At 44.4% G+C, this 72,089-nt stretch overlaps 2 protein-coding genes across 5 annotated transcripts; one reads left to right on the top strand and one right to left on the bottom strand.

Moving 5' to 3' along the window:
• Positions 1–22,116: 22,116 nt before the first annotated feature.
• Positions 22,117–23,387, top strand: LOC121575859 (DNA-binding protein inhibitor ID-1-like). Its single transcript, XM_041889151.2, has 2 exons — positions 22,117–22,642; positions 22,846–23,387. Exons 1-2 carry the CDS (start codon positions 22,286–22,288, stop codon positions 22,879–22,881), a joined length of 393 nt encoding a protein of 130 aa, XP_041745085.1. The 5' UTR covers positions 22,117–22,285; the 3' UTR covers positions 22,882–23,387.
• Positions 23,388–31,395: 8,008 nt separating this feature from the next.
• On the bottom strand, positions 31,396–70,628 carry LOC121574992 (nuclear receptor coactivator 3-like). 4 transcript variants are annotated; one of them, XM_045222953.1, is made up of 22 exons: positions 70,556–70,628; positions 66,664–66,737; positions 47,043–47,147; positions 46,629–46,789; positions 45,285–45,385; positions 44,912–45,086; positions 44,620–44,808; positions 42,779–42,865; positions 40,738–40,881; positions 40,374–40,521; positions 38,539–40,189; positions 38,309–38,435; positions 37,913–38,146; positions 37,487–37,720; positions 37,236–37,353; positions 36,862–37,033; positions 36,388–36,738; positions 36,137–36,238; positions 34,280–34,508; positions 33,835–34,024; positions 33,544–33,733; positions 31,396–33,378 (listed from the first exon to the last, which is right to left on the bottom strand). In XM_045222953.1, the coding sequence occupies exons 3-22, from the start codon at positions 47,126–47,128 to the stop codon at positions 33,217–33,219; spliced, it is 4,851 nt and encodes a 1,616-aa protein (XP_045078888.1). In that variant the 5' UTR covers positions 47,129–47,147; positions 66,664–66,737; positions 70,556–70,628; the 3' UTR covers positions 31,396–33,216. The 4 variants fall into 4 exon arrangements, with proteins under 4 accessions (XP_045078888.1, XP_045078887.1, XP_045078886.1 ...); XM_045222952.1 differs by lacking the exon at positions 66,664–66,737 and adding an exon at positions 50,714–50,768; XM_045222951.1 differs by lacking the exon at positions 66,664–66,737.
• Positions 70,629–72,089: the final 1,461 nt, after the last annotated feature.

Below are 72,089 nucleotides of genomic sequence, written 5' to 3'. Positions count from 1 at the left end.
AGTCTAGAATACCTGTGTTGCTGCTGCCCTGACACACTTGTGCAACTCCTGACTGAAGAAGGGATGGAGTTGGGTCGGAGGGTCGTAGATGCACGAGTTACCACCGGCTAAATCTATGACGTTAAAATGCCTATTTACTATGTTCCATCTGACTGCGCAATCCACTGTCTCATCAGCCCAGCCAGGCAATTTATAAACTTGATCTCCACTATAAAAAGCATCTAGACATTATCTCACATTTATTTTAGACTAACATTTCGTTTTCAACAGCGGAGATTTGTATAAACCTTGCTGTCTGTCTCTCCAACATTTGCAACATTGTTTCAATATTCAAATTCGATCTCCAGCTGTCCCATAGTAATGAATGTATCGGGAGTCGGGACGAGACGGACAGACAGGCAGCATTTCTCAGCCAGTCGAAATCATGAATCAGCTGGCATCATTTTTATGGATATATACAGTGCCCTCCACTAATATTGGCACCGTCACAAAAATCGAACATTTAATTGAAGTAAAATGATTGAAAAAAATACATGTGAAATAAATTAAATACATGTTTTTTTCCGAAACATGTGTGCCACAATTATTGGCAGCCCTAGAAATTCTAATGAGTAAAATCTAACTGAAGTATATTCCCATTCATATTTTACATTTTTAAGTTCACCTAAGTGATTAGGAACACTTAAGTGGTAAGCCATGACTTCCTGTTTCACTGGGGTATAAATATGAGGTGACACACAGGCCAAGTTCCCATAGTCATCCATCACCATGGGAAAGACCCGAGAATACAGTAATGATGTGCGACAAAAGGTTGTTGAGCTGCACAAATCAGGAAATGGCTATAAGAAAATAGCTCAACGGTTGAAAATGCCCATTTCCACTATCAGGGCAATAATTAAGAAGTTTAAAGCAACTGGAGATGTTAACAATTGGCCTGGAAGAGGACGTGTGTCTACATTGACCCCACGCACAGTGAGGAGGATGGTTCGAGTGGCCAATGATCAGAGCTGGAGAATTGCAGACGATAGTTGGGTCTTGGGTCAGAAAGTCTCCAAAACTACGATCAGACGCCACCTACATAACCACAAGTTGTTTGGGAGGGTTGCCATAAAAAAGCCTTTGCTGTCATCAAACAACAAACTCAAGTGCCTACAGTTTGCCAAACATTACTGGAGCTTTCAATGGGACCGGGTTCTATGGTCAGATGAGACCAAAATATAGCTTTTTGGAAACAATCACCAGAGGTGGGTTTGGCGTAGACAGAAAGATAGCCATGCAGAAAAGTACCTCATCCCCACTGTGAAGTATGGTGGTGGATCTTTGATGTTGACCACAGAATCCAGGTTTTGCCATGGCCATCCCAGTCCCCTAACATAAACCCCATAGAAAACCTGTGGGATGAGCTGAAGAGGAGAGTCCACAAGCGTGGACCTCAGAATCTGAAGGATCTGGAGAGATTCTGTATGGAGGAATGGTCTCAGATCCCTTGCCATGTGTTCTCCAACCTCATTACGCATTATAGGAGAAGACTCAGAGCTGTTATCTTGGCAAAGGGAAATAAATGTATTTCCTGAAGACTCAGAGCTGTTATCTTGGCAAAGGGAAATAAATGTATTTCCTGTTACCAAGTAATTTACGGTTTCTATGCCTTTATTTTTCTATGTGGACCAATTTATCGGTGAATTCTGAAAATCTATCCCAGGATTGTTCCATAGGGTTGTGTTTTTAGGGAGTGATATTGGTCCTTGTAGAATATGTTTCATTTTCTCCATATTTTTATAGCGCTCTTAACTATGAAGTTGTTCATGTTCTTAGCTTTATCGTTTGAAAATAGACACGTAAAAAGATTCTGGGGATAATGCATGCACATCTTCAATATGTACCCTTTGTTCCTCTTTAGTGCAATTAACTATCTGAAGCAAGCAGGCAGCAGGTAGCCTAGTGGTTAAGAGTGTTGGGCCAGTAACCGGAAGGTTGCTGGTTCAAATCCCTGAGCTGCCTAGTTGAAAATCTGTGATTATGCCCTTAAGCAAGGCACTTAACCCTAATTGCTCTGAATAAGAGTGTTCACTAAATGACTCAAATGTAAGCAAGTAGAATCCTTGGGTAGCAAGTTGATACTATTCCAGGTATGGAAGGTTAAAACCAGATTTACGAAAATGTAAAACTTTCCTTCTTATTCTATGAATTTTATTTGTCCATGACCGAGTATAATTTTTTAAAGAATGTCTTCGGTGGGGTAATTGGTATTACCGAAAATAAATACAAAAACTTTGGGAGCCATTCTGAAGAGGTTTATTCTACCTGTAAAATATATGGGAATATTGTTCCATTTAATTAGATCTGCTTTCATATTGTTAAGTAATGGAATAAAGTTATCTTTATAAAGTGCATTCGGAAAGTATTCAGACCCCTTGACTCTTCCCACATTTTGTTATGTTACAGCCTTATTCTAAAATTGATTAAATCGTTTTTTTCCCCCTCATCAATCTACACACAATACCCAATAATGACAAAGCAAAAGCAGTTTTTTTTTTTTGAAATGTTTTGAAATGTATTAAAAATAAAAACGGAAATGTACATAAGTATTCAGACCCTTTACTCAGTACTTTGTTGAAGCACCTTTGGCAGCGATTACAGCCTTGAGTCTTCTTGGGTATGACGCTACAAGCTTGGCACACCTGTATTTGTGGAGATTTTCCCATTCTTCTCTGCAGATCCTCTCAAGCTCTGTCAGGTTGGATGGGGAGCATCGCTGCACAGCTATTTTCAGGACTCTCCAGAGATGTTCGATCTGGTTAAAAAATGGCAAATTTGGACTCATCAGACCAAAGGACAGATTTACACCGGTCTAATGTCCATTGCTCATGTTCTGAGGCTGGTAACTCTAATGAACTTATCCTCTGCAAAAATGGCAAATTTGGACTCATCAGACCAAAGGACATATTTACACCGATCTAATGTCCATTGCTCATGTTCTGAGGCTGGTAACTCTAATGAACTTATCCTCTGCAGCAGAGGTAACTCTGGGTCTTCCTTTGCTGTGGCGGTCCTCACAAGAGCCAGTTTCATCATTGCGCTTGATGTTTTTTGCGACTGCACTTGAAGAAACTTTCAGTTCTTGACATTTTCCGGATTGACTGACCTTTATGTCTTAAAGTATTGTTGGACTGTCATTTCTCTTTGCTTATTTGAGCTGTTCTTGCCATAATATGGACTTGGTCTTTTACCAAATAGGGCTATCTTCTGTATACCCCCCTACCTTGTCACAACACAACTGATTGGCTCAAACACATTAAGAAGGAAAGAAATTCCACAAATTAACTTTTAAGAAGGCACACCTGTTAATTGAAATGCAAGAGTGTGCAAAGCTGTCATCAAGGCAAAGGATGGCTACTTTGAAGAATCTCAAATATAAAATAGATTTTGATTTGTTTAACACTTTTTTGGTTACTACATGATTTCATATGTGTTATTTCATAGTTTTGATGTCTTCACTATTATTCTACTTTGTAGAAAATAGTAAAAATAAAGAAAAACCCTTGAATGAGTAGGTGTGTCCAAACTTTTGACTGGTACTGTATGTAAATCCACAAGTTGTTATTGGTCTATTAACTTATACCACCTGATGATGTCGCCAGGCAGGCCACAACTCCATCCCACCAAAACAGGCAGATATTTCAGGCGGTCTTTTCAAACAGCTCTTACACTAAAAGGTCATTATCATTATGTTCACAATTTCACAGCATTATTCCAACCTCATAGTGTGGAAATATATTTTAAAAAGCACAGATAAATAACGTTTTTGACTGCACAAGGCCTTTAAGGATGTCACAAGCTGAGTGTTTACACACAGGGCGGGGCGGGGCTGGGCAGGGTGATTACAACACATACCTGTGGCTGTCAGATTTTTGTGGTCTAGAGAAGTTTATTAGCTGACTAAAGCCTCACACAGCACGGGCACATTCAGGGAAGAGGGCATGAGTAACGCCTGCACCTGCTCCTAGGATGGTGAGAGGGTGGAAGGGGAGAGGGGGAGGAATTTCCAAGGACAGGTAAGATGTTGTGAAATGATATTGTGCAAGTGGCTGCACTGCTGCAGAGGGAGTGAATCGCTCCATGTGCAAGAACATGAGTCATCAGGAGAGTTCCTCTGAACTAGGATCAGACTCAAATCTTTCCCCTCCTCCCCTCCTCCCCCCTCTCCCAAACCCCATCCATGCATTTTCAATGCCTCTCCCCCTTTATCACAGGTGCAAGCAGGGAAGAAATCCAAGAGATTACACACACATGTGCGCCATGCATACACACACACAAACAAGGTTCACCATATAAAAAATTATACATTCTCTGCATCATTATGAGATCATGTGGTACATGTGACATACTGTTCAAAGACTTCCTTCCTGCCCTTCAACCACAGGTGGCTCTAGAGCAGAACATTCCCCTGGTATGTTGTTACTGATGACTGATGTCTCCTCTACAATAGATAATGGAAGTGGCCGTATGGTATAGCAAAATTACATTCATCACAATGTTAGATTAGTCGCGAGTAAGTATAGCCCTCATCATGTTGTTTCAAGCTCATTTGGAGCACTTTGTGATTGTGTTTTGCCTGGCTACCCAACCACATTGCTCTGGCCAAACGCCCAGCCACGCCTACGAGCATTCCCACTGTGTACACACTGGTTGAATCAACATTGTTTCCATGTCATTTCAGTGAAATTACGTTGAACCAACGTGGAATAGACGTTGAATTGACGTCTGTGCCCAGTGGATTTCTTCTCCGATCATAGAGCAGCAGAATAATTAAGTTTGAGTCATCAGGCAAATTGTGTTAATGTTCGATACACAATGTTTTATAAATGTGTCACACACAAACAATGAAGGCTGGCTGAAGCAGGTCAAAGTATGTGGTTTGGGTTGGCACACTCCACTGACCCTGTTGTGTTACAAACTACACTCTTATTCTCGCAGAGTAGGATATTGGAAATGCTAAATAGATTCCCACTGATTAGGGACACCCTGTCACACTGAGAGGAGGCTCACATTGTCTCTCTCAATCATAACTACAACTAGAATACCTCAGGATGCTAAATCCACCCAGAGGTTTACTACCCTAAAGTTCCCTCTAGGGCAGCAGGCAGCATCAAACGACCATGATGAGGCCTGTCCAATATTAGTCTGTGTGGTCCAGCCCACCAGGGGGGTACAGGGGGAGCTGCTGTGCCCCTCAGTGTCCCTCTCCTTGTTGTCCTCCTTTGATATCAGGAGTGGTGGAATAGAAGGGTAGCGCAGGGAGGGGTGCAGAGTGAGGGGTGAGGGGACAAGGGGCTCCCTAGTTGCCAAGCGAACTCCATATGGGCAGCTCACTGGTGTTACTGGGGGCCCAAGGCAGTTCCCAGAATTCACATGATAATGAAGCGGAGGGCCATTCAGAGCGCCAGCCTAAAGCTGGGCCTAAGAGCTTTTGATAGCCCCAGCAGCCTGTAGCCTGCCTATCCCGGGCCCAGCCAGCTTTCCTGCCAGAGCCAAACCACCTGTTTGATTTTCCCAGGGCCTGCGAGCGACAGAGGAGTGGAGAGGAGGGAGGAGGAGGGGGAGCAGGAGAAGGGCCTGCGAAGGAATGTCTCCCTCCCATTCTGTCACTGAGTGTGTACTTCCCATTCACTTCCTCTTTATAATCCTACACAACTCCCCTCACGTGCACACATACGGACACACACACACACACACTAGCGTGTACAACCCAGACACACACACACTCTATCCCCCTTTGTTAACTCCCTGAAAAAATCCCAGGGAAGGAACTTCAAAACTAGGGCACCTTCTGCTGCCTTTAAGTTTCACACAAGCAGATTCCTGGAAGTGGGCCCTGGCTGGGTGAGGAGCAGGGTGATGTCCTAGCTGAGCATGCCTCAGACAACGTGGGAAACAAGAGAATCTAGCATCTAGCTATAGCTAGAAGAGGGGGAGAGGGAGGAGACAGGGAAGAGTAGGGAAGACCAGGGAGTCAAAGGAGAGGGAGAGGGGGAGACAGGGAAACAGACTTGTTGGCGCCCCCCCCCTTGGTTTGTGCTGTGGTGGAGACCTCTGTGGGCTATACTCGGCCTTGTCTCAGGATTGTAAATTGGTGGTTGGGGATATCCCTCTAGTGGTGCGGGGGCTGTGCTTTGGCGGAGTGGGTGGGGTTATATCCTTCCTGTTTGGCCCTGTCCGGGGGTTTCTTCGGATGGGGCCACAGTGTCTCCGGACCGCTCCTGTCTCAGCCTCCAGTATTTATGCTGCAGTAGTTTATGTGTCGGGGGGCTGGGGTTAGTTGGTTATACCTGGAGTACTTCTCCTGTCTTATCCAGTGTCCTGTGTGAATTTAAGTATGCTCTCTCTAATTCTCTCGTTCTCTCTTTCTCTCTGAGAACCTGAGCCCTAGGACCATACGTCAGGACTACCGGGCATGATGACACCTTGCTGTCCCCAGTCCGCCTGGCCTTGCTGCTATTCCAGTTTCAACTGTTCTGCCTGCGTGTTACGGATACAGGTATCCTGTGTTTTTGTGTGTTTCTCTCCTTCTGCCCTAATCACAGGTGTCCTGTATGTTCCTGATTGGTGGTCGTTGAGGTGTCTGCTGATTGGACCAATCAGTGAACATTCCTGTTAATTGCACCACCTGTTATTCGTTTGTTCAATCACACATCCCATTTTATAAAAACCAGACTTGTGTTTGTTGCAGGAGAGAGAGACTTTTTGCCATATGTGAGTATGGACACGGTGGTGTCCTGTGTGTTGTGTACGCACTAAGTTGTTGGTTACCCTATTGGTAACATTATTAGAATATATTTCTTTACCTGAGAGTGGATACTGTTGTATCCTGTGTACTTATTTAATTGCTGATTACCCTGTTTAGTAGCTTTGTGTGTTTTTTGGGAAAAGGGGGGTTTAAGCTAGTTGCCCTTGGGCGTACATTACCCGTAGGAAGAAATCTGTCTATAAACACCAGTTAGACCTGAGCGGACCACCCACTGTATTTTTGTATGGTAGCAGTAGCCTAGCGGTTCTTTAGGCAGGCTAGATCAGTTTAGGGGGTTTTACACTATTGTTTCATTTCTTGGGTCCTGCTCAGCCCTTTTTCCCAAACCTTTACCGTGTGTTTAGCAATAAACCATTTAAGTTTGACGGTAGCTCATGGTTGTTGTGTCATTTTTGGTTCTCGCTGTTCCAGGTCACACTTATAATTTGCATAATTTATGTTACGGGTCTCATGTCCATCCACCCTAGACGTTTAAAAGCCACGGGGTTCGTAACATGAAGTGGGGGTTCGTCCGGGATCCTATCTATCCCATGCTACTCATGTAAATTAGTCAGTGTCTGGTTCAGTGTTGAGCTTGGCAGCTGTAACTACCTGTTTTTTTTGTGTGTTCAGTAGTCGACGGCTCGTGTTGCTAGTAGGATGGCTACTTTTGAGTTGGAGGCATTTTTGGAAAACCCTACGTGGGAGGTTTTTGATAATTGCCGTAGAGTGGATCTACAGGCTTTGGCTGACCACTTTTCTGTACCCATACCGAGGGGTTTAGTGAAAGCAGAAGTTAGGGAAGGAGTGTTAGCGATATTGTTAAACGAGCGAGTGCTTGAGTTACCGCCGCCTGAGTCTGCTGCTCCTGTAGGGGATGTGGTTGCTGTTCCTGTAAGCCCATCAGTGTCTGAGGACGAGGCTAAGGCTCCAGCCACATTGCCCCGTTATGACCCACTCTCCCCACTGACTGACAGTGATGCCAGGATGGATGTCCGCTCGACACGGCTCCAAATAGAGGCGGAAGAGCGGGCACAAATCAGGCAAGACAAGCTGGAGATGCGTAAAATGGAGCTAGAGGCAGAACAGGAGACGCGTAAGATAGAACAGGAGACGCGTAAGATGGAACTGGAGACGCGTAGGCTTGATCAAGAACTGGAGACGCGTAGGCTTGATCAAGAACTGGCGATGCGTAAAATGGAACTAGAGGCAGAAACAGCGAGGTTAGTCTCTGCTAATACTATGCCTGCTAGTGAGCCATCCTCACCAGCTGTGTCATCTGCTACGTTTGATATTAGTAGGCAGATCACCTTGGTACCTGTGTTCAGGGAGTCAGAGGTTGATTCCTATTTCAGTGTTTTTGAACGTATAGCGGTAGCATTGAAATGGCCCGACGAGGTATGGTGCCTATTACTTCAGTGTAAGCTAACAGGTAAAGCCCAAGAGGTTCTGGCAGCGCTACCTCTTGAAGACAGTTTGAATTATGAGATGGTCAAAGCTACTGTTCTTCGTGCCTATGAGCTTGTTCCTGAGGCATATCGACAGAGATTTAGGTCTCATAAAAAGTCTCCTACTCAGACTTATGTGGAGTTTGCTAGAGACAAAGGAAATCTGTTTGACAAATGGCACAGTGCTAGTAAGGTAACTGATTTTAACTCTCTACGGGAGTTAATCTTGTTAGAAGAGTTTAAAAATTGTTTACCGGAACGCATTGTAGTTTATCTGAATGAACAGAAAGTATCCTCACTGTCGGAAGCGTCTGTATTGGCAGACGAGTTTGTGTTGACGCATAAGAGTGTGTTTTCGGCTCGTACGGAGAGCCGGGCTGCGGAGTTGCTAACTTTTAATCCTAGTCGACCAGCAGTACATCCAGCACGCCCAAAAGATGTGCGTCACTGTTTCTATTGTCATAAGGTGGGACATATAGTTAATGATTGCTTTCTGCTAAAACGCAAACCGGGGATGCCTCAGCACGCCAGGCCGCCAACGGGTGTTGGGCTGATTCGTACGGTTGTAAGGCCGGAATCAAGACAGAAGCCTCATAGTGAATGTGGTTTGAAAGTCCCTGTCCCAGATCACAGTTATGAACCGTTCATTTTTGAGGGGTTTGTTTCTATATCGGATGACGAAGCGTCTCAGCGTCCAGTTAGAATCCTCAGAGATACTGGTGCGGCGCAGTCGTTCATACTAGCTGATGTGTTGCCCTTGTCTAATAATACATATTGTGGTTCCAGTGTGTTAGTACAAGGAATTGAAATGGGTTTCGTCCCAGTGCCATTGCACTTTGTGAACGTACACTCTGAGTTAGTCAGTGGATTGTTCAGAGTTGGCGTACGTCCGATGTTGCCAGTAAAAGGGGTGACCTTTATAATGGGCAACGATATTGCCGGAGGAAAGGTAATACCCATATTGGAGGTATTGGATAAAAGTGACCAGTCTCTCTCCGAGGAGCTGGCACAGGGTTATCCAGATGTGTTCCCGCTTGTGCTGTCACACGTGCTCAAGCACGACAAGTGGGTGAAGTGGTAGATTTGTCAGACACGATTCTATTCAGAGAGTGTGACCCAGAGGATAGTTCGGGTGCTACCTCTGGTAAGCTGGTGCAGTCTGACCAACAGCCCAGAGAAAGGAAGAAGGATGTGGAACTTGTTGCTGAAGCAATACAGTTACCAGTTACTCGTGAGCAGCTGATCGCTAACCAACAGGTTGACATTAGCCTGGCTAAATGTTTTTCTAGTGTTGTCTCAGAGGACGAGCTAAAGAAGAAAAACATGGCATACTTCATTGATGGTAATCTCCTCATGCGTAAATGGACATCCCATGTTGACGCTGGCGGAGATTGGAATGCTGTTTACCAAATAGTGATTCCTACAGCCTTTCGACAAAATGTTTTATCCCTCGCTCATGATCACCAGTGGTCCGGACATCTGGGAGTCACCAAGACTTATGATCGTGTTTTGCGACATTTCTTTTGGCCTGGCTTAAAACAAGATATGGCTCAGTTCTGTCGGACTTGCCACACCTGTCAAGTAGTTGGGAAACCGAACCAGGTTATTTCCCCGCGCCTCTTTGTCCCATACCGGCCATAGGTGAACCATTCGAACATGTGATGGTTGATTGTGTTGGACCATTACCAAAAACAAAATCTGGTAACCAGTTTATGTTGACAATTATGTGTGTGGCCACCAGGTACCCAGAGGCCATTCCTCTGCGAAGGATTACTGCTCCAGTGGTGAGTAAAGCGTTGATCAAATTCTTCTCAACTTTTGGATTACCTAGGGTGATACAAACTGATCAGGGTACGAATTTCCTTTCTAAACTTTTCAAACAAGTGTTAAAATCCTTGTCAGTTACACACCGTGTGTCAAGCGCATATCACCCAGAGTCTCAGGGTGCGCTTGAAGCGTTGGCATCAGACCCTGAAGTCTATGCTCCGTAAATATTGCTTGGAATCTGAGAAAGATTGGGATGAGGGAGTTCCTCTAGTGTTGTTTGCTGTCCGTGAGACAGTACAGGAATCCCCTAGGGTTCAGCCCAGCTGAACTGGTGTTTGGACACACCATGAGAGGACCTATGAAAGTCCTTAAGGATCAGTTTTTGTCACAAGAGTTGTGTGTGAAAGAAAATGTGTTGGACTACGTTAGTCGCTTCGTGAGCGCCTACATGCTGCCTGTGCTCTAGCAAAGGAAGCGCTGTCTTCCTCACAGAAACGGATGAAACGACACTATGACACACAGGCTGTTTCTCGTTCACTGCAGCCAGGTGACCGAGTTCTTGTGTTGTTGCCTGTGCCAGGAGCGTCATTGTCAGCACGTTTCTCTGGTCCTTATGTCATTGAAAAGAAACTAACTGAAACTGACTATGTGATACAGACTCCTGATAGAAAACGCCAATCTCGTGTGTGCCACGTTAACATGTTGAAGACATACCACAACAGACCCGTCACTCAGGTAGACAGTCCAGAGAAACTGGCCGAGTCGGCTGTCTCTGTTGCTGCTACGGCTGTAGTGGGAGGTAATGTTAATGATGTGGACGGAGATGGTTTGGAGTTGCGCAATACTCAGCAGCAGTGTGCTAGATTGCCCAATTCAGAGATGCTGTTGTCTCTCCCGGCAAGCCTGATTCATTTAACGGACAGACAGTCAGATGATATTGTGAGACTGTTACACAGCTTTCCATGTCTTTTTAATGATGTTCCTACATGTACAAATGTGTTAGAACATGACATTAATGTTGGAAACGCTGCACCTATCAAGCAACATCCTTATCGTGTCAACGTCGCTAAGAGAAAGATAATGAGGGGTGAGGTCGGTTATTTGCTGGAGAATAACCTGGCTATGCCAAGTTCAAGTCCTTGGAGTTCTCCGTGCATTCTGGTTCCTAAACCTGATGGGACATCCAGATTATGTACGGACTATCGGAAAGTCAATGCTGTCACAGTGCCCGACTCGTTCCCGTTACCCAGACTGGATGACTGTATTGATACTGTTGGTGCTGCTACTTATGTAACCAAATTAGATCTTCTAAAGGTTACTGGCAGGTGCCGTTAACCCCACGTGCCTCCGACATCTCTGCCTTTGTGACCCCAGATCACTTCCTACAATATGCTGTCATGGCATTTGGGATGCGGAACGCACCAGCCACTTTCCAACGCCTGGGTAACACAGTATTGGCTGGAGTTCCTAATTGTAGTGCTTACCTTGATGATCTGGTAATTTATTCAACTGAGTGGTCTGATCATGTTAACACTCTAAGGGTAGTGTGTGAACGTCTAGCAACCGCTTCTCTAACCCTGAACTTAGCAAAGTGCGAGTTTGGGAAGGCCACTGTTACTTATCTTGGTAAACAGGTCGGCCATGGTCAGGTGCGCCCTGTAGATGCCAAGGTCTCAGCTATAAACGCATTTCCCGCACCTACCACCAGAAGAGAGCTACGCCGTTTTTTAGGGATGGTTGGCTACTACCGTAGTTTCTGTAAAAATTTCTCTGCGGTAGTTGCTCCATTAACGGATTTGCTCAGTCCGGCGAGAAAATTTGTATGGTCTGAAGATTGTTGTACTGCTTTCAACACTGCTAAAGCACTCTTGTGTAGTACTCCTGTTCTTGCTGCGCCAGATTTTGAGCGGCCGTTTAAACTGGAGGTAGATGCAAGTGCCAGAGGTGCTGGTGCTGTTCTACTGCAGCAAGACCAGAGTGGAGTGGACCATCCTGTCTGTTATTTTTCACGGAAATTTAACAAATGTCAGACAAACTATTCCACCATTGAACAAGAAGCTCTAGCTTTGTTGTTAGCTCTGCAGTACTTTGAAGTTTATGTTGGTTCCAGTGCATTACCAGTGGTAGTGTATACTGACCATAATCCCTTAGTTTTTCTCCACCGGATGTACAACCAGAACCAACGCCTTATGCGTTGGGCACTTGTCGTGCAAAATTATAATTTGGAGATCCGCCACAAAAAGGGGTTAGATAATGTGTTGGCAGATGCTTTGTCTCGTGTGTAATGATCTAGGTTTTTTTTGTTATCCTGGCAGGATGATTATTGAATTTTGGGTGTTGTGATAGTACGTGTGTCGCAAACCATTTTGGTTTGCTCTTTTAAGGGTGGGAGTGTTACGGATACAGGTATCCTGTGTTTTTGTGTGTTTCTCTCCTTCTGCCCTAATCACAGGTGTCCTGTATGTTCCTGATTGGTGGTCGTTGAGGTGTCTGCTGATTGGACCAATCAGTGAACATTCCTGTTAATTGCACCACCTGTTATTCGTTTGTTCAATCACACATCCCATTTTATAAAAACCAGACTTGTGTTTGTTGCAGGAGAGAGAGACTTTTTGCCATATGTGAGTATGGACACGGTGGTGTCCTGTGTGTTGTGTACGCACTAAGTTGTTGGTTACCCTATTGGTAACATTATTAGAATATATTTCTTTACCTGAGAGTGGATACTGTTGTATCCTGTGTACTTATTTAATTGCTGATTACCCTGTTTAGTAGCTTTGTGTGTTTTTTGGGAAAAGGGGGGTTTAAGCTAGTTGCCCTTGGGCGTACATTACCCGTAGGAAGAAATCTGTCTATAAACACCAGTTAGACCTGAGCGGACCACCCACTGTATTTTTGTATGGTAGCAGTAGCCTAGCGGTTCTTTAGGCAGGCTAGATCAGTTTAGGGGTTTTACACTATTGTTTCATTTCTTGGGTCCTGCTCAGCCCTTTTTCCCAAACCTTTACCGTGTGTTTAGCAATAAACCATTTAAGTTTGACGGTAGCTCATGGTTGTTGTGTCATTTTTGGTTCTCGCTGTTCCAGGTCACACTTATAATTTGCATAATTTATGTTACGGGTCTCATGTCCATCCACCCTAGACGTTTAAAAGCCACGGGGTTCGTAACACTGCGGCTACGAAACCCCTACCTGTCCCAGACCTGCTGTTTTCAACTCTTTAATGATCGGCTATGAAAAGCCAACTGAGAGACCTGAGCCCTAGGACCATACGTCGGGACTACCGGCCGTGGTGACTCCTTGCTGTCCCCAGTCCGCCTGGCCTTGCTGCTATTCCAGTTTCAACTGTTCTGCCTGCGGTTATGGAACCCCTACCTGTCCCAGACCTGCTGTTTTCAACTCTTAATGATCGGCTATGAAAAGCCAACTGAGATTTATTCCTGATTATTATTTGACCATGCTTGTCACTTATGAACATTTTTGAACATCTTGGCATGGTTCTGTTATAATCTCCACCCGGCACAGCCAGAAGAGGACTGGCCACCCCTCATAGCCTGGTTCCTCTCTAGGTTTCTTCCTAGGCTTTCGCCTTTCTAGGGAGTTTTTCCTAGCCACCGTGCTTCTACACCTGCATTACTAGCTGTTTGGGGTTTTAGGCTGGGTTTCTGTACAGCACTTCGAGATATTAGCTGATGTAAGAAGGGCTATATAAAATAAAATTGATTGATTGATTGACTAGTGTCTTAAGTTTAGACGTTGAGGGAATGAGGCTGTAGGGAGGGGGTTAGGGGGCTTGTAGGGGGGTCTGTGTTTATGTGGCGGGCACATTCCTTTATCATGAGAATACAGCCAACACACATGGACAGACAGTACAGATGGACAGACGAGTCATCCTTTACTGTAATCAATAGAGGACCAAAGTTGTTCACAAACTGTATCAATATTTAAAAAATCATACAAACTTAAATAATTCTAGAGTCATATGTTGAACTGTTATAACATTGGTTTTTATTGTTGTAAATAATTTTGAAAGATCTTAAGAGATGCCACTAGAAGCATGGTTTAGATGTTGAACTCTAAAGGACAAATCTCATAGCTTTGATAGTTAACCATGACAACATTTCTTTGCCTCAAGTTCTCCTGATGAAATATTTTGTATGTGTAATGAACTGTTCTGATCTAAACAGATTAGCTAACTTCCTGTGAGCACAGGTGTGCGACTGACTGTGCGTGTTGTTTAGTGGATACCTACGGTTTCCTACATGGAGGAAGGTTGGGGGGATTATTTTAGTCTAACCTGAAATGGTGCCTTGCTGGGGGCTAAACACCTGCACTCCACTCCCAGGCTGAGGGCGGAGCCTCCCATAGGGCACGGTGCCCTGGTATCCCACATCACACCACTTCACCTAACACTGTATTATGTTACTGTGCTTCCCGCACTGAGGGTGTTCTTTCTAACGCTTTGTTGAGGTCAGGTAGAAGGGGAAGCCTGTATAGAATACAAAGCAATAACAATATAAGTCTGTTGACTGAGACTCACGCTCACACCTGTTGCTCCTGTACCGCATCTTCAGAAAAAGATGGAGGATGAATGGAATGGATGTATGAATTCCAACATCCAATACCATCATGACTGTGATGTTCATTCAACATAGCTTTGATAAACAAAACAATAAACAACAGAGGAAGCCTAGGTTCATCATTGCCCTTTCAGAAGTGCAGAAGTGTCAAGGGCCTAAAGGGAGAGAAACAAAAAACCAACACCCAAATAACCTGATTATATACATGCCACAATCAAAACAAAAGTGGTGGGACAATCTGTTCACTGTCAATGGCAGAGCTCATGTGTCAAGCCCATCCAAGAGGTTGGTTCTCAGGCGACTTGCACAATGCCCACTGACAAACAGGAGGGCTCTCCTTTTAGCTGAGCCTGCCACCGGGAAGCCGATCTGAAGTATTAATCTTTGGGTGGAACAGCGGAGGAGAGGGCTCAGCCTGGCCCAGCCATTGTCCCCAGGCCTGGGCCCTCTGAATGGGGCTTTGTGAGCTCCCCAGCTGCCACTGTCCAGGCTCCATCTTTAGGGTTTGGCTCCCATGTCCCCTGGCTGTGCTGACTGGACGCCTCTGTGCAGCTGTGGGGATGTGTGTGTGATAGGGAGAGAGGTCAGGTGACTGACCATTCGTCACACACACAAATGAGTACACACACAACCTACACACAGGCACTCACGCATCATCTGAAAGAAAGGCTCTCTATGTTAAAAGTGAAATATTCTCAATTATGAGTACATGCCTGTACTCCACCACAAAACATTCCATCTCATTATTAATTCAACATCTTGATGCTCCTGAACAACACTGCACACTAGTGAACAGTGTATATCTCTGCCATATAATGTAAAACAGATATGATGTGGTCCCAGTGTGTATGAACGTAAGCTAGATGACTAGGATCCCTCCATGTCCAGTTCAATGCGCTATGCAGTCTGAGGTGAGGATGGGCTCTGCCCTAGGGATGCAGAGGAGGCTGGCTGGTTTAGTTGATGATTTTCAGTAGCAGCACTTAGTTTGCCCTCTATCATCCTCCCTGCTGGTGGTGACAGCTGCCCAGCAGCAGTGGTCCCTGGTCCCCATAGTCCTCCATAGTCCTCCCCCCGCTGTGAACAGCTGGTCCCCCCTAATGGATCTACTGGACCTGGGCTGGGCCCCACTGTCTGTATGTGTGAGGACCATGTAGGCCAAACACAGGCCCTATTCACAGATAGCATAGCAGGCCACTAGAGGAGCTGCTAATGACTAGGCCTCATTAGAAGACATCACAGTTTCTAAAGAGGTAGAGCCATTGTTCCCCCTGTGGAGAGGTAGAGCTGGAGGGTCGCATGCAGCATAACGGATCGGAACACCTTATCAGTTTTATTACCTATACTCAAAACAGAACCTTCTCCATATAGAACACTGCTGTGTACCAGATTCACTTTAGAGAGGCCAAACTGTTGCAGTTGAGCGAGAAGAGAGGTGTGTGTGTGTGTGGGGGGGGGGGTAGTGTAGAGGATGTCCAGGGACGGAAGGGACTCTGGAATTATTAGATTTGCAACAAGCCGTAACACCGTAACACTGTCTCCCATTGTCTGTCCCTCCTCCCCTCCCCTGCCCTCCCCCAACCCCCTGACCGTAGAACACTCCCCCCTGGCTAAAACTCTCTCCAGGCAATTGCCACTGGAGTGGAAAGTATTCCAGAGCACAATGCCGATGCTCTCAATGGGTGCTTTTGCATGCCACCAGTGCGCCGTCACCAGCAGATGGGGAGCTAATTAGAAGCCCCTAAAGGGATTTGATAGTGTGTGTGGGAACCAGGCGGAGGCAGCGGGGTTAGGCTGGGGTTCGCTGGTCCCACTGTGAATGCGCAGGCACACAACCTGCTGCTGGCTGCAGAGTGCCCAAGATGTGCCTGTCCCTGAGCGTGAGGGAGAAGGCAGCCATCTCCAGGCCAGGGCCAATGACATAGTCCTAGACAATTGTGGGACTGGATGGATCTCTACACCTACTGCCGCAGCACTTACTATCAGTGAACACAACACGTTACATTTATAATCCAGAGATCTAACAATATTGATGTCAATTAGTAGACTGTTTGGATGAACAGCAACATATAGCCATATAGTTCATCCTCTCAGGGGTCAGCAACACCACCTCCCCCTGCATCATGCCCCTGTTTCTCAGAGTATTTCAGTTCAGAGCAGGACAAGCCTGTGGAGCTCAGGAAAATAAATAGTCTTACACACAGTAACTGTTCAGATGCCTCCAGACCTTACAGCAGCAAGCCTGTTCTGCTGATGACACATCTGTGAACAGGAGCTGCCCTGTCATCGGACAGAATGTGACTGACTCCCCATGGCCAGGCGCTCATTAGAGGCCAGTCTCCCCAGGGGGACGCCATGGCTGACCAGGCCAGAGCAGGGCAGGGCATAGCAGGCCATGGCAGGGCAGTCACCACAGGGAACAGGAGGGAACCAATCATAACAAACCCATTGAGTAAGCAGAAATGACACACACAGCGCCCCCGTCCCGTCCCGTCCCGTCCCGTCTCACAGACACTCCATGTTATCATCATTATTGTCCCTACTCCTATGGTGTCTCAATCACTATCAACATTATATATTTGACATTGAGGCTGCTATGAGAAAACCATGACAGCGTTCTACTATCACAAACTCTGTATACCTGACACCGCACCACTCCCATATGAGTGGCGACCCTCCTCTCCACACACCTGCACAGGTGTGATCATTATCAACCAAACAGGAAGAGCCAGACTGGAAACTGGAAACTATCTCACAGCTGTAGGGAGAGGGTGTGTGTGTGTGTGTGTGTGTGTGTGTGTGTGTGTGCTGGTGCATGGGTGCTTGTGCTCAAGTTAAATTACATTATAAAATAAATTATACTATATGATGTCATGTTATATGATTGAATGATTATCGCTAAGTGTGAAGTCCACAATCAACAATGATATCCATAATTATTGTTGACTCATAGTTTTAGAACGTGTGTCAAACTCATTCCATGGAGGGCTGAGTGTCTGCGGGTTTTCGATCCTCCCTTGTATTTGATTGATGAATTAAGGTCACTAATGAGTAAGGAACTCCCTTCACCTGGTTGTCTAGGTCTTAATTGAAAGGAAAAACCAAAAACCAGCAGACACTAGGCACCTCCATGGAATGAGTTTGACACCCCTGTTTTAGAATGTCCATGTTTCAGGAAGCTCTTTGAGCAGTAGCTATTGTTCCATGGTAATAATAACAGCAGCAACAGGGTTAAAACATTACTGGAATGTCCTTTTCCCTCTGAACACCAACTTCTCCCCTCACTACTTCCTGTACTCTGCTTTCGTGGAAATACTTTCTGTAGCGATAAAGAGGGCGTATTAGCCAATACACTTCCCCTCTTCAAATGGGACAATTTACAGTACAGTGACAAAGCTGTGGGGGGCAGGTTTCTGTACTGGCACAAACTGTTGAAAACACTGCTGTGCTGTACACAGTGTTCCTGCTGAGTGACAGACTGAAACTGTTGCATGCCAGCCTTTTTGATAATAATAATCTATTTGTAAAACGCATTTCCCATGCTCAATGCGCATAAGGTAAAAAACAAAACAAACAAAATTCAGCAACAATACATCAAAAAGTAGAAAGAAGTATCACAATACCTCAAACCATTACCTACTAATACAAAATATAGACGTTAAGCAGATTAAGTGATCAAACATTAAAAGCTAGTTGTGTTTTAAACAAGGAAATTGAGTTGCCTCCTTGACATGTGTAGGTAGAGCATTCCAGAGCTGAGGGGCGACATGTGAGAAGGCCCTGTCAGCCATGCTGCAAAGGTTTGTGGCTGGGGTGACCAGGCTGTTTGAGTCTGATGATCGTAGTGTGCGTGCTGGGGAATAGTCCTCTAGAAGTTGGCATATGTATATAGGTGCATCACCCTTGAGGGCCTTAAAGGTGAGCAGCAGAATTTTTTATTTGATCATGTATTGAACAGGAAGCCAATGGAGGTTGAATAAAACAGGGGTGATGTGGGTTTTTTGTATAGTTTGTGAGAGCATCCTGGCAGCTTCGTTCTGGATCATCTGGAGTTGAGACAGAAGCCTTACTGCGATTCCTGTCAGCAGTGCATTACAGTAGTCAAGCCGAGATGTTACTAGGGCATGCATAAGCTTCTCAGCATCCGCAGTGGACAAGAACAACCTGATTCAAGCAATGTTATGCAGGTGTAAAAATGACACTTTCTTTATGTTGCGGATGTGTGCTTCAAATGAGTCTAAAATGACATCCTGGTTTCTTGCAATGGGGGAAGCTATGATGGTGTCATCATCCAGAGTAAGGAGAAAGTTCTCATCTTGCTCTGTGCACTCTTAGAGTCAATAAGCCCAAGCTCTGTTTTGCTGCAATAACATTTTAGGAAGTTCAACTGTATTCATCTCTAGACAGTTTGGTTGTTAGTCTCAGTGTCCCCGTTTGTCCTCACATATATTTGTGTGTCATCAGCATAAAAATGAAAGTTTAGTCCAAATATTCAGATTAGTATACCAAGTGGCAGCATGTACTGTATATAGAGAACAGGAGTGGTCCCAGAACAGAGCCCTGACTGTGGCAGGGTTGGATTGATATTTGCCAAGTGTCACAAATTCTTGTCTGTCAGTCAGACAGGAGGGAAACCACTGGAGTGTTGTGCCAGAGAATCCCAAAAAGTTCTTAAATCTGCTGATGAGAATCTCATGATTCACTGTGGTCAAAGGCTACTGTCATGCCCAGAAATAAAAGGATGCTAGTGTCTCCATCATCAGCTGTCATCAACAAGTCATTTGATGGATGCTGTAATAGCATGTGTTTACATTGATACATACAGAATATAATGTACAAAGATGAAATACAACATGGGATCAGATTTTTACCACATGTCATTACAATTATTTGGGACAATTAAATGTCAGTTTGCATTCCAACATTAACTACAATGAATGAATGGCTATGGAAGAGGGGATTTGGGGTGGGTGGTGGTGGGAGGCATTGCCATTCTGTCAGTTAAAATCAGGAGCTAATATGTTTCACTTTTCTTTTTCCTCCTCTGCCTCTTCCCTCTCTCCTCTCTCTCTTCCATTGCCTTGATGTGCTGTAAACAGGCTGAAAAGGGCCCAGCTGTGTGGAGTTATTGTTGGTGTCAGTAGGAAGTGCTGATAGCTTTTGCAGCTGAACAAAAGCTGGATGAGGGGAGTGGAGGGGAGCTCCAGACACTGTGGCTCCAGTCTAGATTCTCTCCCACAATCGCTGCACCGCACTCCCATTGTTCTGGCTGCCCTCCCTCCCTCCCTCCCTCCCTCCCTCCCTTCTCCCTTCTCCCTTCTCCCTTCTCCCTCTGCCATGTCATCTGCGACCTGGGACAGAGGGCAAAAAAAGAAAATAACGTTTTTCTTTTGTTTTAGGGGCTATTGCAGAAAGTTTTAAGAAGTTCCTAGTTAACTTTGTTATTACCAGTAATAATAGTTAAGTTACCATTATTGTGTGTGATGCTGGTTGCCTACTCCTATGGGTAATTTATTTTGAACCTTATAACAATGGGTTTAGTTTATAAATGTAAATATATATATATATATATATATATATATATATATATATATATATATATATATTAAAGTAACATATTGCAATTATATACATAGCCTAGATATCACCAGAAAAACTAGGGAAAAAACGAATTAAAAACAGAAAATAGTACATTTATAGTTATTTTAGCATATGGTCTTAAAATGCTGCATAACATATAATTGCACTTTATAACACTGTTTGCAATCAATAGCTTTTTTTAATGAATGCTTAACTTTTTCTTGGAAATTCTAGCTTTTAGAAAAGCTGCATATTTCATATAAGACATTTTTCTGGTTGCTTCTGTGTGTTAATGTGAGGAGACATCCACATACAGACAGACTCCTGCATATAGACATATTTTCATGTGAAGGAATGCTGCCACAACTGATCCTATCAATTTGCTAAAAATGCGGTACAAATGCATGCGTTCACTTTACAGCTCTCCCTCGATCTCTTTATTTTCCTAAAATACTCTGCTCGAGTAAACTGCCAACAATGGCCGTTTGCAGGTGCGTGGGGCGGTAATCTCATCAGAGTGATTTAAGGTGATAAATGAATGATGATCACCACAGCCAGTTCGTTCTCAGGGTTTGCGCGCTACGCAGGTGAATGGGGGAGTGCAAGCCTGTTGTTTGAGGTCGCCATAGCGACCGCCCGCTCGGCGCCAGGCTGACAGGCGTCAAGGCTTGGATGAATGGGTGACGTCACGGCGCTGGCGCCTGCCAGTCTGCCTCGGCTTGTTTGGACAATCTGGGGGAAGATTCAGAGCAATGCAATTTCAACATGCACACAAGGCTGAGCACACACGGAGAACATGTGAAGGAATCCGTTAAGTTGCTCACAGGAGCTTCCCTTCATGAGAGGAAAAAGAGAGTCTGTGCTAAAAAGTGCAGTGTGTAAGTAGCCAATAAAGAAAGCTTTGACTTTTAACACAGATTCTCTGTCATCTATGTTAACAGGAGAAAGTGCACCAAAGACAGACATGTATAAATAAACCTTTATAATAAAGAAGTAATGCTAAACCAGTTATTATCCATTGTCTGGATAGGTCTTCATCAATGGTACCTTTATAACATGGTCATATCTGTGGTGCTCTTTCTAACGGTTATTGGATGGGGGAAATCTCAGGAGCTATGGTTATCACCATTCACATTTACATTTACGTAATTTAGCAGACGCTCTTATCCAGAGCGACTTACAAATTGGTGCAGTCACATTATAGCCAGTGGGGTAACCACTTTACAAAAAAAAAAATATTTTTTATTTTATATATTTTGTATTATTATTTTTATTTATTTGGGGGGGGTTAGAAGGATTACTTTATCCTATCACAGGTGTTCCTTAAAGAGGTGGGGTTTCAAATGTCTCCGGAAGGTGGTGAGTGACTCCGCTGTCCTGGCGTCGTGAGGGAGCTTGTTCCACCATTGGGGTGCCAGAGCAGCGAACAGTTTTGACTGGGCTGAGCGGGAACTGTGCTTCAGCAGAGGTAGGGGAGCCAGCAGGCCAGAGGTGGATGAACGCAATGCCCTCGTTTGGGTGTAGGGACTGATCAGAGCCTGAAGGTACGGAGGTGCCGTTCCCCTCACAGCTCCATAGGCAAGCACCATGGTCTTGTAACAGATGCGAGCTTCAACTGGAAGCCATCCATTCAATCCCATCCCACACACATTCACAAACACAGCACACATATCCAACACCACCCCTTGAGTGTCCCCAGGAACTCTACACCTGCAGAGTCCTCAAGCCATGGACAGCTGGATTCCCACATATCACCCGTAAAAAGACAGACATTTGTTTCGATTTGTAACGCCATCCCTCAAACAGATTGTAAATCCTGATAACCAGGCGCGCGCTCCCATTGGCCAAGAACACAGTTGTGAACCGTCCTTCTAGCGCTAAAACGGCCATGCTATTGGACCTCGCTCCGCAAACAGGACAAGTTTGTGGACGCCCCCAAATCCAGTCTACTATAAACTCAAAGCGGTACACTCGTGCGTTGTTGAGAACTGTCAACATCACTGAGACAACATTAATATATAATATTCCCAAGACTACTAACAAGACTTTTGGAGCCTTTGCTAATCTCCAAAGATTTTACGCACCATCTTTTCATTATCCTTGGAAACTACAACATCAGCCAATATGAAGGTTCTCGGACCTACCTGCGCACTGAAGAGCAAGGAAGGAGGCAAGGACATGGTGCGGTGCCTATCCGACCAGAGCCTTTCCATCTCCAAATGTAAGATCCCGCTGCTGGACGAGCAGATGACCGTGTTTCTGCAGGACATGAACAGTTGTTATAGCAAGCTGAAGGAGCTGGTCCCCACTCTGCCTACCAACAAGAAGGCCAGCAAGGTGGAGATCCTCCAACACGTCATTGACTACATATGGGACCTGCAGGTCGAGCTGGACGAGCCGGAGAAGAACCGTCAACAGAGCAGCGTGCCGCGCACACCCCTGACAACGCTGAACGCAGAGCTGGCCAGTATCACTGTCGAGGTAAATATCACTCTGACATGTCTTGATGAGTTTCTACAAGACCTACCTAGTGTCTCCCAATATCTGACCCGACTGTAAGAAGTAATAAGAATAGTCTGTAACCGTTTATAACTGCGTAAAGTTATGTTCAGTTTCACGAGTTTCAGTAGGCAAGTCATTTCACTGCAAACACTGACCTAAACGTTTTTATTTTCTCTTTCCAGAATGGATGCTCGGATGACAGAATCATGTGCCGCTAGACCTCTCGGAGTATCGCCCCATCATTCCAGAGCGACCACCACGATGAATGAACAAGGTTACATTATGTGACATTTGATCACGACCAAACCTTGAGCCAAGTAGGGAAGTTGCAAACTCCCATGCTAGAAAATACTTTCGATGAGACATTCTAAAGAAGCGAGGAACTGTCACTCAAGGCATTCGATCCATTCCGAGGTCTCTGATCTCATGGAGACGAGTGGGTCCGAATAGACTGTGTTAACCAGGCGACCATGGCAGTTAGTGCAAACAGCTTCGCCTGTTGTTGTGTAGTTGCTCAAGAAAGTCAAAGTTTCTGTTACGTTTTTGTATCTTGTGAAACATGTAGAAATTCCACATTTTGTAAAAGAAAAGTAATTCATTTTCTCAGATTCCTGAGCGACAAACTGTATTGTATATTACAATGTCACACTATGTGAAAAAATATTGTTTTTTTTACAATGTACCTTAATGGTGTTTTTATTAAAACAAGACAATTATTTTTAAACATGGCTTCTGGGGTTTATGGTATGTGTGTGTCATAGATAATTCCCATTCCACATCACATTCAGTTAGGCATAATACATTCCTATAGTGTTTACATGTGCACATAAGATGCACAGGCTTGGAGAGATGAGGGAGAAAAACGTTCCCTGGACTAAGTTCTGGAATAACTACATCAGTTTGTGTAAAATTGAGGGGGAGGGGGCTCTTATTTTAAGAAGTATAATTCACCTTCAACTATTCAAAATCCTTTTTTACTATCAGAATTAACTGCCTCAGCTCCTGAAATGACTTAACAGTTAACTTGTAATTTGCTGTTGAAGGCCTCATTAACATACAGTATCAAATAACATGGTGAAGTATTGAGTGTTGAGTCAAGAGGTCTTGAAGGATATTGGCAATGATAACTAGCAGAAAATGTGTGCTGAATTGTATAAAAGGTAATGCACTCACTGTCAAACAGATTAGCAAAGTTATAGGAAAGCATTTGGTCTAATCAGGAATTAAGTAATACATCTATTCACAAAAAACTGAATAACAATTTGGGATATGCTAAAACACTGATGTAAATTGTGTTTTAGTTGAGGATCCTCTGCACTAGGGTTTTTATTTCGGCAGGGCAGGGGTTAAACCGTTTTTGGAAAGGCAATTCATTATAAGACTTATTCGGTCTCCCTGGTGCAATGTTTTCCCATCTCCCTGGGGTGCGATGCGCACAGCTGCAGCCCCGGCGTTCTGAGGCACGGCCAGTGTGTGATTGTGTTTGTGTGATAGCTTTGTGCCAAGGGCAGAGGAGGGCGGTTGGGCCCAGACTGAGCGGCGCCTCAGCACACCTGGAGAAGTTCAGGTTAAATAGCTTCACATTCCTCAACACACAGCTGATTGAAACATTAACAAACAGTAATCCACGAGCCAGGCCGCAGATGGGTGGGTTGCCCTGCCAAGAAAGAGACTCTCGCTCTCGGTTATAGATTATATTCCCACACATAGTAGACCTACAGTATAAACGTGCTATTACTATATACTTTCATATAACCACGCTAAATAATTTAGACTATTTAAAATGAAATATGTGCGTAAGGTATGCTTAGCCTAATTGTGGATGAAATATGCCATGTTTTCTACTGTTATCTTTCCAATAATAATATATTCCCGTTTGAATTGACTTTTCATTCATACATTTTTTCAGAGGAAAGTTTAAGAGCCCTCTTATAGGTTACCCCACTTGGCACAGACATCAATTCAACATATATTCCACGTTGGTACAACGTACTTTCATTAAAATGACGTGGAAACAACATTGATTGAACCAGTGTGTGCCTAGTGGGTTCTGACTGGGAAGGTTTTGTAGGCTACAGATGAGGCCTACCTTACACAGTAATATAATGCAAAAAGATATGCCTTAATTCCAAACAATCACACAAAACAGAATAGCAAATTATTTTAGATTAGATCATATCTTTCCTGAATACTTTAGGTATGCATGCGTGTTGTAGCCTGTTTGTCAATGTTTTTTGGAATACCTTATAATATACCGCACCCATGTGGCTGCTTGGTGGGCTGCAGTCCACTCAAATGACATCAACTGTCTCAGTCATGTTCATGGTTAATTCACAGGCTATAAACTGGCACCAAGTGAAGGCAGCAGCAATCTGACCACAGCTGTCATATGTGTAAAACAGCCACTATGCAATGTTATTGGGATGTAGGCTACACTCTTTACAGCTCAAACAAAGATCACTCCAAAATCCTTCTTGAACAAAATAAAATGTACGCAACATGCAACAATTTCAAAGATTTTACAGAGTTACAGTTCATATAAAGAAGTCAGTTGAAATAAATTAATCAGACCCTAATCTATGAATTTCACATGACTGGGAATACAGATATAAATATATAACCAGAGGGGAAAAAAAACTCTAGACCACCTTTACTCCACACATAGAGACGCATACAAAGCTCTCCCTCGCCCTCCATTTGGCAAATCTGACCATAACTTCTTTAAAAGTAATTTCCTTTCAATCTTAAATAAACATGCCCCATTCAAAAAATACAGAACTAAGAACAGATATAGCCCCTGGTTCTCCTCAGACTTGACTGCCCTTGACCAGCACAAAAACATCCTGTGGCGTACTGCATTAGCATCAAATAGCCCCCGCGATATGCAACTTTTAAGGGAAGTTAGGAACCAATATACACAAGCAGTTAGGAAAGCAAAGGCTAACTTTTTCAAACAGAAATTTCCATCCTGTAGCACTAACTCCAAAAAGTTTTGGGACACTGTAAAGTCCATGGAAAATAAGAGCACTTCCTCCCAGCTGCCCACTGCACTGAGGCTAGGAAACACTATCACCACCGATAAATCTACAATAATCGAGAATTTCAACAAGCATTTTGCTACGGCTGGCCATGCTTTCCACCTGGCTACCACTACCCTGGCCACCAGCTCTGCACCCTCCGCTGCAACTTGCCCATGCCCCCCCGCTTCTCCTTCACACAAATCCAGACAGCTGATGTTCTGAAAGAGCTGCAAAATCTGGACCCCTACAAATCATCTGGGCTAGACAATCTGGACCCTTTCTTTCTAAAACTAGCCGCCGAAATTGTCGCAACCCCTATTACTAGCCTGTTCAACCTCTCTTTCGTAACGTCTGAGATCCCCAGAGATTGGAAAGCTGCCGCGGTCATCCCCCTCTTCAAAGGGGGTGACACTCTAGATCCAAACTGTTACAGACCCATATCCATCCTGCCCTGCCTTTCAAAAGTTTTTGAAAGCCAAGTCAACAAACAGATCACCGACCATTTCGAATCCCACCGTACCTTCTCCGCTATGCAATCCGGTTTCCGAGCTGGTCATGGGTGCACTTCAGCCACGCTCAAGGTCCTAAACGATATTATAACTGCGATTGATAATAGACAGTACTGTGCAGCCGTTTTCATTGACCTGGTCAAGGCTTTCGACTCTGTCAACCACCGCATTCTTATTGGCAGACTAAATAGCCTTGGTTTCTCAAATGACTGCCTCGCCTGGTTCACCAACTACTTCTCAGATAGAGTTCAATGTGTCAAATCGGAGGGCCTGTTGTCTGGACCTATGGCAGTCTCTATGGGGGTGCCACAGGGTTCAATTCTTGGGCCGACTCTTTTCTCTGTGTATATCAATGACGTCGCTCTTGCTGCTGGTGACTCTCAGATCCACCTCTACGCAGACGACACCATTTTGTATACATCTGGCCCTTCATTGGACACTGTGTTAACAAACCTCCAAACGAGCTTCAATGCCATACAACACTCCTTCAGTAGCCTCCAACTGCTCTTAAACACTAGTAAAACTAAATGCATGCTCTTCAACCGAATGCTGCTTGCACCCACCCACCCGACTAGAATCACTACTCTCGACGGGTCTGAACTAGAGTATGTGGACAACTACAAATATCTAGGTGTCTGGTTAGACTGTAAACTCTCCTTCCAGACTCACATTAAGAATCTCCAATCCAAAGTTAAATCTAGAATCGGTTTCCTATTTCGCAACAAAGCCTCCTTCACTCATGCTGCCAAACATGCCCTCGTAAAACTGACTATCCTACCGATCCTTGACTTCGGCGATGTCATTTACAAAATAGCCTCCAACACTCTACTCAGCAAATTGGATGTAGTCTATCACAGTGCCATCCGTTTTGTCTCCAAAGCCCCATATAATACCCACCACTGTGACCTGTACGCTCTTGTTGGCTGGTCCTCACTACATATTTGTCACCAAACCCACTGGCTCCAGGCCATCTATAAATCACTGCTAGGCAAATCCCCGCCTTATCTTAGCTCATTGGTCACCATAGCAACACCCACCCGTAGTCTGCGCTCCAGCAGGTATATCTCACTGGTCATCCCCAAAGCCAACACCTCCTTTGGCCGCAATTCCTTCCAGTTCTCTGCTGCCAATGACTGGAACAAATTGCAAAAATCTCTGAAGCTGGAGACACTTATCTCCCTCACTAACTTTAAGCATCAGTTGTCAGAGCACCTTACCGATCACTGCCACTGTACACAGCCCATCTGAAATTAGCCCGCCCAACTACCTCATCCCTATATTGTTATTTATTTTGCTCATTTGTACCCCAGTATCTCTATTTGCACATCATCTCTTGCACATCTATCATTCCAGTGTTAATACTAATTGTAATTATTTTGCACTATAGCCTATTTATTGCCTTACCTCCATAACTTGCTACATTTGCACACACTGTATATATATGTATTTCTGTTGTATTTTTGACTTTGTTTTGTTTTACCCCATATGTAACTCTGTGTTGTTGTTTTTATCGCACTGCTTTGCTTTATCTTGGCCAGGTCGCAGTTGTAAATGAGAACTTGTTCTCAACTGGTTTACCTGGTTAAATAAAGGTGAAATAAAATAAAATAAAAAAATAAATAACTATATCCTCCCGATTCCTGCTTATAAGCAAAAACTAAAGCAGGAAGCACCAGTGACTCGGTTAATAAAAAAAGTGGTCAGATGACGCAGATGCTAAGCTACAGGACTGTTTTGCTAGCACAGACTGGAACATGTTCCGGGATTCTTCAGATAGCATTGAGGAGTACACCACCTCAGTCACTGGCTTCATCAATAAGTGCATCGATGACGTCGTCCCCACAGTGACCGTACGTACATACCCCAACCAGAAGCCATGGATTACAGGCAACATCCACACTGAGCTAAAGGGTAGAGCGGGACTCTAACCCGGACGCTTATAAGAAATCCCGCTATGCCCTCCGACAAACCATCAAACAGGCAAAGAGTCAATACAGGACTAAGATTGAATTGTACTACACCGGCTCTGACGCTCATCGGATGTGGCAGGGCTTGAGAACTATTACAGACTACAAAGGGAAGCACAGCCGCGAGCTGCCCAGTGACACAAGCCTACCAAACGAGCTAAACCGAAGCAACACTGAAGCATGCATGAGAGCACCAGCTGTTCTGGATGACTACGTGATCACGCTCTCCGTAGCCGATGTGAGTAAGACTTTTAAGCAGGTCAACATTCACAAGGCCGCAGGGCCAGACGGATTACCAGGAAGTGTACTCCGAGCATGTGCTGACCAACTGGCAAGTGTCTTCACTGACATTTTCAACATGTCCCTGACTGAGTCTGTAATACAAACATGTTTCAAGCAGACCACCATAGTCCCCGTGCCCAAGGACACTAAGATAACCTGCCTAAATGACTACCGACCAGTAGTACTGACGTCTGTAGCCATGAAGTGCTTTGAAAGGCTGGTCATGGCTCACATCAACACCATTATCCCAGAAACCCTAGACCCACTCCAATTTGCATACCACCCAAACAGATCCACAGATGATGCAATCTCTATTGCACTCCACACTGCCCTTTTCACCTGGACAATAGGAACACCTACGTGAGAATGCTATTATTCATTGACTACAGCTCAGCGTTCAACACCATAGTGCCCTCAAAGCTCATCACTAAGCTAAGGATCTTGGGACTAAACAACTCCCTCTGCAACTGGATCCTGGACTTCCTGATGGGCTGCCCCCAGGTGGTAAGGGTAGGTAACAACCCATCTGCCACGCTGATCCTCAACACGGGGGCCCCTCAGGGGTGCGTGCTCAGTCCCCTCCTGTACTCCCTGTTCACCCATGACTGCATGGCCAGGTACGACTCTAACACCATCATTAAGTTTGCCGACGACACAACAGTGGTAGGCCTGATCACCGACAACGATGAGACAGCCTATAGGGAGGAGGTCAGAGACCTGGCCGTGTGGTGCCAGAATAACAACCTCTCCCTCAACGTGACCAAGACAAAGGAGATGATTGTGGACTACAGGAAAAAAAAGAGGACTGAGCACGCCCCCATTCTCATCGATGGGGCTGTAGTGGAACAGGTTGAGAGCTTCAAGTTCCTTGGTGTCCACATCACCAACGAACTATCATGGTCCAAACACACCAAGACAGTCGTGAAGAAGGCACGACAAAGCCTATTCCCCCTCATAAGCCTATTCCCCCTCAGGAGACTGAAAAGATTTGGCATGGGTCCTCAGATCCTCAAAAAGTTCTACAGCTGCACCATCGAGAGCATCCTGACTGGTTGCATCACCGCCTGGTATGAAAACTGCTCGGCCTCCGACCGCAAGGCACTACAGAGGGTAGTGCGTACGGCCCAGTACATCACTGGGGCCAAGCTTCCTGCCATCCAGGACCTCTATACCAGGCGGTGTCAGAGGAAGGCCCTCAAAATTGTCAAAGACTCCAGCCACCCTAGTCAGACTGTTCTCTCTGCTACCGCACGGCAAGCGGTACCAGAGCGCCAAGTCTAGGTCCAAAAGGCTTCTCAACAGCTTCTACCCCCAAGCCATAAGACTCCTGAACAGCTAATCATGGCTACCCGGACTATTTGCACCCCCACCCCATCTTTTTACGCTGCTGCTACTCTGTTAATTATTTATGCATAGTCACTAACTCTACCCACATGTACATATTACCTCAACTAGCCGGTACCCCCCTGTATATAGCCTCCCTACTGTTATTTTATTTTACTTCTGCTCTTTTTTTCTCAACACTTTTTGTTGTTGTTTTATTTTACTTTTTTATTAAGAAATAAATGCACTGTTGGTTAAGGGCTGTAAGTAAGCATTTCACGGTAATGTCTACACCTGTTGTATTCGGCGCATGCGGCATATAAAATTTGATTTGATTTGAGATATGCATCTGTTGGTCACAGATAACTTTTTTTAAAAGGTAGGGGCGGGATCAGAAAACCAGTCAGTATCTGGTGTGACCACCATTTGCCTCATGCAGCGCGACACATCTCCTTCGCATAGAGTTGATCAGGCTGTTGATTGTGGCCTGTGGAATATTGTCCCACTCCTTTTCAATGGCTTTGCTTAGTTGCTGGATATTTGCGCGAACTGGAACACGCTGTCGTACACGTTGATCCAGAGCATCCCAAACATGCTCAATGGGTGACAATGTCTGGTGAGTACAGGCCATGGAAGAACTGGGACATTTTCAGCTTACAGAAATTGTGTACAGATCCTTGCGACATGGGGCCGTGCATTGTGCTGAAACATGAGGTGATGGCGGCGGATGAATGGCACGACAATGGGCCTCAGGATCTCCTCATGGTATCTCTGTACATTCAAATTGCCATCGACAAAATGCAATTGTGTTCGTAGTCCGTAGCTTATGCCTGCCTATATCATAACCCCACTGCCACCATGGGGCACTCTGTTCACAATGTCAACATCAGCAAACCGCTCGCCCACAAGACGCCATACACGTGGTCTGTGGTTGTGAGGCCAGCTGGATGTACTGCCAAATTCTCTAAAACGACGTTGGAGGCAGCTTATGGTAGAGAAATTAACATTCAATTCTCTGGCAACAGCTCCGGTGGACATTCCTGCAGTCAGCATGCAAATTGCACGCTCCCTCAAAACCTGAAACATCTGTGGCATTGTGTTGTGTGACAAAACTGCACATTTTAGAGTGGCCTTCTATTGTCCCCAGCACAAGGTGCACCTGTGTAATGATCATGCCGTTTAATCAGCTTCTTGATATGCCAAACCTGTCAGGTGGATGGATTATCTTGGCAAAGGGGAAAAGCTCACTAACAGGGATGTAAACACATTTTTGCACCAAATTTGAGAGAAATATACTTTTTGTGCATATGGAACATTTCTGGGATCTTTTATTTCAGCTCATGAAACCAACACAATTAGTGAAAAAAATATCAGAATTGGGCTGCCTGTCTAAACGCAGCCTAAATGAGGCATTACTTACATAGGCTCATAGATCCATTGGTAGAGCAGTAGGCCATTTAAGATGAATCTCCATCACACTCTGTTCTTGGCAGTCTTTTCCAGCTCACTCCACCCTATGAAAGTTATTGGTGTCCGTCTCAAGATCCAGAGATGAGCCATGCCTCATTAGACAACCCTAAATTCCTCTTGATTAATAAATTGTGGACAAAAGACAAAATGTTGGAGCCATGAGTGTTTAAATAGAAATTTGTATTTACATCAATATCAACATCAGTTAGTGCTAGCTGGCCGGGTTCCTTGGGACGTCACTAACCATAACCCTTATCCAACCATTTAAAATTTCAACTTCAATGGGGGTAGAGATGTCCCAAGGATCCAGGATAGCATGGCCCTATCAACATCGAGACAAAAACTGTTGGAATATACATCCTGTAAAACAAAGGAAAACTACAAAAGTTAGCATACCCAGGTGAATAGATCCTTTGTTTTTGACTTCAATGAATTTCTACATAGGTAATTTCATGAAGTAATTAAAAACAGGACAAAACCGAATGTTACTTTCGGAAAAAACATATGCCTTTCATTCTGTTGCATTTCACTGCAAAGAGCGTCGCCAGTCACTGAATCACCCATCCACACATTACTGCTAGCTACCCACTGGCTTCTGAACAACAGTACTCATTGCCCTATGCTATCAGTACAAAATCATAATATGCATTTTATAAATTCATGATATGACGATATGTACCCAGTTACTGTCTGCATATACAACACATAGATGAAAATGTACACTGTCAAAAACTATACAAAGAACTGGAAAAATATCTTTGGATTGCGCAAGGTTTAAGGTAGATTTCTTGGAGTCAAGAGTAAGAGTCAAAGGAAATGAGGAAATAAAAAACACTAGCGAGAGCAAGGAAAGAAAGGAAGAACTACTTTACGAACAGTCCCTTGTCAATAACGCCACCCCATCTTTTTCTATAACATTCATACACACACTCCAACACAGCAGCTTGCTAGACATCTCTGCTCATTTAAGAGACGGTCCTTTCTTCATTCACTGCAATCCGGTGTTTGTTTCCCTCAAACAGTTTCATCATTTCAAAAGCTCCAAACTGTCAACACACCACATCAAAATAAAAGTGCTTCTAAAAAGAAACACATGGCTGTTATCACTTAGAAGAAACCCATGGCTGTTATCACTTAGAAGAAACCCATGGCTGTTATCACTTAGAAGAAACCCATGGCTGTTATCACTTAGAAGAAACATGTTTAGAGGACATGTGGAAATGACAAAGTGGAAAGTGGGAAACCCACACACGCTCACTCATCAGTCCAAAACGTTCAAATAAACTGCAAACTAAAACGGTATTGACCTTGAAGACAAATATACACAAAATACACACATTTGACCAAGTCTCATACTCTGTGCAAAAAAAGTGATCTATAAAAAGCATGTAAGATACTTTCGTAGCATATTTACAATTCATATTCACATAGAAGAAATGCCATTAATACTGCAGTACCGTTTATTTATGAGTTTATGACGCTCAGTTTCCATCTAAAGCATAGAGGAAAGTTGTATTGCTTGAATCTGCATAATATAGAAATAACCTGTGCTTACAGCTCCCCAAATTTATAAAAAAAAAATTAAATACAAAATAGAGGCGCATATCCAAAGGATAAAAGGAAAATAAAATCAATGCTGTGAATGCATTGAATCTCTAGTAAGGCTGTAATGACTAAGAAATATTGCAACAATCCTTTTACATAGAAGCCCTCTGATAAAGTGCAGCCATAGCTAGTTGTACCGTATCCCATCCTGTTTCAAATAGATTATGTTTCCCTGCACACACGATGCGGCCTCCTCTGGTGTAGCAGACAGGACGTCGATCACACTCCCACAGGTCAAAAGAAGAAAAAGCAGGGCCTCTTCTTGAACTAAGTCCCACACACTCCAGCCAGAGAGAGGCAAGCCTACAAAGGGAGGCTGCATTAGATATGAGGTGTGTCTTTATTCCAGAGTCTCTCACTGTGTAGTCGGTTTGTTTTCACTGTGGCTTATGAGTGTCCTCCACACGCAAGCCAGAGAACAGCGGAGGGAGAAGATCTTGGGGCTGTGTCCGGTGACCCCTAGACATCCCTTCTCCCACCCACACTGCAGCCACAAAGGTGGGGCACTGCAGTCTTTGCTGTCCTCCTGGTGAGGGCTCCTAAAGATTACATACGTTTTCAGCAATATTTCTGTAAATGACAAAATGGATGGACAGATGTTACAATAAATCCACACTGTTCAGGCTGAGCTATCAAATCACTACCTGGAAGTTATTACACTTTTATAACTATTTTTTTAAATTAACAAATGACAAACTATCTACCTGTTCAGGTCCCATTGGCATTCGGCCCATTCCCATGGAGTTCATGCCCATTTGCCCCTGCATCTGGCCCATCTGTGCTCCACCAGCACCACTGACCGGGCCTGGCCCGCCCATGGAGCCATTCATCATCATGGGCCCCCCAAACTGGCCTGGGTTCCCCTGCTGGGTGAACTGCTGCTGGGGGTACGAGCTGAAACACAGAGGGGTATAAAGAACAGAGTAGAGAAGATCGAGATAGAACAGGAAGTAATGTTTTTTTTTTGGCCATTATAATCAGCGTATCAGACATACTTGTTCCGTGGAATTCCACCCTGTCCACCCTGTGGCCAGCCTTTCATGTCTGCTGACTGGTACATGGGGCCACCCTGGGGGTGGTGTTGCATCATGGGATTCTGAGGCCCTCCCACGCGACCTGGCATCATGTTGCTGGGCGGGCTGCTGCCTGCGCCTACAAACGAGGGTTCCCCCTGCTGGCTCATTCCTGTAAGCACAGCCAGAGACAGGTCTTAGAATTAACAATGCATACTTGTAATAATGCGTTAGAAATAGCAGTAAGAAAGAGAGGACAGTTAACATTACAACCCCTATGGATGGAAAAACTCCTGGTCAGAAGGTTATGAATGGGAAAGGGAGTTGGGACCGGAGTATAGAGCCTTCTATTTTAGAGAATAGTCAATGGAGGAGATGCATCAAGGCTAGTAAATAAATGGAAATGTATCTGGGTCAGATAGCTCACCATAGTTTCCGCCGTAGTTGAACTGCTGCTGTCCTGGCTGGTTCATGGGGGGTCCTGCCATTGGGTTGTCCATGCCTACAGAGGCTGTGATGTTAGGTGGGGGGCTGAAGCCTCCTGTTGCAGCCTGTTGCTGCTGCTGCATTAGCATCATCATCCGCTGTCTCCTCATCTGTAGTGTCATCATCTCTCTGCTGCGCTGAGCCATCATCTGAGCATTCAGGAAGCCAGGCTAACCAAGCAGACAGGGGAAAACACTGATATACGACTGCAAGTACTACATGGCAACAGGATGGGTTTAATCAGTGTGTGTGTGAGGTGGTCTGCCCTACCAGATGTTGATTTTATGGAACATGACGTGGGAGTCGCAACCCCTATTACTAGCCTGTTCAACCTCTCTTTCGTAACGTCTGAGATCCCCAGAGATTGGAAAGCTGCCGCGGTCATCCCCCTCTTCAAAGGGGGTGACACTCTAGATCCAAACTGTTACAGACCCATATCCATCCTGCCCTGCCTTTCAAAAGTTTTTGAAAGCCAAGTCAACAAACAGATCACCGACCATTTCGAATCCCACCGTACCTTCTCCGCTATGCAATCCGGTTTCCGAGCTGGTCATGGGTGCACTTCAGCCACGCTCAAGGTCCTAAACGATATTATAACTGCGATTGATAATAGACAGTACTGTGCAGCCGTTTTCATTGACCTGGTCAAGGCTTTCGACTCTGTCAACCACCGCATTCTTATTGGCAGACTAAATAGCCTTGGTTTCTCAAATGACTGCCTCGCCTGGTTCACCAACTACTTCTCAGATAGAGTTCAATGTGTCAAATCGGAGGGCCTGTTGTCTGGACCTATGGCAGTCTCTATGGGGGTGCCACAGGGTTCAATTCTTGGGCCGACTCTTTTCTCTGTGTATATCAATGACGTCGCTCTTGCTGCTGGTGACTCTCAGATCCACCTCTACGCAGACGACACCATTTTGTATACATCTGGCCCTTCATTGGACACTGTTAACAAACCTCCAAACGAGCTTCAATGCCATACAACACTCCTTCAGTAGCCTCCAACTGCTCTTAAACACTAGTAAAACTAAATGCATGCTCTTCAACCGAATGCTGCTTGCACCCACCCACCCGACTAGAATCACTACTCTCGACGGGTCTGAACTAGAGTATGTGGACAACTACAAATATCTAGGTGTCTGGTTAGACTGTAAACTCTCCTTCCAGACTCACATTAAGAATCTCCAATCCAAAGTTAAATCTAGAATCGGTTTCCTATTTCGCAACAAAGCCTCCTTCACTCATGCTGCCAAACATGCCCTCGTAAAACTGACTATCCTACCGATCCTTGACTTCGGCGATGTCATTTACAAAATAGCCTCCAACACTCTACTCAGCAAATTGGATGTAGTCTATCACAGTGCCATCCGTTTTGTCTCCAAAGCCCTTACCGATCACTGCACCTGTACACAGCCCATCTGAAATTAGCCCGCCCAACTACCTCATCCCTATATTGTTATTTATTTTGCTCATTTGCACCCCAGTATCTCTATTTGCACATCATCTCTTGCACATCTATCATTCCAGTGTTAATACTAATTGTAATTATTTTGCACTATAGCCTATTTATTGCCTTACCTCCATAACTTGCTACATTTGCACACACTGTATATATATTTTCTGTTGTATTTTTGACTTTATGTTTTGTTTTACCCCATATGTAACTCGGTGTTGTTGTTTTTATCGCACTGCTTTGCTTTATCTTGGCCAGGTCGCAGGTGTAAATGAGAACTTGTTCTCAACTGGCTTACCTGGTTAAATAAAGGTAAAAAAAAAAAAAAGGGGTATGACTACCTACCTGACTCCCCATACTGGGCTGCATCACAGGCCGCATCGCAGGGTTTCCTGTAGGGGTATTCTCCATCTTGATGCCCATGCCCTGACGGGTCTGGTTCATGAACTACAGAGGGAGAGAATAAAGTTAGTCACATTTGCCATCCATATAGGTGATCCACTTGCCTGCTTTCATATGTGCCTCTACATCTAGACATCACAATCAAATGTAGCCTCTTCTGCAACTTTGAAGTGATGTGTGTCTTATGCTCGTACCTGCTGGCCCTGTAACCTCTGCACCAGCTGCTCTCTAAGGGGCTTGATGGCGCTCATCATGCGGGGTCTCATGTTGGCGCGGGGGTGACCCATCCCCCCCATGCCAGGGAAGCCCCCTGAGCCTGCCTGGCCCGCCATCTGGTTCACCACGGGGTTGAAACCAGCAGGGGACTGGCCCTGCATGGGGTTACCCCCATAGACTGACTGCATGCCCATGGAGGGGGGTCCTGGGTACCCCTGGCCATACATGGGCTTCTGCTCTATCCCCATGGAGGTGTCCGGTCCTGGGCCAGGGAAAGGCTCTGATGGGGGCCTCTGCCCCGGACCTGGCTGCTGCTCTGGACCATGAGTCTGGGAGGGAGAGAGAGAGGTTAGACATGGTCAATATAACAGTGTGATTCTTATCACATGGTTTTATAGGGACTGTAAATAGAGGACTCAGCTCCATGTTATCTGGATGTCCTCATAAGGTACCTGTCCTACGAGGTCGGGGATGCCCAGGGCCCGGTCAATCTCCTCCAGGGCAATAACATCAGTGTTGTTGAGCAGAGAGTCCAGCTGGTCCAGCAGCGCCAGCTCATCATTCTGCCCCTGGCTGGTGGAGGGCGGAACCAGGAGCTCATCCAGGGGGTTCCCAAACTGACGCCTGGTACACAACAAGGAAGGGGGATTAGTACAGTACATGCACCAGTTGTACTGTATACAGAGGAGCCAATGCACTCCAGACCTAATGATGCTAATGATGTTTGGGTTAATAGGAGACAGAGCGAACAGATGGGGCGGGGGGAACTGAATGAGGGAGACAGTGAGTGTGTATAAATGTGTTTATGATTAAGAAGGTTATTCACCTATTTGTGTTAGTGGGTGGTCTGTCCATTCCCATGGCACTGTCAGGCCAGGAGGGGGACTGAGGTGGAGGACCCTGCCCACTGAAGGGACTCATCCCCATATTCACCTCACTGGAACCTACAGAGAAAGTAGAATTCAGCATGAACCAATCATACATACACAAACATGAAGAACACGCATACAGTTGGTCATAAATACTCAACCAAACTACATGTAATATTCACTCACCCCGCCCACACACACTACATACCAATTTCCATGAGTTGCTGCTGCAGCATAGACCTGGTGTTGCCAGGTAAACTATTGGACCGGTTGACCAAGGGGCCTCCCATCATGCCCTTGGAGTTGAAGTCCATCCCTGGCCGGCCAATCGAGGGGTGTCCTGGTGCCCCCACAGGACTGCCACTGGACCTGGTCATCCCCCAGTCACCTTGCCCTGCCATGGAGGGCCGCTGTGGCATCCCCATAGCCCTGTTCATACCTCCTAGGGAACACACATAAATAGTGCGGTTATGATCCATGAACTAAATACATCTAACTGTAGTACTAAACAGCAGTGCTGTCATTGGAGTGTAATAAGGAGAGGCAAGAAAGGTCACTAGATTGAGAGGGAAAGGGGCAAAATCCATGTGCTGAAACCAAATCAACCCAACCCCAAAGTAAGTGAGTAAGTTACTTGTGGCGGCACCGGCCCGTGGTGGACACACACCCATGCCTCCAGGTCCTGGAAAACCGATGGTCATGCCTGGCCGAATGGGGGCCTCCATGTTCTCCAGTTTGATGAGGGTGGGGCAGGGGACGTTCCTCCTCCCTGCCAGGCCTCCACCACCACCCAGGGGCCGAGCTTCCACTGACAGAGCCCTCTGGAGGGGCCCACGCTGGGCAGACATCATGGCTCCTCTCTCCCCATCTGGAACAGACAGAAGGGTCAGTACAGGCCAAGGACAAACCCTCTACATATAGTAAGGATGTATGGTTTGCTGCATAATAGTTATTTTAAATGGACAACATATTAGCACTTCTGGAATGATCTATTCAAAATTCTAATTAGCATCCACTCATGCTAGTTTACCATGCAAACTTTCTGGGCCATTTCCCTGCTGGTTTCCCACTTCTTTTCCTGCTCTGGAGTCTGGTTTGGGATAAAACCTGGAGCTGGAGTTCCTGCAGCCTCCAAGAATTGTCTCCAGGGTTTCCAACTGGGAAGGAAAACAAACAAATGTTACTGTTAGTTAACAAGCTGCTCTTTGCTGAATAAATAATATAAAATTAATTAACCGTAGGCACAATGTCCCACCCTACCTCATCAGGTGGTTCAGTCTTGACCTTCCCCACCATGGGGTTGGGTTCAGAGGTTGTGACCCCTGAGGCTCCCCTCCCCTCTAACTCATCCAGCTTTGGCTTGACATCACCCCTTGACATCACCCCTTGCCCTTTGGAGTCGTCCTTGTTGAGGAGGTAGTGGAGGAGGGCGTGGGTCTTCTCCTTCTTGGGGCTGTGCTGCTCTTGCTTCATCTCAGCCCTCCTCGGCCCTGGTCCCAGTCCTGGGCCTCCTGGCCCAGCCTCTGGACCACCACCATCTGTGACCTTCCCCGTGGCCTCAGCTGTGATGCGGGCCACCTCATCTGGGGTGTTCCCATTCTGCAGCAGCTTGTGGAGGATCTTGTGCTTCTCCTGCAGGGACTGGTTGGCAAAGTGTGCTGCTGCAGCCCCTGCTCCTAGGCCTTGCTGTCCCACTGCAGCAGTGGAGGACACGCCCGTGGAGGAGGGGCTGATCATACCCCCCATGCTCTCCTTGGCCTCAGAGCCCATGGGGGTGGTGCCAGGGCCGGCCTGGGGATTAGGGGGCACCAGCTCCTCTGTAGGGGAGGTGAGGAGCTGCAGGAGCTTCTTATGGCCCCCCTTGTTGTCAGGGCCCCGTCGGTTGGCTTCTCCCCAGGCTGGGCCCTCCCTGTTGGCCTGGATGTCTGTGGTCCCCTCTGTAGTGGGGGTGTGTTGCTGCTGCTCCCCTCCACTGGCCAGTGAGCTACCCGGGCTGTTGGAGTCTAAAATGCCTGGTTTACAGAGCCCGCCCTGCCCCTGGCTCTGTCCCTGCTGGGTGGAGTTGATGCTTGGGGAGCTGTCAGGCTTGTGTGCGGGGGGAGAGGTGAGTGCTGGTAGAGAGGTGCCCACCCCCTCACTGATGGCCTGGAGGGCATTTAGGGAGCTGCTGGAGAAACCGGTGCTCCCTCCTGACCCCCCTGGGTGACTCGAGCTCATGGGAGAGTGCATACCTCCTGGAGAGAAGGGGCTAGCACACATTTTGGGGCTCCCCCTTACTCTAGGGGAGCCCATGATGTTCTGCTGGGAGGCATTCATACCTGGACTGCCCTGGGGGGGGCTAGTCATGGCCCCCATTCCGTACCCAGCACCATGGAACGGGGCCTGCTGCTGCTGAGGATGTTGATGCTGCTGATGCATTCCAGGGAGGCTCATCTGACGACTCTGGTTCATTCGATTTATCTGGTTAATCTGACTCATAGAATTCATCTGGTTCATTGAATTCATCTGAGAGTTCATTGGATGAATGGAGTTTGTTTGATTAATGGAATTCGTCGGACTCATATTGTTCAATGGGTGCATTGAATTCATTTGAGAGTTCATTTGATGCATCGAAGAGTTCATTTGATGCATCGAAGAGTTCATTTGATGCATCGAAGGGTTCATTTGATTCATCTGGTGCATCGCGTTAGTCTGATTAGTCTGATTCATGGAGTTCATCCTGTTGCCCGCTGCATACGGGGGGCCGCCTCTCTGACCCATGTGCCCCTGCTCTGCCCCCATGCCGTAACCCCTGTTCATGACACCCATGCCCCCTCCAGGAGCCATGTTCATCTGGGTGTTGGGATTGGTGAGGCCCATGCCCTGTGGCCTCATCACACCCCCATGGTTGGTTTGGTAGCCATTCTGCTCCCTGACAGAGAGAAGGAGAATGAGGGGTGAGGAGTGGAAAACACTATACTGTACTTATTGTATCTACTATACAGTAAAAACCTAAATCTGATCTACTACAACTGGACATAGAAAACAGTCAAATCCTACACTGAGTGGGTGATGGTGATGCCATGGCTCTGAGCACTCCAAGCTGACAGACTAACCTCTGTAGCAGGTGGGTAGAAAGGAAGGTGGGTGGCTCATTGGAGGCGTGGTTACGACACAGTTCGCTCCTGGTCTGAGCAGTGACCGGGGTGCCGTCGGAGAGAGAGAACCGGTAAGATGGCGTCTCGGCACGGCCATGCAGAAAGGCTGGAGAGGAGAGAGGGAGAAAACCATGACGACAGAGACAATGAGACTGACCAACCAACATGCTTATCACCTAATAGTAGCCTTTGTTATAAATTAGGAGCAGAGATGCTTTGTACTTGTGCATTTATAGCTCAGTATCAAGGTGAGACATTGGTGAGAAGATGATTATATTGCAGGGAGCATGGAGCCAGAAGAGTTTAGCAGAGAGAGACGTACCCTCCTGGTAGTGGCGTTTAAAGGACCAGGGCTGGCCCTCACTGTGATGGAGGAACATCTGCATGCAGCGCCTCACCAGGTCCTCCCAGCCTGGATGCATGGTGGTGTGGAGAGAACTCTGCTGTTCGATCTCTATCAGTTTTCCTATCAGACAACACAACCACACACAGGGCATGGGTCACATACATGGCAACTGTATTCTTATTTAATTTTGACTCTCTCTACACAGTTGAAGTCGGAAGTTTACATACACTTAGGTTGGAGTCATTAAAACTTGTTTTTCAACCACTCCACAAATGTCTTGTTAACAAACTATAGTTTTGGCAAGTCGGTTAGGACATCTACTTTGTGCATGACAAAAGTATTTTTTCCAACAATTGTTTGTTTACAGACAGATTATTTCACTTATAATTCACTGTATCACAATTCCAGTGGGTCAGAAGTTTACATACACTAAGTTGACTGTGCCTTTAAACAGCTTGGAAAATTCCAGAAAATTATGTCATGGCTTTAGAAGCTTCTGATAGGCCAATTGACATCATTTGAGTCAATTGGAGGTGTACCTGTGGATGTATTTCAAGGCCTACCTTCAAACTCAGTGCCTCTTTGCTTGACATCATGGGAAAATCAAAAGAAATCAGCCAACACCGCAGAAAATAAATGGTAGACCTCCACAAGTCTGGTTCATCCTTGAGAGGAATTTCCAAACGCCTGAAGGTACCACTTTCATCTGTACAAACAATAGTACGCAAATATAAACACCATGGGACCACGCAGCCGTCATACCACTCAGGAAGGAGACACGTTCTGTCTCCTAGAGATTAGCGTACTTTGGTGCAAAAGGTGCAAATCAATCCCAGAACAACAGCAAAGGACGTTGTGATGATACTGGAGGAAAAAGGTACAAAAGTATCTATATCCACAGTAAAACGAGTCCTATATCGACATAACCTGAAAGGCCGCACAGCAAGGAAGAAGCCACTGCTCCAAAACCGCCATAAAAAAAGCCAGACTACGGTTTGCAATTGCAGATGGGGACAAAGATCATACTTTTTGGAGAAATGTCCTCTGGTCTGATGAAACAAAAATAGAACTGTTTGGCCATAATGACCATCGTTATGTTTGGAGGAAAAAGGGGGTGCTTGCAAGCCGAAGAACACCATCCCAACCGTGAAGCATGGGGGAGGCAGCATCATGCTGTGGGGGTGCTTTGCTGCAGGAGGGACTGGTGCACTTCACAAAATAGATGGCATCATGAGGAAGGAAAATTATGTGGATATATTGAAGCAACATCTCAAGACATCAGTCAGGAAGTTAATGCTTGGTTGCAAATGGATCTTCCAAATGGACAATAACCTCAAGCATACTTCCAAAGTTGTGGCAAAATGGCTTAAGGACAACAAAGTCAAGGTATTGGAGTGGCCATCACAAAGCCCTGACCACAGTCCTACAGAACATGTGTGGGCAGAACTGAACAAGCGTGTGCGACCAAGGAGGCCTACAAATCTGACTCAGTTACACCAGCTCTGTCAGGAGGAATGGGCCAAAATTCACCCAACTTATTGTGGGAAGCTTGTGGAAGACTACCCGAAACGTTTGACCCAAGTTAAAAAATTTAAAGGCAATGCTGCCAAATACTAATTGAGTGTATGTAAACTACCTGATCCACTGGGAATGTGATGAAAGAAATAAAAGCTGAAATAAATCATTCTCTCTACTATTATTCTGACATTTCACATTCTTACAATAAAGGGGTGATCCTAACTGACCTAAGACAGGACATTTTTACTAGGATTAAATGTCAGGAATTGTGAAAAACTTAGTTTAAATGTATTTGGCTAAGGTGTACGTAAACTTCCGACTTCAACTGTATGTGTCCCTGACTCAAATTCATGTTCTAAACTGTATAGTCCTAAAATTATGCAGCTCAATAGACAATCTCAACAGTTTGAGACTGTTATGTTACTCAGATTGAACGAATGGAACAAGCATTTGAATAGAAAATGAACATGTGAATGTAGTTTGTTTAAAGTCATCTCACCTGAGAGCTCATGGCGGGTGCTGAACCTCTCGCTCCTCTCAATTGCATTGACGCGACGGGCCACACAGATCATACACGACTGCAGGTCTGGACATACACAGCCACAGTGGACACAGCCCAGTCAGTATACACAATCATTCTCTAAATTAACCTACACTACCGGTCAAAAGTTTTAGAATCCCTACTCATTCAAGGGTTTTTCTTTATTTTTACTATTTTCTACATTGTAGGATAATAGTGAAGACATCAAAACTATTAAATAACACATATGGAATCATGTAGTAACCAAAAAAAAGTGTTAAATCAAAATATATTTTATATTCTTCAAATAGCCACCCTTTGCCTTGACAGCTTTGCACACTTGGGGCATTCTCTCAACCAGCTTCACCTGGAATGCTTTTCCAACAGTCTTGAAGGAGTTCCCACATATGCTGAGCACTTGTTGGCTGCTTTTCCTTCTCTCTGCGGTCCGACTCATCCCAAACCATCTCAATTTGGTTGAGGTCGGGGGATTGTGGAGGCCAGGTCATCTGATGCAGCACTCCATCACTCTCCTTCCTGGTAAAATAGCCCTTACACAGCCTGGAGGTGTGTTGGGTCATTGTCCTGTTGAAAAACAGATGATAGTCCCACTAAGCCCAAACCAGATGGGATGGCGTATCGCTGCAGAATGCTGTGGTAGCCATGCTGATTAAGTGTGCCTTGAATTCTAAATAAATCATAGACAGTGTCACCAGCAAAGCACCCCCACACCATAACACCTCCTCCATTCTTTACGGTGGGAAATACACATGTGGAGATCATCCGTTCACACACACCGCGTCTCACAAAGACAAGGCGGTTGGAACCACAAATCTCAAATTTTGACTCCAGACCAAAAGGACACATTTCCACCGGTCTAATGTCCATTGCTCTTGTTTCTTGGCCCAAGCAAGTCTCTTCTTATTATTGGTGTCCTTTAGTAGTGGTTTCTTTGCAGCAATTCGACCATGAAGGCCTGATTCACACAGTCTCATCTGAACAGTTGATGTTGAGATGTGTCTGTTACTTGAACTTGTGAAGCATTTATTTGGGCTGCAATTTCTGAGGCTGGTAACTCTAATGCACTTATCCTCTGCAGCAGAGGTAACTCTGGGTCTTCCATTCCTGTGGCGGTCCTCATGAGAGCCAGTTTCATCATAGCGCTTGATGGTTTTTACGTATTGACTGACCTTCATGTCTTAAAGTAATGATGGACTGTCGTTTCTCTTTGCTTACTTGAGCTGTTCTTGCTATAACATGGACTTGGTCTTTTACCAAATAGGGCTATCTTCTGTATACCCCCCCCTACCTTGTCACAACACAACTGATTGGCTCAAACGCATTAAGGAGGAAAGAAATTCCACAAATTAACTTTTAAGAAGGCACACCTGTTAATTGAAATGCATTCCAGGTGACTACCTCATGAAGCTGGTTGAGAGAATGCCAAGAGTGTGCAAAGCGGTCATCAAGGCAAAGGGTGGCTATTTGAAGAATCTCAAATATAAAATGTATTTTGATTTGTTTAACACTTGTTTGGTTACTACATAATTCCATATGTGTTATTTAATCGTTTTGATGTATTCACTATTATTCTACAATGTAGAAAATAGTAAAAATAAAGAAAAACCCTTGAATGAGTAGGTGTTCTAAAACCTTTGACCGGTAGTGTATATCAGGCTCTACAACACTTCTGTCCCAGTTCCCATAATACATTTACAGAAAGTCAATGTGAGGAGTACAGGTCTGCATCATAAATAGAAAAGACACATCTAACTGTTACACATGATTGAGGATGTCCTGCCCTGCCCCTAGCCCCCTACCTTCTCCTTCCTCCATCATGGCACGGGGCTGGGTCAGGGCGAAGCACTGCATGGTCTCGTAGCGCTGCCTGTTGGGACCCTCAGACTGCCCATGGTTCTGTCCGTGACCGTCCTTCACCAGCATACGGCAGTTAAAGGTGTGGCTCTTCTGCCGCAGTGCCTCTCCTCCCCATGACCCACCATTGGGAGCTGGATGAGACAAGGGGACACAATAATTACTATTATGCTGTAAGAATTACTTTAATGCCGTTCTGCAGTATCCCTAAATAAATAAAAAAAGTGTGTCTCGCACCGTTGTTCTTGGGCAGGTTCTTGTGCAGCTCCTCCCTGTCATCCTCATGGAGGATGTTGTAGACAGTGGTGTTGATGAGCTCCTCCTGTTTGTACTGCAGGTACTGGGTCACGTTGTCAGACACAAACACTATGCTGCCCTCCCGGTTCACCACAAACAGAAACCCATCCAGGGCCTGAGCCAGAGGAGGAGGGAGGAACAGGGGGAGGATAATTGAATTGTTTGTGTCAATAACTATCAATACTAATGTTTGTGACCAGCTGCACCCCTGTACATACAAGAGCTGTTCACGGTCTTGTATGTCACCGATTCAACATAAGGAGGTGAACATAATTCCACTGCCCTTTGACCCCCACCCTGTCCCCAGGCTAACCTGTAGCAGCAGCGGTCCCAGATGGTCCTTGTCAATGACCCCTTGACCGGTGGAGGACACATCTGCCTTCTGGACATCGTCATCGCTGCACGAACTCTTCCCTGCAGAGGGACAAGGACCCACAGTCACTTCACAGTAGATAAGGTCAATCCAGTTATTATAGTGCAACACATATTGCAGGACATAACACTCTCAACAAGCAACTTAATATCCATTGTGGAATTGTGAGGAGAAATCAGAAACATAACTGCAAAACAGTTTTACAGGAGCCCAAAATTAGCATACAGAAAGAGAGACACCAGTTATCCAGTCAACCACTTGTCACTGCAAAATGACACTGTCCGCCACCAGGAGGAAGCCTTAACAATGTTTATACACTTCTAAAAAGACCATTAGATTTTCAATCATGATATAGTTCCGTGTTCAACATATTCTGATTCCGAGGGAGATTCACTTGGAAGGGAGAGATTGAATAAAAATTGCTTCTAGTTTTCTTTATGTAGAGTTCCACAAGGCTAACACTAATGTGAGGGAAGAGTGGAAACAGTAGGACTAAATTAGACAGACATGAGGAGTAAAGGAATTGGAGAAAAAGAAGGCAAGAGATAGATAGGTGGTTGAAAGGTAACTGTGAGAAAACAAGAGAAGGAGGGCCTTCATCATTCACTTCCTGTAACTATGGCAACCTGGCTGTACAAAGCTCCAAGCAGCAGCAGCCAGCTGTGGCCCTGGGGTGGATTCTAATCCAATAACTTTCCTTCCTTCTCGCTTCACCTTCCTCACTGGTCTAATCCGAGTGGACTTCATAGGTATAAGCTGCACATAACCTACCAGAAGGCTAGGTGGTGCTAATACCATACTGCTTACACCGATCCAACCACTTCAGATCCGCAAAGGGGAAGGGAGGGGGGCGAGTGATTTATGGTGCTGGAATCCCTCACCTCCCCTGTCTTGAGAGACCTCCCCTCCCACACACCCTGCTCTCTAGTCCCATCCGTCTCTCAGGCTGGGCCTGCCACTCCAGTGCAAACAGACACATGAGCCTGGAGCACCATGGCCTTGAGCCATCACAACTCAATTACTGGTGTTCATTTCCCCCAAACACAAACACAGAGGCCAGGCCAGGCAGCCACCACCTAACAGCTTCATCACTGACAGTCTCTACAGCCCAGTTTGACACGGGCATCCTAACCATAAAACCATGCACTGAGCAAATACTACACCAATGATTCATGAATGACAAACCATGTTCTCCTCCGTCTACCTCCTTTTTTTGTTAAGTTAAAATCCAAAACATGCTGATATTAAGAGGATCAGTGAATGAGAGCATTAGGGAGCTGGTACCTTGCTCTTTGATTTGCCTGATCTGCCGGACGGTTTCCTTGAGGATGGCACATTTGTCTGGCTTCACGTTGAAGCTGTCCATGTTGCTGAGGTTGGCAGAGATCAGCTCGGCCAGTTCCTCTATGTATTTACTCTCCTGCTCCCTCCTACGCTTGTCACACCTGCAGGGTGGGGGGGGGGTCAAATATGTCACCATGACAACCACACCTCTCTCTCCATAACGACCAGAAATCTTCGGGAATGAAAAACAGATATTGAAGCCAAGGAAAGGGGCATTTCACAGAGGCTAGGGAGGAAAGAAAACACTTTGCTTATAAACACACTGAAAGACAGGCACAGTCAGTCACACACACACAAAGATAGACAGAAAGGAAGGAGATGCAGACAGAGGCACAGCTCCCAACAGTGACTCGCCCAAGGCCTGGTGTATCACAGGTGGAGATCTTGCGTTTCCGTTCGGAGCACATGGGCTCCAGTGAGTTGTCTGCCACTCCACTCATCCTCAGCGCATATCAGCACCTGGGGAGACAAGACAGATGCACTGTAAACACACATCTGAGAGGCAGACACGGACTTAGCTTATTGTACTTCATTCTTCTCTGATTTATGCATTAGAGCAGGGGTTCCCAGACTTTTTTACTCAGGCCCCCCTTCCAGCATTGGGGAACATCCCGTGCTCGCCACATGTATTTCTATGGGCACATGCACTGTTCATGACACTAAAACTGTTCACACCCCTCATTTGCAGAAACATTTTTGTGCAGGTTTTAAAGCTCATTTCCTGCAATTCTACACATTTTGTCATGAAGCCCAGAGAATATTGCAGTTTTAATGCTAATTTTCTTGCAATTCTATACATTTTGCCATGTCTAATGTGTATTCATGTGACATTTGAGTGACTCAAACATCACAACAAAATCTATGGGCAAAAAACCTAGCTAAAAAACGGGCTAGTTGATCTGGACATTTCGGACAAGTTATAAATAGCTAAGGTATGCAATGACTGACATGACAAGATGAAAACTGATGATGCACTACCCAATTTCGAAATTGCACCTTGTGCATTCTACTATTACAACTTTGAAGATTAAGTTGAAAGCCGGACTGAGTTCTCCCCGCCGACCCCTCGCGCCCCCCCACTGCGTTAGAGAAGGTCTCTTCTTAGTGCACCTTGTCCAAGAGGTTTGTCCATTACTACTATTATTCCATAAACTAACAACTACCATAATCCCTCTGTTAATATTTCAATTAAAAAAGAAAAACAGCAAAGGAGATTCAGACAGTAAGCTGGAGTTAGCTAGTAGCTACACAAGTCTCCCTTCATAGCATTTGATAGGAAAATCTCATCTGTTCCAGTGTGAGGAGAGACTGATGATGACGTAGTGATTTAGAGCCTCTGGAGAAATGGGTCATCCTGCGTTCAGCCTGCTGCTGCCTGCTCTACCCCTCCTACTCCTACTCTAGCAGTACAGCAGTGTAGCACAGTAGTCAATAAACCCCAGCACAGCACAGGGACAAGCACATAGAAAACAATAGTGGCGCAGCGGTCTAAGGCACTGCATCTCAGTGCTAGAGGCGTCACTACAGACCCCCTCTACATCCGCTGTTCCCTTCTTCGTAGACTGCCCTTGTTTTCCTCCCCTGGTCGGGCCTTGACCCTCTCAGGGTTCACACCAGAGGAAACCAGAGGAAGACAGCCACTAAGGTCACTGCTCTTTCCCTTTCCCACCCCACAAAGTAAAAACATTCAAGTTCATTGTTCCAGCACTTGAGGGGTAGGATACGACGCACACACACACACACACACACACACCACTGAAATGGGCAGGCTAGCACACTGGCACACACGGACATACACTGGCTTTCTCACAATCGTACACACACAGACTGCCATGAGCTCATCATTCCTCAGTGGAAAACTGCAGAACGGATGAGAGTCGTTATGCAACCTCAGTCCAAAACTGCAGGCTTGGACGTGTAGAGCACCACCTCTGACACTCCTAGGGGGTTTCTCAATATAAATACTACCGTGCTCCACACTCTCAATAGAGACGGAACAAGATACACAAAGCAAACGTTTTACTTCATAACTATCAGCTAGATACGATATATGTGAATCATAATAATCTACCTAACCCTAACCAGATCACAAAAATGACCTAAAACTAATGTTATGGCAGATGTCAATTCTTCGTGGGTAGCTAGTTAAATTATTTGTGGCTATATCTGGCTAACAGTAGTTGCTAGCCTGTTAGCTCTATTGACTTACCACACACACACACACACACACACACACACACACACACTACAGTGGGTATTGTAGGCAGGTAACAATGCCCAAATTACCCAGCATGTATTTATTAACGTAACAAGCTAAATTATTGTAGTCAGGCAGCACACAGTATGTGATGTGACTCGGCAACATTTCATTCCGAAGTCTGAGTTTATTTTCTCTCGCTTCAGCTCAAATAATGGCCGCCATTGATTTCAAGAAATGTTGCGTAATTTTTTACGTGTTTGCATCATACTTCTGTGCATACTTTCTGTTGAAGCTTGCATCGATGCATTCTTCAAAATATGTACAAACGGAGTATGCATTTGAGAAGTGTGCTCCGTTTCGCATACTTTGATTTGGACTCGTACTCAGACCCTCCCGTTCTCCAATTTGTGTGCTCGGAGCACGGTAGTATGCATTTTGAGAAACACTCCTAGTCTCCTGTAGAGCACCACCTCTCAGACACTCCTAGTCATGTCTCCACTGCATGCTCTCCTTTTCACCATCCCTCTCTAAAATCAGTCTTTCCCTCTCTTTTTCTTCCCCCCTCCTTCCCTCACACCCTAGAGCAGAGTGCCACTTGTCGGTACTGAAAGAAAAAGGCAGACTATATACCTTGAATGTATACAGTATATAGGGGGAAAAGAAGGAAGAAAGTGGTTATATAGGAGACTGCAGTGAAATGTTTAATTTCCTTGTATAACTATTTCCGTTGCACAATATCTGCCTATCATAATGTGGTGCTGGTAAAGCATTTGAACAGATTTCCTCAATATTTTGACAACCATGCTGCCCCGTGGCATCAAACAGTGTATATTTGCATACATACACAGTGCACAAAACATTAGGAACACATTCCTAATATTGAGTTGCACCCCCTTTTGCCCTCAGAACAGCCTCAATGCGTTGGGGCATGGACTTTACAAGGTGTCGAAAGTGTTCCACAGGGATGCTGGCCCATGTTGACTCCAATGCTTCCCACAGTTGTGTCATGTTGGCTGGATGTCCTTTGGGTGGTGGACCATTCTTGATACACACAGGAAACTGTTGTGTGAAAAACCCAGAAGCTCTGCAGTTCTTGACACATTCATACCAGTGCGCCTGGTACCTACTACCATACCCCGTTCAAAAGGCACTTCAATATTTTGTCTTGCCCATTCACCCTCAATGGCACACATACACAATCCATGTCCCAATTGTCTCACGGCTTAAAAGTCCTTCTTTAACCCGTCTCCTCCCCTTCATCTAGACTGATTGAAGTGGATTTAACAAGTGACATCAATAAGACATCATAGACTGACCAGGTGAATCCAGGTGAACGATATGTCATGGAAAGAGCAGGTGTTGCTAATGTTTTGTACACTGTGTGTCATTCCAATTGTTGTTAGCTTTTATTTCAACTTAACGTTTGTTGACTTTGAAACCTTGCAGTGAGTCACCCAAACAGACATACATACAATAGGCCGATACTCTGAAAAGGAAGGAAACTAATGTACGCCAGCTAGATATACCCTTTCTATTTCCGAGAGCCGTCTGAACAGCAGCCCACCACGAATGAGTCACAACAAGTCTGGCATTATGTAAATTATCCTGAATCAGCCACTTCTGACAATGTGAAACTTGCCCAGAGATTGGGAGATGTTTGTTCCAGGTACGGGGCAGGTTTTAAAATGATAGGAATCGAAAGCAGTTAATTGTTTTATAAAACAGCATAGGCCTACAAAGTTGGTTGAACTAGATGAATGAATGAAGATGTGGAGAATGAGGTGCAGTGTAAATGACATGGACTCTAGTACACGTGTTTACACACCTTCACCTGATTGTGTCCAATCCCAAGTCTATGACCTCACATGTTTCAGCACAGCCTGTTATGAGAGAGAGAAGAGACCAGTTCACACACACTGTCCACTGGCAGGTCTAAAGCATATCAGGTACTCTGACCAAGAAAATAAACAGGCTACTGAGCAGTAAAGGGTCAATGGATGCTACCAGTCTGAGTCTGACAGACATGACAGTAAGATAAAAAAGGTGAGAATTGGTGAACAAACTTAACCAAGCACAATGTGGCTCCTGACATTTGTAATGTAACACGAACCGCAAGTTTCATTTGGGTACTTTGAGTTTGTTCACCAACTTGGTGCTTTTATTGGAGATGTTTTAATGTGGAGTATGTCCTGCCTTCTAAGCACTACAGTAAGGAGCAATCCCATTGGCTGGCTGATACAGGTTAGAACAGAACCCACACTCCTCTACTTCCTCTTAAAAAGTGTAATATTTGGTAGAACTTCATGGGAACATTAATTCTAAAAAGAAACCACAGAAGATAGCATCCTGTTTGCATCCTCTCTCACCATCCCCTGCGTCATCACTTCCTGGATGTGGCCACCCATCCACCACATTTACATATTCTGTGTATCTGTCCCTTTCCCGCTCCATCTGCACCTTTAAAACCCTCAGTACCAAGCAACAGTAAGCTATTCCCTGTCCGTTTTCTTGGTAACCTAGCCACTTAATTTCCACATCATCCCCTAACCCCTTGCAGAGGTCACCTGCATTATTCATAGGTCAACTTCCTGCCGACACACATGAGAAAGTAGGCACTGCTAGCGTGGCACCACCTGTGTGTGCCTATGGGATCTTCCACACAGATAAAATCCAATAGGTCTCCCACAGCAACTGAGATAAAAGGTACAGCTGAATAATTAGACAGAGGAGAAGGCAGCTGAATATGCAGTACAAGGGGCCCCCGAGTGGCTCAGCGGTCTAAGGCACTGCATCTCAGTGCTAGAGGCGTCACTACAGACCCTGGTTCGATTCCAGGCTGTATCACAATCCGGCCGTGATTGGGAGTCCCATAGGGCGGCGCAAAACTGGCCCAGCGTCGTCCAGGTTTGGCCGGGGTAGGCCGTCATTGTAAATAACAATTTGTTCTTAACTGACTTGCCTAGTTAAATTTAAAAAAGTTAAAAAAGAAAGAGGAAGGAAAAGGAGGTAGAGTAAGGGGAGGAGGAAGAGCGTTGGGCTGAGCTCTAGAGCTGCAGTGTCCTTCATTCAGGACCAGAATAGCGAGGAGCCGAGGACATTCCAGCAGAGCCTGAAATAAAGGCTGTAATCTGAGATCTGTGAGACGCAGGCTAAATAACAAACATGTCCCACCCAAAACAAAGATCACGCACACACACTACGGACTGACCATACCACAGCTTTTCACACTCACAACCACACGCAAACATATACATAACCACAACATAGTAAGCCGACAAGCTATCACCCACTGATGATACCATCCTAAGAGTGTGATCTGTCTTGTCACTGAAAGCAGTGGCAGAAACATTTGGAGCCTTTCTTTAACCATTTATAGATACCCCCCTCACCCACCTTCTACTAGACACACTCTCCCTTTCTCTTCCACACACACAGTCTTAAAAGAAACAAAAAGGCGTCTACTGGATTTTAGGACAACAAGTGCAAAAGGAAACAAGAGGACTGAATTACTTCCTGTTTTTCTTCAAAGACCAGCTCCACACCAGCAGCACGCTTAGAGCTGTCTCACACTTTGGGATGACGAGTACATTACAATAGCTGCTGCTCCCACTACTGGAGCTTTTCTCCCATGTCAACCCAGTGTCATCCATTTTATACAATTCAACTTGACAGAGTTGTGCACATCAACAAATCATTTCTGTTTTGTTTTCACATCCATGTACAGTGCCCTCAGAAAGTATTCATCTCCTTGACTTATTCCACATTTAGTTGTGTTACAGCCTGTATTCAACATGGATTAAATATTTTTACAAATCTCACCCATCTACACACAATAACAAAGTGAAAACATGTTTTTAGACATTTTAGCAAATGTATTGAAAATGAAATACAAAAGTCTCAATTACATATGTATTCCCACCCGAGACAATTCATGTTAGAATCTCCTTTGGCAGCAATTACATCTGTGAGTCTTCCTGGGTAAGTCAAAATTTTGCACACCTGGATTCTACAAGATTTGCACATTATTCTTTTTAAAATTCTTCAAGCTCTGTCAAGTTGGTTGTTGATTATTGCTAGACAGCCATTTTCAAGTCTTGCCATAGATTTTCAAGCCAATTTAAGTCCAAACTGTAACTAAGCCACTCAGGAACATTCAATGTCGTCTTAGTAAGCAACTCCTGTGTATATTTGGCCTTGTGTTTTAGGTTATTGTCCTGCTGAAAGGTGAATTTGTCTCCCAGTGTGTTGGAAAGCAGACAAAGAGGTTTTCATCAAGGATTTTGCCTGTGCTTAGCTCTATTGTGTTTATATTTACCCTAAAAAAAACTCCCTAGTCCTTGCCAATGACAAGCATTCCCATAACATGATGCAGCCACCACCATGCTTGAAAATATGAAGAGTGGTACTCAGTGATGTGTTGTGTTTGCCCCAAACATAATGCTTTGTATTCAGGACAAAGTTCATTTCTTTGCCACATTTTTTGCAGTTTTAATTAAGTCCCTTATTGCAAACAGGATGCATGTTTTGGAATATTTTTATTCTGTACAGGCCACCTTCTTTTCACTCTGTCATTTAGGTTAGTATTGTGGAGTAAATACAATGCTGTTGATCCATCCTCAGTTCTCCTATCACAGCCATTAAACTCTGTAACTGTTTTAAAGTCACCATTGGCCGCATGGTGAAATCCCTGAGCGGTTTCCTTCCTCTCCAGCAACTGCGTTAGGAACGACTGTATCTTTGTAGTGACTGGGTGTATTGATACACTATCCAAAGTGTAATTAATAACTTCACCATTCTCAAAGGGATATTCATTGTCTGCATTTTTAGATTTGTACCCATTTACCAATAGGTCCCCTTCTTTGCAAGGCATTGGAAAACCTCCCTGGTCTTTGTCGTTGAATCTGTGTTTGAAATTCACTGCTCGACTGAGGGACCTTACAGATAATTGTATGCATGTGTGGGGTACAGAGATGAGGTAGTCATTAAAAATCATGTTAAACACTAGTAATGCACACAGTGTGAGTCCATGCAACTCGTTAAGCAAATTTTTACTCTTGAACTTGAAAGGGGTTGAATACTTGTTGAATGAAGACATTTCAGCTTTTCGTTTTTAATTCTTAAAAATGGTCTAAAAACAGAATTCCACTTTGACATTATGGGGTTGTGTGTGTGTGTATGCCAGTGACCCCCCCCCCCCCCAAAAAAAATACAATCTACATTTAATAAATTTTAAATTCAGGTTGTATTACAACAAAATGTGGAAAAAGTCAATGGGTGTGAATACTTTCTGAAGGCACTGTAAATGTGCCAGAGTGCACTACAGAATCCTAATAACAGTTTCATCCATTTGTGAAAAAGCATACAATTCTCATGAAAACAGAGTGAGCCAGAAAACTGTGACTTATGAGATAAAGTCAAAGAAATACGATGCACAATGGGACTCAAGTGCAGCGAGGCAGACATATGCCAAGCATGTGTGTACATGTGCAGACTTCTAAAAAGTTAAGCTGTAAAACGAAGAAAGCCTCTATTATCCATTATGAAGCACACTGGCAGCTCCGAATTCCGGCCAAGCCCTGACGCAAGAAAAGTGTGGGGGGAAAACACTAACTGTTCTCCTTGTCTGCACTTCAGGGCAGGACAGTCTGGAGTTGGATCTGGCTGCTCTCTCCTCCTCCTCCTCCTCCTCTGTCCATCCCAAGAGCTGTCATACACACACATATATAAACGCAACATGTAAAGTGTTGATCCCATGTTTCATGAGCTGAAATAAAAGATCCCATAACTTTTCCATACGCACAAAGCTCGTTTCTCTCAAATGATGTGCACAAATTTGTATACATCCCCTGTTAGTGAGTACTTCTCCTGTCTTATCCAGTGTCCTGTGTGAATTTAAGTATGCTCTCTCTAATTCTCTCGTTCTCTCTTTCTCTCTGAGAACCTGAGCCCTAGGACCATACGTCAGGACTACCGGGCATGATGACACCTTGCTGTCCCCAGTCCGCCTGGCCTTGCTGCTATTCCAGTTTCAACTGTTCTGCCTGCGGTTACGAAACCCCTACCTGTCCCAGACCTGCGGTTTCAACTCTTAATGATCGGCTATGAAAAGCCAACTGAGAGACCTGAGCCCTAGGACCATACGTCGGACTACCGGCCGTGGTGACTCCTTGCTGTCCCCAGTCCGCCTGGCCTTGCTGCTATTCCAGTTTCAACTGTTCTGCCTGCGGTTATGGAACCCCTACCTGTCCCAGACCTGCTGTTTTCAACTCTTAATGATCGGCTATGAAAAGCCAACTGAGATTTATTCCTGATTATTATTTGACCATGCTTGTCACTTATGAACATTTTTGAACATCTTGGCATGGTTCTGTTATAATCTTCACCCGGCACAGCCAGAAGAGGACTGGCCACCCCTCATAGCCTGGTTCCTCTCTAGGTTTCTTCCTAGGTTTTCGCCTTTCTAGGGAGTTTTTCCTAGCCACCGTGCTTCTACACCTGCATTACTAGCTGTTTGGGGTTTTAGGCTGGGTTTCTGTACAGCACTTCGAGATATTAGCTGATGTAAGAAGGGCTATATAAAATAAAATTGATTGATTGATTGAACATTTCTCCTTTGCCAAGATAATCCATCCACCGGACAGGTGTGGCATATCAAGAAGCTGATTCAACAGCATGATCATTACACAGGTGCACCCTGTGCTGGGGACAATAAAAAGGCCACTCTAAAATGTGCAGTTTTGTCACACAACACAAGGCCACAGATGTTTCAAGTTGAGGGAGCATGCAATTGGCATGCTGACTGCAGGAATGTCCACCAGAGCTGTTGCCAGATCATTTTATGTTCATTTCTCTACCATAAGCCACCCCCAACATCGTAATAGAGAATTTGCCAGTACATCCAAACGGCCTCACAACCACAGACCACGTGTAACCACGCCAGCCCAGGACCTCCACATCCCGGCTTCTTCACCTGTGGGATCATCTGAGACTAGCCACCCCAACACCTGATGAAACTGAGGAGTATTTCTGTTTGTAATAAAACCCTTTTGTGGGGAAAAACTCATTCTGATTGGCTGGGCCTGGCTCCCAAGTGGTGGGTCTATGCCCTCCCAGGCCCACCCATGGTTGCGCCCCTGCCCAGTCCATAGATGAAATCCATAGATTAAGACCTAATGAATGTATTTCAATTGACTGATTTCCTTATATGAACTGTAACTCTAAAATCGTTGAAATTGTTGCATGTTGTGTTTATACATGTGTTCAGTATAAATGCTAATGAGCACATTTAACATTTTGTACAGTTTCTGACCTAAACTATACAAGTATACAATAAACTAAAAAAATGCTACTCATTGATCTCTTGATCCAGGAGAGGATTATTTGCTGTTACCAAGGGAATGCTTGAATTTAGAAGAAGATAACTAGCTATTAAGCAAACCAAATGCACAACTGCAGAGGATTTACCACATTTTAGACAGTTAACTGAATAGTTAAGATATCTAGCTGGCAAACATTCAGTTGTGAATTCCATACTGTAATTAGATCACCTGGAGCATGCTGCACAACAGTGAGTGACTCAGAAGGCTCTGGTCGTTGTGTGCTTGTAAACAAACGTGACTAGGAACTACCATGAGCTTCATAATAATATATGACAGGTGAAACGAAGAATGCAATGTTCTTTATCTCTTAACGTATTGCACAAGTTGACTGCAGGTATTTACTTAGAAAGTAGCTACAAATATTAAATTGTAGTGTTGCACGGTATACCGGTACCACGGTAATATCACGGTACAAAAACGTCATGATACATACGATACCAACATTGAATAATACCATAGTACAGTTTCATATGATACTACCGATCTAAAGAATATGCTGGCGCCTGTTATAAAATGTTCATAAAGTCTGTTTTGATTATAAATTCAGTTGAATTTAAGCAACAGACACTAGTCTCTTGTATGGGCAGGTCCAATAATATCCACTTCACTTTCATGCGCATATCACGTGTGGCAGCTGTAATCAGCCAGAAGCATCCCATATTAGCCCTCACTCACCTGCTTCACTCCGCACGCTGTTCATGTGTGTCTATTCCTCGGTCAAAAAATATATAATTTAGCCGTGATGGCGACCGGGGATGCAGACCCAGACGAGTCTTCTGTTGTTAGATGTGTACATTTATTACATTTGAGCAGCGCGCAAAGAGAGCAATGTTGATGCATTGTATAAATTCATCGCCTGTTATAACCAAGTGCACAGACCAGTCTGAGTAGATTTTGCAAGTTCACGGTCATGCAGCCTCAGTGTCAGAGAGGGAAAATGGAGCCTGAAGGCATGCTACAGGCATGCAGCGTTACAGTAAAGACAACAGCCTAAACGGTAAAAAAAATTATCCATATTAACAGAGATGCCTTTTTTTATTTCTATCGGGATTCACGCGCATTTTATATAATTCCACAAACCATGTCGAGGGCAGTTTTAAACTAATCCCGGGTCACTAGTTATTGATTTGACAACAAACAACGTTGTTCAGTCATGTTACCTAGCTAGCTAACAACCTGGTAACTTGACAGTAGGTTTAGGCAAATCTGATTGGCCCAGCAAGAAAGGAAAATGGTCTGCTACTCATGAGAAGTGATTCAAATGGTAGGATTCATACAGGCCTAATGGAAGTCTTAACTACATGAAAACATCTATTTCTTTCTGGTGCTCCTTAAAAATTGTTTGGTGCATAACGTTTTAAAAGTTGGGAGCAATGTGTTTGTGGGAGAGAGAGGTGTGTGTGTTTGAGAGGGAGGGAGACAGTTTCTACCCTTAGTCCATGCCGCTGTCATTGCTTGTCCATATATGTATATATTCTTAATTCCATTCCTTACTTCGATTTGTGTGTATTGGGTATATGTTGTGAAATATTACTTGTTAGATATTACTGCACTGTCAGAGCTAGAAGCACAAGCATTTCGCTACACCCACAATAACATCTGCTAAACACGTGTATGTGACAAATACAATTTGCTTCACAGGGAGGCCTTTGCAAATATGAGCAAATCAGCCATTCTATGCAGTATTCGCTTATACTCTGAACAGTGTGAAGCTAAATTCAATGTGTTGTATTGAGTATAAATATGAATTTCAGTGACAGGTTTTTGGAGAACGTTTAGAAAACAAGAACAAGCGTCCTGGGGACAGGGTGAACAGGATGCTAGGCCACTGATACTAATCGGTATCGTGATACTTGGCCTGGTATCGTGACAACACTATTCAAATTTATAAAAAACAACTTCAAATAAATAGTTTCAAAGGTATTGAAAAACCATCCCGTGGCTTTTTACAAATACCCCGGTATGTGGTATACTGCCCAAGCCTAATGGGCATAAGCTACAGACAACGAACACAATTGCATTTTATTGAAGCCAATTTGAATGCACAGAGATAACGTGACGAGATCCTGAGGCCCATTGTCGTGCCATTCACCCACCGCTATCGCCTCATGTTTCAGAATGATAACGCACGGCCCCATGTCACAAGGATTTAAGTGCATAGATTTCATGTATTTTTTTACCCTGCCCCCGTTGAGACAGGTGCATGATAATGGTCCATTCTAAATCAAAACAAATTTTACACATATTATTTAGTATATGTAAAGACAAGATTAAAATCAAGAATAGTCTGATATTAGCATACCACTTGTGAATGATGCCCAGCATGTGTTGTAAGGCAAGAAACAGCGCATGCCTTTTTTATGCGACTTTTTAAAATCAGTCGCACACCTCATGTAGCCTAGCCCATAGGCTACATGTAGCCTAGCCCATAGGCTACATGTAGCCTAGCCCATAGGCTACATGTAGCCTAGCCCATAGGCTACATGTAGCCTAGCCCATAGGCTACATGTAGCCTAGCCCATAGGCTACATGTAGCCTAGCCCATAGGCTACATGTAGCCTAGCCCATAGGTTTGTATCAGAACTAAAGTGGCCAAATAATTTTAGAAGTTAAGCACATTCATCCGCTTTACAACACGTGTAGAGCCTAACTGGCATACATATGCAGTGTGTGAGTTTCAAGTTTGGGGAAGAATTTACCATATAAATGCACCTTTATAATAAAAGCATCTGTGGTCACTTTTGAGAATAGTGTTTTCCTGCTAATTGATTGCATTTTGGAACATTTGCGCTTATAGCCTACTGCCGTATGCGCATTGCTGCGCTTATAATGTGAAGAAATAGCCTAATAGTTTATCAACATTTTAAGCTAAAACGTTCTGATCTGTTGCGTCAGCCTCATTACTTAAAAAAGTTTGAGGCTAGTGGCTGTAATAATTTGGGATCTATTGCACTGTCCCAGACTATGTTTGGAATATTTCGTTCTTGCACAGTATAGGTCAACTTTTGTACTATCGGAGATAGTAGATTGACATAGGCTAGTGCTTTTGCTGTTCGTTAGGCTTACTCATCTTGTTGGCTGACAAAAAATAAAATGTGGACAGTTCTTCCAATATCTTCAATATGCGCCTCGGAATTGGATAAGGACCCGCGCAGTTGCGTCCCCGATGTGTCCGATTATGTGCCGGGCATTGGCTAATAATAATTGAGCTATCAGAGCCTACAGGCACAACGGCCACAAAAGGCAACACAAAATAGGCGCATGTACGTACTCCCTCAAATCGTTTGGAGAAAATATCCTTTCTATTTTATTCAGCTACTGTACGTTCAATTGTATTCTTCATACTATAAGATAATATAAAATGATGCCATTGAATTCTAAGATAGTCTTTCTGCTAAATGAGCTAGTGTAGCCCAAAGCCATATGGCATAGCCAGATCAGGGCCTACCATAAGGACAACTCAGAGTATGCTATTCTGTTCTAAAATAAATAATGGATTTATTGTGATGGTGTAGGCTATATTACATGGATTTATTATACTTTAAAAAAAAGTAGATGTTCCAAAAGGTCTGCATCAGTGGCTTGTAGGCTACGAGTGGATACCAGGAGATGCTAAATGTGTTTTTCAATTGACGGTCAATTACCGATTTAAGTCATTTGCTTGACAATCACTGGCTGACAGCCCTATTCCTTAAAGCTGAAAATGTATCTGTGACCAACAGTCATGTGAAATCCATAGATTAGGGCCTAATTGATTTAAAATAAAATCTTTGAAATTGTTGCGTTTATGTTTTTGTTCTGTGTGTTTCTTTTCATTCAGATCATCAAAACCAGCCTCATAGCGCTGTTGTTAGCCACACTCCTCCCCATTTCCACAACCAGATGGGTGAGATGGGAGGAGGAGATTGTGGGGAGAAAGAAAGCAGCTATAGCAGACCGTGCCAGACAAAAATAAATCACGTTTTAATATCCTCTCAATGAGGCATCCAAAAATGCTCCATTATCTCCTCAAGTGAAATGCCAGCGCCTCCCCCAGACAGGAGACAGCAGGAGCTAAGGTTTACAGTAGGGCTGGGATTTGCCAGGGACCTCACGATACGATATCACAATACCCTAATGCCGATACGATAGGTCTTGCGATTCTATACAGTGAGGGAAAAAAGTATTTGATCTCCTGCTGATTTTGTACGTTTGCCCACTGACAAAACATGATCAGTCTATAATTTTAGTGGTAGGTTTATTTGAACAGTGAGAGACAGAATAACAACAAAATAATCCAGAAAAACGCATGTCAAAAATGTTATCAATTGATTTGCATTTGAATGGAGGGAAATAAGTATGACCCCTCTGCAAAACATGACTTAGTACTTGGTGGCAAAACCCTTGTTGGCAATCAGAGTTCAGACATTTCTTGTAGTTGGCCACCAGATTTGCACACATCTCAGGAGGGATTTTGTCCCACTCCTCTTTGCAGATCTTCTCCAAGTCATTAAGGTTTCGAGCCTGACGTTTGGCAACTCAAACCTTCAGCTCCCACCACAGATTGTTTATGGGATTAAGGTCTGGAGACTGGCTAGGCCACTCCAGGACCTTAATGTGCTTCTTCTTGAGCCACTCCTTTGTTGTCTTGGCCGTGTGTTTTGGGTCATTGTCATGCTGGAATACCCATCCACGACCCATTTTCAATGCCCTGGCTGAGGGAAGGAGGTTCTCACCCAAGATTTGATGGTACATGGCGCCGTCCATCGTCCCTTTGATGCGGTGAAGTTGTCCTGTCCCCTTTGAAGAAAAACACCCCCAAAGCATAATGTTTCCACCTCCATGTTTGACGGTGGGGATGGTGTTCTTGGGGTCATAGGCAGCATTCCTCCTCCTCCAAACACGGCGAGTTGAGTTGATGCCAAAGAGCTCCATTTTGGTCTCATCTGACCACAACACTTTCACCCAGTTCTCCTCTGAATCATTCAGATGTTCATTGGCAAACTTCAGACGGGCCTGTATATGTGCTTTCTTGAGCAGGGGGACCTTGCGGGCGCTGCAGTATTTCAGTCCTTCACGGCGTAGTGTGTTACCAATTGTTTTCTTGGTGACTATGGTTCCAGCTGCCTTGAGATCATTGACAAGATCCTCCTGTGTAGTTCTGGGCTGATTCCTCACCGTTCTCATGATCATTGCAACTCCACAAGGTGAGATCTTGCATGGAGCCCCAGGCCGAGGGAGATTGACAGTTCTTTTGTATTTCTTCCATTTGCGAATAATCGCACCAACTGTTGTCACCTTCTCACCAAGCTGCTTGGCGATGGTCTTGTAGTCCATTCCAGCCTTGTGTAGGTCTACAATCTTGTCCCTGACATCCTTGGAGAGCTCTTTGGTCTTGGCCATGGTGGAGAGTTTGGAATCTGATTGATTGATTGCTTCTGTGGACAGGTGTCTTTTATACAGGTAACAAACTGAGATTAGGAGCACTCCCTTTAAGAGTGTGCTCCTAATCTCAGCTCGTTACCTGTATAAAAGACACCTGGGAGCCAGAAATCTTTCTGATTGAGAGGGGGTCAAATACTTATTTCCCTCATTAAAATGCAAATCAATTTATAACATTTTTGACATGCGTTTTTCTGGATTTTGTTGTTGTTATTCTGTCTCTCACTGTTCAAATAAACCTACCATTAAAATTATAGACTGATCATTTCTTTGTCAGTGGGCAAACGTACAAAATCAGCAGGGAATCAAATACTTTTTTCCCCTCACTGTATGTATTGCGGTTCGATACCGCTATTTTCCAAACATATTGCTCACCATATGTCTGCTGCAGAGGGACAAGAGAGAGCCATGAGAAAACAAGTTTTGATCAGTGCTGAAAACAAATTGGCTCACAATTTAAAAAGATGAGTGCAAGATAGGAAGGAAAAATATTGGCGTTTTGGTGCAGATACAGCTTACGAACACAAAAATAACATTGCAATATATTGTCAAAAATAATATCCTGATATGTACCTGTATAGATTTTTCCCCCCTTCATTAGTTTACAGTAGAGTTCAAACAGCCCCAGCCTCATGGGGAAACAGCTCACATTAGAATAAAACAAGCCTTTCACATTCTTCATACTGACAGAGTGAGAGAATGGAGGAGAGCAAAAGAGGAGGAGGCAAGGACTGAAAGGAAGGGGAAGGAGGGGGGCAGAGATTCTAGACAATAAAACAACCACACCTGTACTTCTTTGTTTACTGCATACAGTAAGAAAAGGGGATAAGTAATAAAGGGGAGTATATATATATTTTTTTTAAACATGGGGGATTGGAAGTGATGCAGACAATTACATTGATAGAAGATACAATCTATCTGCAATATTAAGCTGATCCATTCCCCCCCCCAAAAAATAATTAAAAAATATTTTAAAAAATGAAGAAAAAACAGAAAGAAAAAGGGATATGGGTGTATTAACCTCCAATGGGCTCCATGGGCTTATTCAGAGAGGTGCAACGGATAAGGGATATTCAACGAAATACAACCCCACTATATAGCACTCACAGTGCAGGTGTGTCTTCTCTGCATGTTTGTCTGAAGAGGTGTGAGTGTGTGCACGTTAACATTGAAGAGTGAATTGAGGAATTATTGGTGCTGCAGTGCAGGGGAAGAGACATAGCTCAGTTGGTGTAGCTCAGTTGGTAGAGCATGGCGCTTGCAATGCCAGGGTTGTGGGGGGGGGAAAGCATCTGGTGAAAAAATAAAAAATGCACTCACTAACTTTAAGTCGCTCTGGATAAGAACATCTGCTAAATGACAAAAAAATAAATAAATGTCTACAGAGAGAGGCGTGCTAACGTTATACCACCACAAACCAGGCAGGAGCAGTGTGTTAGGTTCACGGTGTTGCTCAGCTGAAAAGTCAACATTCATTTCAGACCACAGCGCAGGCAGCTCTGCCGATTTCCCCCTCACTCGCTCCTCCCTCCCTCCTCTCCTCATGGATCCGTGGAGTAAACACAGGAAGAGAGCGGTCTCTGCTCCACACCAGAGCTGGGCGTTCCTGCATAGCTCCTGAGGGGTCAAAAGTTTAGCGTAGTTTTAATTTCACCTTTCCTCAGCCGCACACTGCAGCAGCTGAACTATGACCCCTGCAAAGAATTACACTGAAAAGGTCTGACGCCAGTTTCACCACTACCCCTCCCCACTACTCTCCTCTTTTTTTACTCGGCCAGATCGCATTTCTGACTATGCAGAGAGAAAGAAGCACACACACACCGCAGTAGAATTCAAATAGAGGATGATTGGTCTTCATCAGATACCAACAGTATAGCTGCAAGTGGTCAACTTGATCAAATGCATCAAATTAGGTCAATCAATTTCTCTCCATTCTACACACAAGTGGAGGTTAAAGAATAAAAACGCTCCTAACATTTAAAAAATTATAATAATTAAGGACCATTTTTGTCAAGCCATCTCAATAATTGTAATTGGAGCTGAGTAATGGTGTCAATCTTTCATTTGCGATTCTGGGTCAGACATTTAATGATTTCACTCAATTTCTTGTATTGGATAAACACCAAAGTCCTGAATCAAAGTCCTGCATAATAGTTGTCAACGTGAACGCAATTCGCAAATCCAATTAGGCCAACACAATTTACTCAACCCGGTCTCACCCTCTCGCTCCCCTCCTTCTGTCCAGTACTGGGCCCACCACACCACATGCAGCCCAGATTCAGGTTAACACTATTAAAAGTGTGTTTAAATGACTTATGAGGACAGGGTGGATACAGGGGTCAGAAGGACCAAGCTTTTTAAAGGAGGGAGGGAGAGTGGCCCTACGTTGGGTAGAAGAATACTCAGAATCCATCTCAGAATCAAAAATCAACTCGTAAACCCACCCAGCGGAGCAGTCATCTCCTCTCTGACAACCCAAATGTGGTTGTCTTTGACTCAAATGGCACCAGGCTTTGCTCAATCTCCAAATTATATCTGGAAAAATAAGTATAACATCTACATTCTACCATGGTGGTTCTCTGTTCTAGCACAGAACGACCCAAACACTGGACTAAATCTTCTCCACTGAATATCTGTGTAAAAGCCTATTCAACTATGACATGATGAGCAAATGTTCTACAAAAGCCAGCAGAGAAACATTCAGCTTTCACCACCCATTTAGACAAGTGAAGTGGTAAAGGACATTTGTTTTGGCTTGTACTTTAAAAGATAACCTTTGACCTGGGTTGAGGTCAGAGGGTGTCTACATGTTACTGGCGTTTCATTGGGTAATATAAAGCATAAGGGTGGAGCCTCACAATGTTGGCTGCCTCTTTTACACATAAGGAAAGACGAGCTTCATTTGCCAGGCTAGTAACAATATGGGAATGAGAAAAAAAAAGGCAAGACTGACCAAACAGGAGCTTATTCCTCTGCAATTGGGTCCCCATCGGCACATCATTAACCTCTTCTGACCACAGGGACCTATCAAAGCAGTGGTAGAGTCCTAACTCTTGGTACAGCCCATCAGTTGAGGTGCATGAATGCAGAGCCAAGACTCAAAACACCATATTCAGAATCAAAATGGGTTTGCTCCTGTGTGTTTCACCCCATTGCTAAGTCTGTGGTGAAAATGACAGCATTGCTGCCCTGCTATTAAAACAGGGATTGGCAGGTATCGGAACGCAACCCTTGGATTGGGTGTTGCCTTAACGACGAACCATATAAACAAGTGCAACGTCATGGTAACAAACGGGCATAAGTGACAGGAAAGAGAATATTAATCTATTCCACAACAGACCCCCCACCACCACACCCCAACCTCAATTCAATTAAGACTATTTAGTTGCAGAAAAATGTAAAGATTACAATAAATGTAGTGTCATGCTTTGGTGTTGACAGTGTAGTAAATCTGCAGTCTGCTCGCTGATCGACACAGAATAGCAGAGGCCTCTCACTTCAGGGTGGAAGACTTAACTCTCCACCGAGCTGTGGCGGGGCGGAGGCAGGGCAAACGTGGGGCAGGAAGGGGTGGGTGGGTAAAGGGTAGGGGGGGGCAGGCGGGCAGAATGAAAGCAAGGTGGCCGTGTAGCAGTTGAGAAGTTCATCGAGAACTGACACGCTCTCTCCTCGCTGCCTGCCTGACGGAGAAAGCATCTGGTAACATTTATCTCACAAACCAAACTTTTTCACTTCCTCTTTTTTTTCAAACTTTATAAAAAGGGGGCCCTAAACAAAACACAAATAGTCTCGCTAACATTTTACAATGGTAACAAAACCAGGGCAGGGAGCTACCCTCCCATTGGCTTGTTCAGGTGAACCAGTTTAATGAGCATTCTTCAGCCAAGGGAGAGAAAGTAAAGACTGGTGGAAAAGAGAGCTGTGCGCGCACCAACCCCCCCCCCTCCTAATAAGCCATTCCCTCCATTGTCCAACCAGCAGTGACTACAGAGTACTAACTGTTCCAACGCCTTGCTGGTTATAAATTGGAATTGGGTGCAATGATTACTTCAGGCTGCACGTTTGGCTTTCATAAGTGTGCATGGCTCAGGCTCACATATGGCAGAATTACCCCTGCATTTGGGTATTACCTCAGAGTTGAACGAGAGGGGAATGGGGGAATGAATGAATACGAAGTGATCCTAGCAGGGCCACACTGCAATCGGCATGAAGTGCTTGAGACCAGGGCTTGGTGTCTTCCATTGAAGGGGAAAACTCTGCTGTTTTAGTTGCTCTACAGTTCTTACTCATCCGGTCTTTAAACGCACTCTGAGAATTTAGTCCTAAATATTTAAATCAGCAGGAACTGAAGTCTCCACTCCAGTTCTATCTTGGGCTCTTTCCTTTCAGGGGAGGGAGAAGAGTTTCGCTTTTGTTGAATCAACCAACTAACCTGTTTTTGAAGCGTGGAGCTTTGATTCCCCTCAGGTGTGTCACGTGCATGCTGACATGCAGACAGTTTACGGTCACCACATGAATGACCTTGAGCTTGTCATGTGGGACTGTCTTCATGGAAATGTAACTTTATACAATTGGATGCTACTTTAAAGCGCTCTCTCCAACGACAAACCCTAACTCAAATGTTCAATGCTATAAAACCTAACAGTTTTACTTACTATGACTGAGATGTGGTTGTCGTACCTAGTTACCTAAAGATGAATGCACTTTACTGTAAGTATCTGGATAAGAGGGTCTACTAAATGACTAAAATGTAAATGTGTAAACTTTGTGTAGCACAAGTATGATTAAAACCAAACAAGGAAATTGCACTCTGAAATCATTCAACTTAAAACTCCTCAAGGGAAAGGCCTACCTATAACAAGGTAATAAGGACCATTTATGCTTTCATTTCAAACCCAGCTCCTCATTACCACCCACAGAAAAGGTACAAAAGGCCAAGGAATCAAATTTCAATTAGGGAAACAATCAGGCTTACCTTTCAGCTCAGTGTGTGTCTCCAAGAACCCTCCCACAGCCACTGCTCTGCTCTCCCCACTAACAAGATGAATTCTACACACACACACACACAACCTCCATTTACTTGTTGTCCACCAAAAGCCACCCAATACCTTTTTATCTAACATTCCCCCTTAGTCACACACACGCAACCCTGACAACACTCTAAAAGAATGCAATCTATTTAAACATCAATGGAGCATAAATGCAGCTTGACACAGACAGAGTGGGGGCAGTTATCAAAAAGTGCCTCTCCACCACACAAAAGGTGATGAGGCATTTGCTTATTTCCCCACACATTCTTTCTGCTTTAAGTCAAAATACCCACTCACTGAATTTAAATAAGTGAATACTTTCAGCGGTGACAATGACAGTTGTCTGAGGGAGAGAAAACAATGACAGTTAAATATTAGGCCAAGTACGCATTTTCAAAGTCAAACCCTAAAGTCTTACTGCTGACAAATGCCAACGCACAAACACAGTAACAATATCCACTCAATATGCCATGGAAATCAATGGATTGGTTCATCTGCTACGAAGCTCTGACACCACATAGAGAGATGTTCCTTCTCCCATGAGATGAAGCGATAAGTGAATGAGTTATTCAGAACACAGTAGCAAAACGGACAAAGAGCAAAAGCAATGCATCCAAGTCACTTCTTCACCCCATCTGCAGTCAAAGAATCTCCCAGAAGATTGATTCATTGTTAACGCAGCCTGACACCCTGTGTATGAGAGAAAGAAAGGGAGAGATAAAGAGAAAAAGGCGGGGCTCCATTTGCAAAGAATCTGAGTAGCAGCAGCAGTTCATTGTGTAGTTTCCCACAGTGGCCACTGTTCCCTTCCTACAAACATATACACTGCTAGAAAAGAGGGAGACTATGTAGGTGTGCATTAAAAAGGATTCATGATAAATAGGCCTAATCCCAAGATGAGGAGACCATGAAGACAAACCGTTAGTCAGGCTAGCTCAGTGGCCTTATTCTTACTCCAAGTCCACAGCTCAGACACCATACACATTCACCTGATACACTACATGGCCAAAAGTATGTGAACACCTGCTCGTCGAACATCTATTCCAAAATCATGGGCATTAATATGGAGTTGGTACCCCCTTTGCTGCTATAACAGCCTCCATCCACTCTTATGTGAAGGCTTTCCACTAGATGTTGGAACATTGCTGCAGGGACTTGCTTCCATTTAGCCACTGGAGCATTATTGAGATCGAGCACTGATGTTAGGCAATTAGGCCTGGCTCGCAGTCGGTGTTCCAATTCATCCCAAAGGTGTTTGATGGGGTTGAGGTCAGGGCTCTGTGCAGGTCAGTCAAGTTCTTCCACAACGATCTCGATAAACCATTTCTGTATGGACCTCGCTTTGTGCACGGGGGCATTGTCATGCTGAAACAGGAAAGGGCATTCCCAAACTTGCCACAAAGTTGGAAGCACAGAGTTATCTAGAACGTCATTGTATGCTGTAGCATTAAGATCTCCCTTCACTGGAACTAAGGGGCCCGAACCATGAAAAACAGCCCCAGACCATTATTCCTCCTCCACCAGACTTTACAGTTGGCACTATGCATTAGGGCAGGTAGCGTTCTCCTGGCATCCGCCAAACCCAGATTCGTCTGTCGGACTGCCAAATGCTGCGTGATTCATCACTCCAGAGAACGCGTTTCCACTGCTCCAGAGTCCAATGACGGCGAGCTTTACACCACTCCAGCCGACGCTTGGCATTGCGCATGGTGATCTTAGGCTTGTGTGTGGCTGCTCAGCCATGGAAACCCATTTCATGAAGCTCCCGATGAACAGCGCTGACATTGCTTCCACAGACGATTTTTACGCGCTTCAGCACTCGGCGGGCCCCATTCTGTCAGCTTGTGTGGCCAACCACTTTGCAGCTGAGCCGTTGTTGCTCCTAGACGTTGCCACTTCACAATAACAGCACTTACAGTTGACCGGGGCAGCTCTAGCAGGGCAGAAATTGGATATACTGACTTGTTGGAAAGGTGCCATCTTACGACGGTGCCACATTGAAAGTTACTGAACTCTTCAGTACGGGCCATTCTACTGCCAATGTTTGTCTATGGAGATTGCATGGCTGTGCGCTCGATTTTATACACCTGTCAGCAATGGGTGTGGCTGAAATAGCTGAATCGACTAATTTGTAGGTGTGTCCACATACTTTTCACCAGACTTACATGTCACATGTATGGTGGGTAGTAGTGTGGAGGAGAGAGGATTTGTTATGACTAGGGCCTCAAGCTTTTCTTGACTGGGTCACAATCTGGGAAAAACTCCTGGCCCTGCTTAGAAAACAGACAAATAGAAATGGCTAACACAACCCCATCTTCAATAACAACACCCAAAACTTTAATGTGATTGAATAGTTATTCTAGGGAAAATGCAATTCATTTGCCACAAAAATATCTGAAGCCAGACAGAGCATTGAGAATCTTGCAAGTCAGGATGGGTTGGTCCTCCTCCTCCTGTACATGTGTGCGTGTGAGTATCAGCAAGGTTGCTTGTGATTCACGTGGTTTGCCCCCGAGCAAATACTGCACACCTAGACCTGAACCTTTAAATTCAAGCGAAATGACTCACTCTCCATTGTCTGTCGAGAATACATGTGCAAGCTGTCGAAGAATGCTCCCTTACTGCCTCAGAAAGCAAATGCTCAGCATACAAACTCTGATCAGTAGTTCGTTTTGTTGCCATTTTTCAAACCAAAAACTTGGTGAGGAGTGTGCACTCCAGAGTCGCTTAAATATGATCTCTCTCACACACGTGAATTAACACCAACATGATTCTCACCATGCCCTGCAGTAAATTAAAATGTATGTGAACTTGAGACATATGGTGTCATAAGTAGCCTATTCTGTACCAATCTTACATGTATCCCACGAGAGGGTGGCCTGACGTAAGTATCCAATCCTACCCTTTCCGTTGTACGGCGTAGTGGTGGGTCATTATCTCGACCGTCACGATCACAGATAGCTACTTAACCTAGCACGGGTGAACCATAAATAACAGCAAATGTGCGGATTCTCTCAATGGCCCGGGCTACTACCACGTCTCTATTTTGTCCAAAATAAGTTCATTGTAATTCAAACACTAGCTGCATTGCAAGCGTAGCTGGCAATTATACTACGTCAAGTTGAGGTTGATACAATGTTGCCAATATTCATTTCCATGCGTCAACTGTTACATAATCATTACGAATTAGCAGATTGATGAAAACGGTCATTCATTGTAACCATTGATGCCATAAGAACTACACTGAACCTCGGATTCTAGGCTAGTTGGCGATAGTAGATTCAGCTGTAGGCCTGTTATCAAAATATTGATTTATTTATTTTTTCAGAATTGAAAGAGGATCAAAATGCAGCCTAAATATTTGGGCAAACTAGTTCTATTTTGAAGATGAACTTTGACTATAATAGAATCGTTGCAATACCAAACAGGTCTCTCGCCTACACAAATAGAAGAGTTCACGCACAGTCGAGATGGAATGGAATAGTTTCTGAACGTTCAATGTATCAATTTGTCCTTCGGATAAACTTTGTAACAAAGATGAGCATAAAGGAATGCACAAACATTTAAAACAGCCAAGACACAAATATGGATTTACTTCATAAGGGAGAGAGCACTCTTCATGCAGCCAACAATTCCAAAATAAACGAACAAGCTCAGAACTACAAGGTAGGTTGGTTGTAGGCTACGGGTGAAACCTCTGCCTATTCCAATAAACGCGTTAGGCTACATCAGATCAACTGGAAAATGTGCCACATGTTTTAAAACCCTATCAGTGTTATCAACAAAACATTAAGAAAAGTTCCAAAGAAAACACTGGCTACTAGCAGAAAAACTCACCCGCTTCAATGCATTCATTGAGTAGGCTGCACCAGTTTCTTTCTTGCCCCTATTAATTCTCCGCCATCTTCACCACTGTGTTTGTTTAAATGGGAAACACTCCCAAAGCGCAAGGAGCCAGCTTGCAACATAGCGATAGGGCTTCTGGGTAGGGTAGTTGTCTTCCTCCTCTTTCAGCGTTAAGACGTATGGGTCTTTCTAAACATGGACTACACGTAGACTAGAAATAAGTATATAGATGAGACGGGCAAATACATCAAAATGCATGTATTTATAGCTCAACAAAGTAGCTAATGGAGCAATATGTGAGCGTGGACGTTGCGACGTGCTATTCTACATTAGCAAAAAAGTTACAGTCCCTATAAGGAATCCCTTGTATTTAATTATTTTTCTAAATGTTTATAACCATAATTCTGATGCCTCAAATGCTGATATTGACAAGTAAAATGTTTAGGTCTGCAATTGTAACATAAGTCTACATATTTTTCTGAGATCGTATGATGAACATTTTTCAACATTGTCTGTTACACTCAAACCATTGCTGGTTCCCAGGTATGCCTTTTCAAAGAGACATAGGCCTAAGTAGGTTGAGTTTACCTTTTTATATAATCCTCTCAAAAACATTAACAAAAAGACAAATTCAACAGAATTCAGATTGAGTAATAACCAGTGGTGGAAAAAGTACCCAATTGTCATACTTGAGTAAAAGTATAAATACTTTAACAGAAAGTTACTCAAGTAAAAGTGAAAGTCACCCAGTAAAATACTACTTGAGTAAAAGTCTAAAAGTATTTGGTTTTAAATATACTGAAGTATCAAAAGTAAATGTAATTGCTAAAATATACTTAAGTATCAAAAGTAGAAGTAAAAGTATAAATCATCTCAAATTCCTTTTATTAAGCAAAGCAGACAGCAACATTTTCTTGTTTTAAACATTTACGGATAGCCAGGGGCACACTCCAACACTCAGACATTATTTACAAAAGCTGTATTTGTGTTTAGTGAGTCCGCCAGACCATAGTCAGTAGGGATGAATTTCCCAATTGTCCTGTCCTGCTAAGCATTCAAAATGTAACGAGTACTTTGGGTTGTCAGGAAAATGTATGGAGTAAAAAGTACAATATATTCTTTAGGAATGTAGTGAAGTAAAAGTAAAAGTAGTCCAAAATATAAATAGTAAAGTAAAGTACATATACCCCAAAAAACGACTTAAGTAGTACTTTAAAGTATTTTTACTTAAGTACTTTACACCACTGGCAGTAACATGGAGAAGGATAAATAGGCATGATACTAAATGTGTGCTTCCTCAGCCATGCATGTATTACTACCAGTCCATACAATTGCACACTGACTAGCAGTCAAGCTCAAGTATGCACTCACACACAACCCTCAGACGTTCATGCATGTTATCCATCTGTTCACTAACACATGAACAGGCCAATATCCATATGCCACATGGGGACTGGGGAACAGCAGTGGTCAGGGTACAATTTGCAATGGTGTAGCAAACACTATGAAGTGCAATCAACCAATG

The sequence above is a fragment of the Coregonus clupeaformis genome, chromosome 10, assembly GCF_020615455.1.
Source record: "Coregonus clupeaformis isolate EN_2021a chromosome 10, ASM2061545v1, whole genome shotgun sequence".
NCBI lineage: Eukaryota > Metazoa > Chordata > Actinopteri > Salmoniformes > Salmonidae > Coregonus > Coregonus clupeaformis.
The sequence above is the reverse complement of the archived record's forward strand: the minus strand, read 5'-3'. Positions and strand labels throughout refer to the sequence as shown.

Coding starts and splice junctions, on each gene's coding strand:
- LOC121575859 (XM_041889151.2), top strand. CDS start 22,286: ATGAAGGTTCTCGGACCTACCTGCGCACTGAAGAGCAAGGAAGGAGGC. Junction 22,643..22,845: donor TGGCCAGTATCACTGTCGAG/GTAAATATCACT, acceptor TTCTCTTTCCAG/AATGGATGCTCGGATGACAG.
- LOC121574992 (XM_045222953.1), bottom strand. CDS start 47,128: ATGAGTGGAGTGGCAGACAACTCACTGGAGCCCATGTGCTCCGAACGG. Junction 46,790..47,042: donor TGTGATACACCAGGCCTTGG/GCGAGTCACTGT, acceptor CCCACCCTGCAG/GTGTGACAAGCGTAGGAGGG. Junction 44,809..44,911: donor GAACCTGCCCAAGAACAACG/GTGCGAGACACA, acceptor TGTCTCATCCAG/CTCCCAATGGTGGGTCATGG.